Source organism: Ostrinia furnacalis, unplaced genomic scaffold (genome assembly GCF_004193835.3).
Source record: "Ostrinia furnacalis isolate ACB-3 unplaced genomic scaffold, ASM419383v2 OfSCF5170, whole genome shotgun sequence".
NCBI lineage: Eukaryota > Metazoa > Arthropoda > Insecta > Lepidoptera > Crambidae > Ostrinia > Ostrinia furnacalis.
The window spans coordinates 90,977-163,065 of record NW_021135409.1 but is presented as its reverse complement, the minus strand read 5'-3'; the positions used below and the strand labels follow the sequence as shown (position 1 = coordinate 163,065).

The 72,089-nt window shown below is 36.5% G+C and overlaps 2 protein-coding genes across 2 annotated transcripts; both read left to right on the top strand.

Moving 5' to 3' along the window:
* Window positions 1-16,247: 16,247 nt before the first annotated feature.
* On the top strand, window positions 16,248-19,473 carry LOC114360774 (uncharacterized). Its single transcript, XM_028315564.1, has 2 exons — window positions 16,248-16,271; window positions 16,306-19,473. Exon 2 carries the CDS (start codon window positions 17,738-17,740, stop codon window positions 18,215-18,217), a length of 480 nt encoding a protein of 159 aa, XP_028171365.1. The 5' UTR covers window positions 16,248-16,271; window positions 16,306-17,737; the 3' UTR covers window positions 18,218-19,473.
* A 9,701-nt stretch (window positions 19,474-29,174) lies between these two features.
* On the top strand, window positions 29,175-62,001 carry NGR-A3 (neuropeptide receptor A3). The gene is made up of 6 exons (XM_028315559.1): window positions 29,175-29,526; window positions 39,102-39,260; window positions 40,907-41,043; window positions 47,476-47,578; window positions 56,013-56,584; window positions 59,292-62,001. The coding sequence occupies exons 1-6, from the start codon at window positions 29,206-29,208 to the stop codon at window positions 59,311-59,313; spliced, it is 1,314 nt and encodes a 437-aa protein (XP_028171360.1). The 5' UTR covers window positions 29,175-29,205; the 3' UTR covers window positions 59,314-62,001.
* Window positions 62,002-72,089: the final 10,088 nt, after the last annotated feature.

Below are 72,089 nucleotides of genomic sequence, written 5' to 3'. Positions count from 1 at the left end.
CAGGCACAAAATGTCTTATTTGAAAGAAATATTTGTGGCCTTCTCCCACATTATATTATAGCTACGTTACATCATAAATAAATATATACTATAAATATTAATATATACATTCTTTCAGTCACACATATTTAAACACTTACGTTAATATGTAATATATGTAAACACAATATAAATACGTATATAAATATCGTTCACACACTTCTACTGTCATACATCACTTTGCGAACCATATTAAATAATATAAATTCCCGTGCCGTTATTTGCCGTGCATCAGCTGGCCGCCCGCCGCTTGTGTAGTGGAAACGAGTCAACGATCAACACGCGTATAAGTATAGCTATCGCACCCGAACGGCGCGAGCGCCGGCCGCGGACGCGTATCGTCAGTCAGAATCACTGCCCAGCGCCAAACGCACGTCGCCGTGCGCCCGGCTTTGCTTCTCGCTACCCGCTCGCGTAAATTGTTTGTGACGCGAACTTGAAAGCTTCCTATTTGTATCTTCCTAACTTTCTTCGCTGTGAACTGTCGCTTCTCCTTCTCTCTGTGCTATACAAATAAGTGTTGGGACTAATTGTTACCGTTGTGTGTAGCAAATAAATGTATGGACTGGAACTGCGGTATTATTCTTCGCACCTACAGCTAAGTACCACTATACACNCACTTGTCAATCCGCGAACGTACAAATTAGTTACTAAGTCTACTAACCGATTATGATACAAATCTACACTCAATTTAAAATTCCGTAAAAAATCTGCACCTATAATTGGTTGTTTAACATCACACACAATAAATGGCCATTTAAAAACCCGTCTTAGCCCGAAGGCCATTTCTAAATTACAGATGCCGTATGTTTTAATTTCGCTGTCATTTGCCGCGTACAATTTAAAATCGCAAGACTCAGTAAAACCTTTTTTTAAACATTTTTTTGGAATTACCGATATATTGGCCCCGGTGTCAACTAAAAAGGTTAGCCTAGTTAAATTGTCCCGAATTAATAACCGATGATTTTTAGATACCTGATTCTGAGTACATTCGTCCACCGATTCCGAACGTACCGCACTCAGTTTTCCGCATTTTCCTCTCGCCAGGCGCACGGTTGCTCACAGCTTCTCGCGTTCCGTCTGTACCGGTAATGGAATCTGCACAGCCAATCAGGATCTCCCGGTGTCCTCCTCCTACGCGAACTAGCCCTGCTTCCATCTTGTCCTCCGTTTCGGCTTCTCGAACGCCCGCGACCTTGCACCTCACTGCGCAGCGCTGCCACTTCCAGCACCAGCTTATTCACCTGACTGGCCAACTCTGACAACGTGTTCGACGCGTTCGTCTGTGCTGGTGTATCCGACACTGCTGCGATCTCGAAATTTCCGCTGTTTTCAACTACTTTGTCAGCGATATTGGCCAAACTATCTAACGACTGATCTTGGCACACTGTGATGACTGCTCTGACTGCGGCCGGCATCCTTGATNTGTCGCTTCTCCTTCTCTCTGTGCTATACAAATAAGTGTTGGGACTAATTGTTACCGTTGTGTGTAGCAAATAAATGTATGGACTGGAACTGCGGTATTATTCTTCGCACCTACAGCTAAGTACCACTATACACAAACACGACAACAACATCTACATCCCCAAATATTATTTAGTATATTTATTTTAGCCTTTAGGATCCTTCATCCTGCGCAGCAGTTGCGTCGGCTTTTGCGCACCTAACTCTAGCTCCGAGACCAACTTCTGGAATTGGCGTTCTGCGCTTTCTTCATACACTTGCAGCAATCTTTCTTTCAAGACCGTATACTTATTTGAGGTCGGTGGTGTCATCAGTAAGTCGCTCACCTGCTGAATGGAATCTCGTCCCAATTTCGAAATCACCAAATTAAATTTGGATTCCTCTCCCTGCTTCTGAGGGGCCATTACCGCTTCAAATTGGGCGAACCATAGCCGCGGCATATCAACCCAAAAATCCGGTAATTTTGAAGATACACTTATGGTCGCCAAACTCATATCCACCGGTTCTGTCCGCTCCTCCTTCACGCCCGCTGATGTCGTCGGGTTAGCAGGCTGCACTGCAGGTGGCCTGCTGGCTGACGCAGCCCGGGATGGTGGCGGTGAGTCGAACATGTTCACTTTGTCGGGGTCACCAGTTTAGGATTGCACAATCAAATAAAAGTCACTTATGTTTTTGTCCCAATATATTAGGCACACACGCCCGATACAATATTCGTTCCCCGTGCGACTGCCCGCCGCACGCCGCGTACATGTAACCTGACACCCCCACAAGCCGTTGTCTCTTAGCGACACACATTTTTGCAAGTCTTTTTTCACTTTCGGAAATTAAAAGCTAACGAGGCCACGTGCCGCTTAATTCGTCGCCCAAATCCGAAATTACTTCACGCGAAGCAATATTGCAGTACGCTATGAATTTTAAAATATTTCGGGAAAAATGTTAATATAATGTTCGTCTACTTTTTTTTCGAAGCCACGAGCCGGAAGACGTGGGCAGGCCTCCCACTAGGTGGACCGACGATTTAGTAAAGGTCGGGGAAAGTGCCTAGATGTAGGCAACACTAGACCGGTCGCTGTGGAAATCCTTGGAAAGGCCTTTGTCCAGCTGTGGATCTCATTCGGCTGAAACGAACGAAACACTTGAACGAGACCGAACTTGGATGAACGAGATGTGTGACCATTTTGTTATTTATTAGTAATGTATTATTTCAAAAAAAATAATCTTCAAAAATTCATAAAATAATACTATCAAAATATTATATTCTGTAGTCCATCTTTCAATGCAATAGAAACCATTATCTATAACGAATATTACCCTTAAATGTTTCTGCTGAGTGACCACTTTTCAACAATTTCCTTCAATTCCCAATGTGACCACATCGAGAGAGTATTCTGAGACGTAGACTGTTGGAGTTAGAGGCATCGACTTTCAAGAATCGATTCTCCACAATCGCTTAATAATCGATTCAGAAAAATTTGGTCGATTAACGGATTCTTAATAACTAACGCCGTATTCACAAACGATGCTTGCTTATGTTAAGTAGCAAATCGAACGCACAGTGTTGAATAGAGCTCTGAGATTAGTTCGTGTGTCACCTTGTGCGTCCACGCGCACTGTGAGACCTCAAAGTAATGTTTGTGAATACGGGCGTAAGCTCATTTAATCGACTTCATTGTTTAAAATCAATCTTGTATGAATGACTCAATATTTGATATAAAATACCTATTAAGTAATATCCACCTCTAATAGAATCGAAAGAAGTTTCCACTCACTTGAAGGGAAAGTTTTTAAATTGAACATTGCTTAAAACTATCGATTTTCTTAAACCAGCTAATCTATCGATTATTCGATGTCTAACCACCACCCCATCTCTACTCGTAGGCGGCTTAATTTCCGTTGCTCGCCGCCCACGGCGCTAGTGAGCGGTTGAGGCTCTGAAATCGTCAGCCACCTGTAATCATATTTCGATGGCGTCTCTACGTGTTGAAGACGAATTACATTATCATACTGCTACAGAATAGGATGGTAATTTACTTTTTGATTACATGCACATCCTTTACTCTTTTATGCGAACAGCTAGGGACTGGAATTCGCTGAGTTTTCATATGAGTGAATGCGAAAGTAACTGTTAATTTTATAACCTGCTTGAGCTATTTAGATTTTGTTGAGAGATTTTTAGACCCAGAGAAAAACATAAGAGTTATTTTTTTTATGTGACAGGAGGCAAACGAGCAGACGAATCACCTGATGGTAAGTGATTACCTTATACCTTTATAGTTTCGATATGTCTGTACGTCTGTCTGTCCGAGGTTTTGCTTGGAAACTATTGGCACTAGGGAGCTGTAATTTTGTGGAGGTACCTATGTTTTTTTAAAGGGACACACGTGTGATAACTAACGTCTGTTTCAGACAGAATGGCAGGTAAAGCAGCGGGAAAAAGCTAGATTATGTAATAAGTTAGGCTTGTGGGTTAAAATGAAAGGTGACAGTTACCGTTATGGTAGTATGATACTACTTAGTAGTCTCTAAAACCTTTGAAATGAGAAGAATATTACTCTACATTCGCATCAATACTTATGACTATAATTTGTATATTTTAAAGACTGTAAAACCTTGAAAAGGAGGCTGACAATAGTGACTGAGTTTCTTACGCTGCTTCTTTGAGAAGGCACTGGCCCATTTATTGTCCCGAAGCAGTGGTAGGGTTAATATTGGGACGTGTAAAAGCGCTTTTTAAAAGCCTATTTGCAAAAATAAATGAATTTTATGAATTTATGAATTGTATGTTGTAGTAATTTTAATATCAAACTAAGATATTAAAACCACTTGTCTCCTTTATTAAAAAGGAGTGCTGTTTTTTGCGGCAAATATGGGTTTCACCCGTTATTACGGTCACGGTGGGAAATTAAGTACAGTAAGCAAAAAAGATAGCCGGTTTTCCTTATTAATGGTATGTAATGCTCATTTACCTTAATGTTGCCCTTGTATAAATTAGGGTGCGGACAAAAACTGTTTATTTATTTATTTCCACACATTTGCGCTATCATTACAGGGAAAACCAAATGCTTAGTTTGCATGTCTCGCATGATAATGGTAAGTCGTTTTAAAATAGCTCGTATTTAAAAGAAAATGGATAAAATAATATAATATTTCATAGCAAATTCACTTACATAAATAAATAATAACTAAATTAAACGTTTTTTCACTATAATTTGGGCCTACTTATTAGATGTGGACTTTTTCTGCTAAGTACCTAAGCAGCTATCAGAAGAAGCCTCCTTAACTAAGTAACTAGTGAATTCTTTATAAACTTAAAAAGTAAAGTAATTTTAATCTCCGTTGCGGTTTGATTAAAGAAATGCCAGTATTTTTATATATCACAAAGTATTAAACGTACAGAAAAATGCAAAAACTAACTCTGAAATACAACGGCCCTTATACGAATTAAAAGCAACGAGAAGTTTCCGAGCGTACCTACGCATTCAGAGCTGTATAAACCGGTGAATACTGGCGCAAACCAGTGTAATCTGGTAAAAACCGGTTTGCCGACGTGAGTTTTTGCATCGGTATGTTTGGGAAAACAAACGGGTTTCATGAGGGTTCTTACACAACCAGTTGCGTTTTCAGTTTTTCGGTCCATTTCAATGGTTTTGTTCATTTATGCAATGATTATACGACTCGATCTTTGTTTTTAAAGAGACCAACGCTAACATTAAACTGATGCCCTTAACAAAATGATAAAAGATACTACTACAAAATGCTTTTCGATTTTGCTTAAAATTACAATCAAACGTGGTAATCTGCCAAGATGAACTTCTCTAACATTTCGAAGTTTAGTGTATTTTGAAATAATTTCTGAGACTTCGAAACCTATTCTAACGCTCGTATTCACAAACATTACTATGAGGCCTCACAGTGCGCGTGGACGCACAGGGTGACATTCGAACCAATCACAGAGGTCTATTCAACGCTGTGCGTTCGATTCGGCAAGTGATTTCTAACTGCGATCAATTGAAATGTGAAACGTTACTCAAAAGCAAATCAAATACAAACTATTCGCACAAACTGTCACGGGGGCGTGCTCAGGAATGAATCAACTCTGGTTTTGAGTGAAAACTACTCGATAGTTCAAATATTGCTCGAAACTTTTAGGCGCGGGTCCATTTTAAAGGATTAGTTGTGTTTGATAAAGGTATTTTATCGCTGATAGTATTTTTAAATGGAATCTGTTGGTAAAGTCTTGATGTCATTTAAAAATCCAAGGATACAAAAATAAACGAAGTGACATGGGTGAGAAATATTACACAAGAATTACGTGAAAGGACACTATGTCACTACGTGTTAGGTACATAAAATATCTTTTCTTGAAGGTTACTGAAGTCACAGAATAAGTAATAGCTTACTGAAGCCTTTGTTTTGTCTCTTCATTCGCTTTGCACTAGAGGGAAGTCGAACCTTAACTTCGAACTCCGCCTATGTTTAACTTTCCCTATGACAAACTTGACCTTCACTGGTCAGCTTTTTATTGGCGATCAAGCTTTAGATCCTAGCTACATAGAATTTAATTCTGTTGTTTAGCTTGTTGTGCTGTCTGTACAATTATCACGCAATCGATTTGAACAAAAATATCCTCGGTGATTATTACTTACAGATTAGGTACCTAATCTCTTAGTACACTGAATTGATACAGACCAAATTCCTTCTCACTTAGTTTGTCTTAATTAGGAATTGAATAAGGCACCTCTGAGTATCTAATTGCTAGATAGTGGCGTTAGTTACCGACTGCCACCAAACAAGAACCAGAAAATTTCACATCAAGCTGAATCCTATAGCACCTTAAGCAATGGTCATAGATGCTATTTTTGAACCACATTGTGTAGTCTGACGTGATGTGGTTCGTGTTTACACTTAAAATGCAACACGCGACTATGGACTGCAAACTTTGTGGCTGGATCTAGATGGGGTGGTTAATCGAGTTCTAGTTGGAGATGAAGGTAATACTATTAGTGAGAAGCTAAAACATTGAAGATAGAAGATAGAAGATTCAAGGCTGACACAAAGTCAAAAATACAATAAATGTCTTTATTGTGTGTACCTGCACCTTGCGAAACTCAAGATCAAACTCAAGATTATGAGTTATTGTGCTCGATAATTAGATCAATTTATTCTTTGATGATTTAGGATTTCATGTACCTACTAAAGTTTTTGTAAAGTCATGTCGCTCTTTCACGTCCATCGCCTTATTAGCGTCCAAATGAAGAATTACTCGTAAGTGCCCTTTTGTAAAATAACCTTTATTAAAAATTTCAATGCCACCCTATGTATTCCATTTTACCACATTCATTTCATTATTACGGACCTTAATGGTGAATGAACGTGACTTTTCGTTCGTTCGTTTCAGCCAAATGACGCCCACTGCTGGACAAAGACCTTTTCTAAGGATTTCCACAACGACCGATCTTACATGACCTCTAGAAATGGTTAACTTTATTACAATTAAATACCACCTAAGTACCTTTTCTCAATTAATACTAAGCTTAGAGTTACAAACACATTTTGTAACCTGACATCGTTGCCCTTTAAAACTTTACTAACACGGGCTTAACCATACAAGGCGTAGTTCACACCGAATTTGCACTTTGTCTCCTTGTTTTAAGGTCCATAACAATGATAAAATTTGACTGTGGAGTGGTTAAGCTATACATAGGTATAAGTGGGACAAACCCTATCCTAAACCACATTAAACTATTCAAATTACGATTTGACAAGAACACACCAAGTTTGATAGTTTGCGAGAACTACTTAGCTGACGAACGGTTGACAAACATGATTTAGGTGAAATTAGACGGTTTGAGGGTCGGTCGCTTAGGCATATAATTTCGGAGCTAAGACTATATCCCTTTTAGTATACAGGGTGACAGGGATATTCGACCTTGAAAGTGGTTATACTAGAGATCATAAACAACTCAAGGAATAGGTCGAGTATCCTTATCACCCTGTATTTAAAGGGTAGGCTGTTAGATACTATTTCACCCCTGAACTGCTGAACCAATATTTTCATGACTTTGATAATAACCCTGTTGCAAATATCAATGTACTCGTACTATTACCACTTTTCAGTCAATGTCAGTCCTGGATGTAAGACTGAAGAAACGTATGTAAGTTTTTTCTTTCATGCCAGCAATTTTCTTGAGGTCGTCGGTCCATCGAGCAGGTGCCCTACTCTTCGTTTGTTGAGATAATAATAATATGCTCTATTTACAAACCAGCTCAGATACCCTGATGAATGTTTATTATGTGCTGGGATAGTTGGAAGTCACTATTTCAATTACACTAATACACTGGTCGCTTCTTATTGGTTATGTAACTACTTGACTTGCTTTTTTTCAATTTAGGTAAGTACTGCAATCTGCTTTATACTTTTACAGCGCAATTTAGAAATATGCGTTTAGTTGACAGCGCCATCTATCGGTCAAAGTTGTAACTATCTGCTTATTACAAGCTTTTAAGCGTGATGAGATTTAGGTAACATAGTATAGGCATCATCAAACCAATTACATTAGTTGTCTCAAGTTACATGTTTACCGGAGAATTACGATCAAACCTCTGAAGAAGGGCCATTGTGATCCCTTGTCACTGTAACTTAGTTACACTTGGACGTGTCACAAGTTAAGGATGTCACCGCACCTTATTGGGCACAACTTTGTCGGTGAGAATGTTTTGGTTCTTGGAAAAACCTTATAGAAAACGTCGAAGATAATCCTACTATTATACTTCCTAACTGGTTTAACTGAAGACTTTCTCTGAAAGACCGAAATACACGCAGGTCTTCACCTAGCAAAAGCTAGCTGTGTTTCATTATGAACTAACAAATCCTCCGGTTTATGAATTGAGATTTTTAACTAGAGTGTGCTCACTTTTTACATGTTAATGTATTTTTAGGCTTATGTAGAAAACGAGAACGCAATAAAAATCTGAATTCAGAAATCGGTGGAATGTTTGCTTAGGCGTAATATAAAATAACAACCTTTAAACACAGTAGCCCTTGAAGTACCAGCGAATGGGGATCCAATAGAAATCAATTGTTACCGCGGTCTCATAGGACCACTTCCACGAGATATTTTATGAGTGACTTTTAAAATATTGGGCCTCTTAGACGGCTCTATCTTTGATGATTTTTAGTACTATTCTATTAATTCAAGGCCGCCAACCCTGGAATACGACACGTGGTTTACTGGACAATGTTTAGATCTAATTTGTTGAGCTTTGATTTATTTGTACTGTGTAGACAGGCTCTAATACTGTTAGATAGACTGACCACACAGTACAAATAAATCATAGTACGAGTAGGTACCTACTTACTTCATTCACTACTTCATTGTCCATAATAGGCTCATAGATTATGACTGTTATTTTCGTTTCGCTTCCCACCTCAAATAATTTTATCATTATTTTGTACTTTCCTTAATACAATTAATTTTAGTTTGGGAAAATTTCTAATTAGGTGATTAATGGAATATCCGCCTCGCGTCATATCTATTTATAAAAATACTAATAATAGTCACATTACTAATTACGTTGCATCTAATTAAGTCAACTGTTATGCGACCACTTAACAGTTAATTACATTAACTACTTATTCAATTTTTTTATGCAAAACAAAGCAGATAATTATTATTTGACCGCAATCGCACCTGGTGTTAAGTGAGATGCAGCCTAGGATGGTACATATCTGCCCTGCAAGTGCCTATTCACTCTCGCCTTAAAAATACCCGGATTATAGTGTTCAATTATTTATTAGCTCTTGATAAATGAAAATTCAAATCGTTTATACAGTAGTCATGCCCTTTCAAGGGCGCTTAACACAGTATCTGAGTTTATTCGTCACAAAAATACAAAATACAAATCTTTCCTCTTTATAATAAGTATGAATAACGGTACACCCCAAATTCATTATCTAAAACGCAATAAGCAGAGCAAATATAAATCCAGAACATTTATTCACAAGATTAGAATTAATTCGAACAAATTGCGTAATTTCATTAAGCAAAACAGGCATGAAGGTGTAAGCACGTGTGGGTAAACGGTTATAACATCCCGCGGGCAGAGTGGCATCCATTTTCTGGAATGGGGCCATGAAGTGTAAGGTAGAATGACCGCAGGTAGGTAAATAAAATTACCATCGAAATTGCTGAATTCTCTTTTTTGAAAAAGGAAGTTGAAAGCTTGGCGTTTGAGCTTTTTTTTTATTGTTTAGTTACTCCAACTTAAGTTATTTTGAGGGAAAGATACTTATTTCATCATTATCAGGTCATTCAGTATTAGGGTTTCTGATTTCTCGACCTATTTTTTTTCTCGAGTTTCGAGAATTCTCGAGGCTAAAGTCTCGAGTTTTCTCGGGTCTCGAGTCTTTTAATAAAAACTGCTGAAATCGGTTGAAATTTAATAAAAACACAGGTTTTTTCAATCTAATATACCTACTTTTATGCACAACAATCAATATTAGAATTTAGTACCACTTATTTTGGTAAGAAAATAAACAAAAAATAAAATCTTCTTTCATAATTAATATTTACTAATATAATCATAACAAAAGTCATAAAGTCGCGTGCACTTTAAGGATAAATAACAATAAAAATCTGGAGCTAGAATTGAATCACTTGTTTTTCTAAAGAACACAAGTCCAAATAGCAAAATTATGATAAATAAATAAATTAATTTTCAATTTTTTTTAGACTAGTCGATACAATCTATGCAGACGCAATCTATGCACATGTCGTGGCAGCTTTTAATTAAGGCTACACTATAAACACGTATTGTTTTCAATGTTTTTTCCAGTTAATTGGGTATGTCTTGTTAACTGTCCTTAAATAAATAAATAAATTGTTTTTTTTTTTATGATCAAAATTTTTTAAATAAATTTTAAGATTTCTTACAGATAACGACTTGAATAATCTTTACGAGGAGGCACGAGTACCTACCTAACCTAACGTCTGTTAGGTAAGGTAACTGTCTAGTTAACACATTTTTCAGTCAGATTAAACATACATAATAAATAAAGCATACTCGTTGGTGAACATTATTACTTAGTTTCGATTGAGACATGACTTGCAAATCAAATCAGTTAAAAAAGGAAAGACTAGGCCAGTCTAAAAGCAACGTTGACCTATTAAATAATAAAAAACTTACTTTTGTCCAAGAAAATCGGCTTTCAAGAATATTAAAGCTTCAAAATCGAAACTCGAGAATTCTCGAGCTCCGGTAATTTTTTTCTCGTCTCGAATGAAGCCAAATTTCTCGAGTTTTCTCGAGTTCGAGAAAGCTCGAGCAGAAACCCTATTCAGTATACACTGCTAAAGCATGGCCCTCCCTGAGGCAGATGAAGGATCTGGCCTACAGTCCCTACGTTGGCCAGACGGATTGTAGTTCCAAGTTTAGTTACGATTCACATAACATCCTGATCTTACCTCCTAATAGATGCCTTATATTACCTACCCATTTCAATGTAATTTTATTACTTTCTTATATTACTTAACTATTTCAATGTAATTTTTGTGTTAGAAATCTAAACCCGCTCGTTTAGTGTCTTTAAATCTTCAGGACTGCTCCATAACGATTCGTTTTTTTTAATCTGCTCGTCTCTATCCCTCTACTCACTACCTCGCTATAAGTGAAAAGGATGGATATACTCGAGAATACGGTGATACCGTAGTAGCCTACAGGAACGAGCTTCATTACACCCCAGTACAATGTAACACTATGTTAGGATTAGGGCCCATAATTTACTTTGTAAACAACGGTTCCGCTAATTAGACTGATGGCCCCGCAGCCTGAGATAAAATGGATTGAAAGGATTTGGCGAATTATTCTCATTTAAAACGTAATATCAATGTTGATAACATACCAGGCTAGACCAAGGAGTGTTGTCAAAGCCGATTTCTCTCCACCTATGATAGTTGGCGAGCTGACAGTTTCACGCAAACTGTGGAGTGTCGAAATAGAATTTTGCGGTGTTGCTAGCTCGATAAACTGACAAGGGAAATGGTCTGTGTTACAACTCTCCTCGGTCTCCCTTTCATTATAATTACCTACGTTATCTGTCATGCTTCAGTAATAATCTGGCCAGTGCTAGGCGATGGTGGACTAGTTTTTCACTTAGGTCTACCAACTTGCCCTGGTAACTTGTCTTATAAATTTAATCAATAAATAAATTCTCAACGATAGTAGTAGCAGATAACGCGAAAGATCGTGGGTTCGAGTCATTGTAGTGTCAGTTTACCGAAAATACCTCTACTCATGTGAATAACATTTTTCAAAATACTAGTTCAATCCTGTATTTGGTTTTAAATTGGTATTCTACCCGGAAAGCTTAATGTATTTTTGAGTTTAACTTGAGTTTTGATCCTTGTTTCAAAATGGATTTCAATCCGGATATAACTTTAAAACATCCAATACAAGTTTATAAAGTCAGTAAGTAAAAAAATCGTGTTTCCTATTATAATGTAAATTGGCAGCTAAATTTTCCGGAAGAATATCGGAAATTTTCCCAACTTGAAATTATTTCCATTCGTCATTGCGTAGCTTTGGAAGTTCGTTTCTAATTTTTTATGATAATGTCACACGTTTTTCTTTCTAATTTGTCTTTGCTTGTTTATTTTTAAAGAATCGCGACTTATGAACTTTTTGCTTCGTCTTTTTATTTATGGAATTTGCTTTGTAATTAAGTATTTTTTTTAAATGAGGTAAATAATGGATAATGCTGTCGTCCTATTAGTGGTATTGTAGAAAATGTATTTACTATTCTGTTATAAAATTGTATAGTAACGGTAGAAAGAAAGGGCTAATGCCCGTTTTCACCATCAACCCCTGCTAATTAAGGGATTTTGTTTTCATAGTCACTTAAATATTAGGGATTGATGGTAAAAACGGGCATAATCACATATTTTTGCCAAGTTGCAGAGTTTTTGAAGTTAGGGCTTGTAGAGTCAGTGTGTCTAGAGTTAAAAGCTTGACTCTAAATGAGATTTAATTACTTTTTGTCCAAGACTTATGGTCACGTTTATATGACAAAATTTCATAATATCAAAATGTTTTTGGTAGGATTATTCTCAATTTCTCATCTTCCTACTAATATCATAAATGCGAAAGTTTGGATGTCTGGATGTTCGAATGGATGTTTGTTACTCTTTCTCGCAAAAACTACTGAACGGATTTTGATGAAACTACAGTATTATTGTTTATACCCCAGAATAACATAGGTATAGGCTATAATTTATGACGATAAGTCATTGTTACAAACTAAATTTCACGCGGGTGAAGCCGCGGGCAAAAGCTAGTGTACTTATAAATCTTTGCTTCGAACAACATCGAAGGTTCGAAAAGCTCTCATAAGTCAACCACGGATCGACTAGACAAAGCTACTTTTAATTGAATTTTTCCAAGTTTGTGTACTCTATTTTTTCTTTAAATTAGTTTGCAGGTCTATGACGAGCGGTTTTTAATATAATTTGTGTTATTTGTAAGATATTACTTTAGTTCTTAAAATAATTTTAATTTGCTTGGTGTCTGTATAAAACTGTATATTCAAATGGACATAAGACACTCAGATTAATAAAAGTAGTTTTATTAATTAGTATCTCTAAGTAGTAGATTGTAACTTGAGTAAGAAAAATAATATTGATTATTGATTTAAAACCCGAAGTAGCAATGGGCAGGGCACATAGTACGCAGAACTGACGGCCGATGGGGCAGCAAGGTTCTGGAGTGGAGGCCACGTACCGGAAAGCGCAGCGTGGGACGTCCACCCATAAGGTGGACCAACGACATCATAAGGTAGCAGGAAAGCGCTGGACGCACAGGCCGCTACCAACCGGCTAACATGGAAAGCATTGGGGGAGGCCTATGTTCAGCAGTGGACGTCCTATGGCTGAGATGATAATGATGATGATGATGATGATTTAAAACCAAGCAGACATTCTAGACCGCTAAACCTCCATTACATTTCATTATTTACACCATTACCCTCAACATTCCGATCCGATATTACAAATAATGTACAATATTCTATCCTTTTCACTCTTTATTTTATTTTTTTATTTGTGGCAACCAAACCTCTCTGGGAGGTTTATTTCTGCCAATGTCGAGTGAAAAATATTGACATAGTTATCAATAGAACGTGGGTGTTTCAGTTCTATTGATTTTTCATGGATTACGTGGAGTTAAGTATGCCCGTAAGCAGGTTTCGAGACGCCACCGGGTCCAAAGCGCGTTGTTCATACGACAACCCACTCGACACTCGATGCGCGCTCAAATTCGAAGAATGTTTTTTATAATTTATCACTTTTTTTGTACACCAAATTTGTACACTAAAGTCCATTAAATAATAAATTGAAATCAATAAAACAGATCGACCATGCTTCCCGTTCAACTACCCTCCACGGAATCCCTTTTCACTCTTATAACACCATTTTGATCNTTTTGTCCCAATATATTAGGCACACACGCCCGATACAATATTCGTTCCCCGTGCGACTGCCCGCCGCACGCCGCGTACATGTAACCTGACACCCCCACAAGGGAAATCCTTGGGGGAGACCTGTGTCCAGAAGTGGAAAGCAGCAGTCAAAACGCATTATACCAGTTTCTATAGATAGCATTGGATGTTAAAAAAATACTCATTTTTAGTAATGGTTCTTTAATTTTCTTCGGGGTCAAAATCGATTGGTTACAGGACATGAACCCACGACCTTTAGCTTGGCGACTATTTCTAATCCAATAAAATCCAAATAATGGACCAATTTGTCATCACACTTTATCTATGTAGTTACGAGTATACCTACGAGGAAAAGAAAGAAATACTGTACTCGTATAAAAGTTTTGTCCTACCTAATGTAGGTTCTAAACAAAAGGAGAATAAGTTTCCGCAAAAAAAAGCTGCGTACCTTCATCACTTTTCTTACTTTTACATCACGCTTCGGCTACACAATGATACTACAAATAGAATTAAGTAAGTTTTAAAAACTGTGTTAAAACAAGATTCTAAAAGAAGTTTTGGTAACAATACTTTTACTATGGCTGCGGTCACAGGCTTCTTATACAAAGCGAAGTAGATACTGAATGTAGAGTGGGTTTGCGTATTCCTAAAATAAACATCTGAAGTTTGTATTTACTGAACTGAAAATGTAAGGAAAAAAGTCTCGTAGCGAACAATTTTTTCTTTTTATTTATGTAAGTTTTAATAAAGTGGCAACGTCTCAAAAAATCACATGAAAATAGCTTCATGATATTATTTAATACCAACGTATAAGATTCGAGTATGCCATCAAAACAATCTTCTGTTAAATTTTGTTCCTTTACCTGTAACTTTTGGGCCTATATCGTAAATTGGAAATTGTTTTGGTGAATTTTAAAGGAGGTTAAGTCAATCAATATGTGTTGGTAAAACACAACATTAAGCTATGAGCCAATATTAAGTTACTCGTTTATTTAAACAACTTTATACAGGGTTGATTGGGAATTTGGGATACTCGACCTATTCCTTGAAAGGGGTTATACTAGAAGTCATTAGTAACAAACTAAGTCCAGTGAACCTTAACTTTCAAACAAAGGAAGGGGTCAAAACTGGATGGTTATCGACGTGTGACGGTTCTTAGAATTTTGATAGTGAATAACCACTCCACCATAATATTAAATTGAAACTTTTCTAATAAACCGCTTAGGCCCAGTTTTTTGATTCATAGTTAAAATAACAAATTGTTAAATTTTGGTACTAATGGTTAAATATTAACAAAATGCTAACTAATAGTTAAAAAATGTACGAAAAGTCAAGCTAACCATTGTTCGAAAAACATTTTTTTCTGATATTTAACCACTTGTCATTTGACATCTGTCAAATTTGACCATTGGTTATTTTAACTACGATTCAAAAAACCGGGCCTTAGTCAAAACTTACATATTCTCAGAAATAAAAGGTCTTAAGTATTTTTTTTTTATTTTCTGTAAACTTTTTTTTTCAACATTTTTAATAGACGAAATTTGGGTGCAGTCCTGTTGTCCCCCCTGCTTGGCCCCCCTGGGGGAGCCAACAGGATTTCGAAATCCTGTTGTCCCCCCTGGCTAGGGGAGACAACAGGACTGGATTTTCAATCAATGATTTGAGGACTGTTGTCCCCCCTGGCAAACATTGAGTATTTAGAAGCCATATATTTTTATAACTTTTAAGATTAACTGAAAATGGAGTACCTGATTGAATGCCATACTTATTGCCGAACTAAATACCTAAACGTATATCAAATTAATAATAATTAACATTTTGTTAACGAAAATACTATTTCTGACTATTCCAAAATCAGCTTTACTTGCTTTTAACAAATCTTTATGAATTATCCCTACTAAATAATCTATATCTATATATATAAAAGAAAGTCGTGTTAGTTACTTCGCTTATAACTCAAGAACGGCTGAACCGATTTAGCTGAAAATTGTCAGGGAGGTAGTTTAGAGCCAGGAGAAGGACATAGGATACTTTTTATCCCGTTCTAAATTAAAAAAAGTCTGCTTATTTATTGCCATTAAGGCGGAACAAAGTTCGCCGGGTCAGCTAGTCTATNTTTTGTCCCAATATATTAGGCACACACGCCCGATACAATATTCGTTCCCCGTGCGACTGCCCGCCGCACGCCGCGTACATGTAACCTGACACCCCCACAAAAGTAATAAATTTAGTCTTTTACGTTTTATTGCTAACTGATTAATAATTTCTTCGGAATCAAGTTGCAACGCCAGATCTCGGTGTTATGATTAAAGGGAAAAACTGATCATCGCAGTTATCGATAGCGTCGATCACAGTTGCAGGTTTTTGTGCTACAGATTTCCAGTGATTGTGCCATATCTCATATTCACTCAGAAATATTGTGCCTTCATTTTCCCCACCCAAAAATGTCTGTGCAATCTTTTTTTAAGATTTTCTTTTATCCTTGAGTCATTACTGGTTTTTTCAGGTAGAAGCATTTGAATTCCTTCGATCGTCGATTCATGTGGTTTAAAACGAACGTCGAGTTCTGTAATAACATGATCAATGAAAGGGTAAAACACATTTCGTCGGTAGTATATTTCGGCAGTTTCTGCTGCAATATTATTGCGCAGGGTTTGACTTCCAGTTATTCTTGGCACAACTATATCGCTTGAACTCATCTGCTGTGCTTGCTCAAAAAGGATTGCGAACTGACTTTCGTTCCGATCATTTAGTAAAGTCGTTTTTACAGTTTTTGTATATTCGCAAATGTTGGTCAAATCAACATTGACTTTCTTTATTGCTTTGTTAAGGAAACCCGCAGGGTATCCTTAGTCGGGTCACGAGTTACATAAAAGATAGGTGGCCGAAGGAACTAGAAATAAAAGAACTTCAACCATCAACACAGGCAAAACCATGATGGAGAAATCCGTCACATTCACATCTCGCAGTGCCCTTTCCGACATGGAGGATGATGACGAGGAGACTACAAGCGCAGGAACCAGCACATCAGATCTCAAAAAGATTCCTGATACAGGAATAAAACCTCTTAGTACAGAGAAAAGAGAGAGACCAGGCAATCTAAGAGAGGTGCTGAAACACCTCTGGATGAATTTCGACGAGGTCAAAAGAAGGTTAGATCAGATCCTCAGTGTAGTGCAGATGTTATGAGGAGACTAGATAAGCGGGATGCCACACTTCAAGAAATCCTGAAAGAAATACGAGGCATATCAGCAGTAGTAGAAGATCTTAAGACAACCGTAACACATAAAATGACTCAAATGGAGACTGAAATTGGAGTTCAAGGAGTTCAAATCCAGACGAACTTTTTTTTTTGTTTCTTTTTTTGATTTTGTTGATTAGTTTGCTCCTACTTCTGAAATAAAATTCAAAATGGCAACAAGGGGACCCGTAACAAACAAAACTGGGAAGATGCCCGCTTGCGCAGGTTGCCGCCGCAATATCACAGACAGGCGATACCTGAAATGCTGTAGGTGTGCGCAGTACTGGCACATAGAGTGTGTAAATATTCTCGAGTGCAGATTCTACAACACTATGACGGAGCACAAGAGCAGGTGGATATGCCCAGAATGCGTCTGTAGCCAGCGGAAGTGGGGTGACAACACCGAGACGCCGGTCAAGTCCTCGGAGGTCAGTCAGTAACCACCCGTCGGGCGGCCGCGGCGGCCCGCACGGAGAGTCTGGACGAGACGGGGATGTCTCTGGATGATGACACTCAGACAGCGGAGGAACAGAGCATCGAGGAGAGGGTACTTCCGGCGACTGGCGGCGTCCAGCCAGCTCTCGCTAAACGAAGCCGTCCAGAGCATGATGAGCGAGCTTCGCCAATTTAGGGAAGAAATGCGGGACGAAGTGAAAACCAGGCGAGCCGAGATCAAGTCTCTCAGGGACGGCTTGCTGCAGTTGTCAGAGAGGGTGGACAGCTGCAGGACTCACGTCGTCAGCCTGGACGAGCGAATGAAGGCGCTGGAGCTCAAGGCCAACCAGGGCGACGAGGCCAACACGGCGTCGGTCGCGGAGCTGGAGCGGACGGTCGCGGGACTCAGGCTCGAGCTGAACGACCGGGAGCGGGAGCGCAGTGTTTTGTGTTCTATTGATGTGTGTTGTATGGTATTTAATAAAAAATGGATGAAGGATTCGAAAAAGGACAATCCGATAACCTACCGAGAGTGGACGGACTCATGATTGCTCAATATTTAGCGACAAACAGCGATTTCTTTGCCGTCGAAATGCGAGGCGTAAAAATGCAACTTTGTATTTATAACTTTTCAGATCGGCAAGAGAGAGCTATGGCGATGACGCTATTGGTTAAGTACAGACGACAGCACATCAGGATATACATTTTTGTAGCAAAGTCGCCCTTATCGCAACTACGTAAGATACCAGTGTTTACGTTGACGTGCTGTCGACTGTACAAGTTAAACGAGAAGGTGATGTGTGTACGGTCAAATGTAGAATCACACCGAAACACACCGTACGTACGTACCAAACCATACCACTGTAGTTTAGAATGCAATGAAAAGGATCAAGAAGTTGTGTATGTATGTATCCTGCGAAGATTGTACCGCCAGCAGTGGTGGATGTAAGCATACCATTGCATTTTTAATGTGCTACATCGTCGAAGCGAAGAGCCTTCAACAACTGCTACCAAATGTTAATGTTATGTGCACGCGACTGATATTCATTGGAACGGGAGAAAGAGACATAGAGAGAGAGAGAGAGACAGTCATTGTCACGTCGCGTCGCTACAAGCGCACACCTCCATACATCTCTTGTTTTCAATTTTCTAACTTTTTAGTATTTTTATGACGCAGGATTTATATTATATCAAAGCCCTTATCAATACGATTCAAATGAACCCAAACTTGATGTGATTGTGTCGTTTTATTGCGAAGTACCTATGGCCACCTTCCAGCTCCATCATCAGATCAGCTCCATGTCATCATAATATTGCATGGTCATCCAAATGACATGTGTATGCGAAATTTCATCTTAATCGGTTGTCCGGAAGTGGGTCTAATTCAGCTTGCAAGATTCCACGGTTCCACCCATACAAGTTTGAGCCAGTATTATGACGTCACGCGCATAAAATGGCGGGCCAGGCGCCGCCCGCACCTTTAAAATTCAATATCTTGGAAACTAATTGACGTATCGAAATAATGGAGTTGTTTACTGGATAGTACATTTTTCCTCCGCTAGGCTGCGCTCTGTATTTCTGACCCATAACGAAACATTTTGGAGGAATTACAAAGTTTTATTTTTTGGTTTCAATAAAAAATGCCTCGATGTGTGATAGTAGGGTGCAATGAGAATGGAAGACATACATTTCCAAACGATCCGAAATTAATAAAGTTATGGGAGAAAAAAAAATAAAGCTTCAAAGAATACGAGGTTATGCTATAAACATTTTAAAGAATCCGATTATCAAGAAATTTGTGCTACGACAGGTAAAATTATCTTAATAAAAATGGTTCTAATCATATATTTTTTAATTAGTTTTCTAGTAAGAAAGAAAGTAAGAAAATATTTTATTTGGCCCAACATATTAAATTATTACAGTATACAGTTTACAATACTTGCACATTTGTGGACCAAAATGGCATCCGCTCGATTTGGTTCCAACGAGACACAATTTCAACGGGACACATTTTCAATCAGACACATTCCCACGTGGACACATCAATTATTGTATCATCAGATAATTGTTTTAATGAAAAAAATAATAAAATTTGTTAATTGTCATGGGTAGGTATGTATTCGTATGCCGTTTGGTGTAGTGGTTCAGAACGGACTACTATTCCGAGAGGTCTTGGGTTCGATTCTCGGCCGGGCAGAAATTGAAATGATGCATTTACATTTCTGTGACCGGTCTGGGTGTTAGACTATCTATACTTANCATATCGTAACTTGGGATTCATTTTGAGAATCTGCAAGCCATTTAGAGATATACAAATCATTAAGACTGTTTATTTTGCATATTGTCGCAGTATTTTGGAGTACGGAAGTCCTATCTGGTCTCCTCAGTATAATAAATATATCCGCAGCATAGAAAGAATCCAGAAACTCTTTGTTAAGCATCTGAACTTCAGACAAAAGACGACAATATCTTGTTAAAAACTATAGACCCATCTCACTTCTGAGCCATGTCTACGTCCGAAATTATTCACCACCGCCCTGGAAGATGTTTTCAAGCTTCTGGACTGGAGCGGATTCGGCATAAATATCAAAGGCGAGTATATCACCCACCTTCGTTTAGCGGACGATATCGTAGTCATGGCTGAGACCGTGGAGGATCTAAGCACAACCCTCGATGGCTTCAGTAGAGCCTCTCAACAAGTGGGTCTTAAAATAAACATGGACAAGACAAAAATCATGTCAAATACCCGTGTTGTACCCACTCCTCTGAAGGTTGGAGACACTACACTCGAAGTTGTTGACAATTATGTATAGGTACCTAGCACAAACAGTCCAGTTAGGTAGGTCCAACTTCGAGAAAGAGGTCAATCGTCGAATCCAACTCGGCTGGGTAGTGTTCGGGAAGCTTCGCAATATTCTCACGTCCGAAATACCGCAGTGTCTCAAGACAAAAGTCTTTGATCAGAGTGTGTTGCCAGTGATGCTAGGTTTTTTATGGTCGGGAGGTGGGTGGACACGAATTTTCATTTCCCAGTAAGGCACATTGACCATTATAAAACCTAGTATGTTCATGCACTTACTAGGTTTCGAAATGGTTTATGTTACTTACTGGTTTTTTAAAATGGTCAAATTGGGTTTGTGGTGTAGTTACTAGGTTTGGAGTCCCTTGCCTTTTAGGCTTCTAGTTGTTTGATCGCAATTTCTGTCTTTGTATTCAGTAGGTACCTTAATATTATGTAGCTTTATGATAAAAAACGAAAATCTGAAAACATGTCCCTTACTAGGTTTTTAAATGGTTCAGCCGAATACCAAGTCCAGGCCAGGAAATCTTTAACGTTTTACATAAATATATTGACTTGGCCATCGCATGAAAACACGTGTAAATTAAATTATTTAGTGCGATGGCCAAGTCAATATATTTATGTAAAACGTTAAAGATTTCCTGGCCTGGACTTGGTATTGCATGGATCTCACAACTTTTTACCGTAGAACAACTGAGTTGCGAGACTTGGTTTTTTTGACAAGTATTGTTTTTGATGGGATCTATATATATAAAAGAAAGTCGTGTTAGTTACTTCGCTTATAACTCAAGAACGGCTGAACCGATTTAGCTGAAAATTGACAGGGTACCTCCCTAGAGCCAGGAGAAGGACATAGGATACTTTTTATCCCGTTCGAAATAAAAAAAGTCTGCTTATTTATTGCCATTAAGGCGGAACAAAGTTCGCCGGGTCAGCTAGTATTAAATAAATGCGAAAAACTTTATCTGTCTGCCTGTTACGAATTCACGCCTAAACCATTGAACCGATTTTGATATTTGGTAAAGAGATTGTTTTGAGTCCCGGGAAAGGACGTGGGATAGTTTTTATGCCAGTTTTTGAAACAGGAAGGCGCTCTTATATTTTTTTCTGTGACAGACATAATTTTACGCAGACAAAGCCGTGGGCAAAAGCTAAGTTAAAGGTATGCTATTCTATTCTCATGTATAAAAAATATTATCTTCTGTAAAGTATACTAAAAATCCGTTTAGTAGTTTTTAAATACGTGAATGAGTATTAAACATCCATACTCACAAACTTTGACATTTATAATATTAGTAGCTAGGACGCTAAAACTGCATAATTTTAAATTAATCATAATATTCAACACTTGCTCAGTGATTCAACTAGCTGCCGCCCGCGACTTCGTATGCGTGGAGTCCGTTTTACCCCCTTATGTGTGGAATTTCGTAAAATCTATAATATATAAAGCTCGTCCTATTATATTCTTCGTATTATTTCATATCCTTAAATAAATAATTAAATAAAATCCGTTCTTGGCAGATGTCTACACTCTTTAAGGAACCTACCTGCCAAATTTCAAGTTTGTAGGTGTCAGTATCGGCACCAACACCTTATTTTTTTCGTTATCAAAATGGTACTTATTATTTAACAAACGGTTAGGTATTCAGTTTGGCAATTTGGCATTCAGTCAAGTACTTCAGTATTTCAAAAATTATGTTATAAAAATATATGGCTTTTAAATCATGTTTGCCAGGGGGGACAACAGTCCTCAAATCATTGATTAAAAATCTAGTCCTGTTGTCTCCCCTAGCCAGGGGGGACAACAGGACTGCACCGAAATTTGTTACTAATCATCTCTAGGAATAAATAGGTCGAGTATCCCAATCACCATGTATAAATTTACCTATATTTATTTTAATTAAATCGCAACGTATCGTCATTAATTAGTGATAACATAGATGATTTTAATTAAAGGCTTCGTAACAGAGCTTTAGTTTATGTCAGGAAGTACTTATATCACAGTGCCTTTATATAAATCATATCTCGTGAACAGTTGAGTTGATGATTCTAAGAAATTATAAATTGACTTACATATCATAGTTTCTCATTGTTTGGCCCGTAATAGTGAAACGCTACTCTAGTTCGAATCTATTCAAGATAATATTCTGACTTATTGCATGAATAATAAGCTTACCCTGTAAGGATGTGAATACATTTCGGGAAATCTTTGAGTTTGAAGCTACATTTCCGAGAACAAACCTTTGTAAGTTGTTAGTTCTGCATGAACAATTAGGCTATGAGAATTGTGTTAATTGGGTTCTGAAGACTATTAACCAATAATTAAATAACATTTCATTTCTTTCAAGATTTTTGTAGCTTTGCGATCAATAACTGCTCAGTTTGCGGCCTGGTGACAAACGTTCCCTTTGCCATGTAAAATCTATGGGAGAGTCGCGTTTTTACAGCTCATAAAAAGCATAGGTACTCACTGGCGTTGTCAACTACGTTAATGATAAACACGTATGCTAATAAAGGAGAACAGATTGTATCGTACTCGTATTTTCACTCACCAGTTCACGCCCATTGTGAGTTGGGCCCCGTAGGTACCCTACTTTAAATAAATTGGCGCTCTCTAAAGGTAAAACAGTACAGTATCAGTTCGTTCATTCGTTCGTTTCAGCCAAATGAAAAAAAAAAGAAATGACGTCCACAACGACCGGTCCTGCGCTGCCCTCATCCAGGCTCTTCCCTCAAACTTCACCAGATCGTCGGTCCACCTAGTGGGAGGCCTGCCCACGCTACGTCTTAAGGCCCGTGGTCGCCATTCGAGAACTTTTCTGCCCCAACGTCTACGAGCTATGTGCCCCGCCCACTGCCACTTGATTTTAGCAATGCTATGCTATGACATAGTGCAGTATCAGTACGGTGTCGTTTTCTATAGTAAGTATTAAGTATAGATTTTTAACCGAGATATCTCGGTATAGAGTATACCTACTCGACTCGGTACAGAGCAAACACCTCCCTTAAACTCACAGTGCGGCTTCAAAACAAATTTAATGCCCCTAAATTTATGTAGGAAGGAAAGCAATTTTCCGTGTGTTAACACCGGTATTGACTCAAAAGCATTTCAATTTATTTGCACACATATATCATGAGATACCTCTCCTTTAATTAAAGTGTCGTCTGCCACCCTGTTACTTACAGTTCTATTCCAATTTAAAGTTGACGCACAGTGAGTTACAAAATATATTATTATATATTATGTAACTCTACAACTTGCAAGTTCCTTTCTGACTCTATAGTAAGTAAGTAGAGAGCAAACTTGTGTGAAGACGAATATCTTGGTAAACTAAACTTAGAACTTAGCCTTGATTTTGAAATGACTAATTTATACCTGATAAGTTATTTCTACAGTTTGATAACCACAAAAAATGGTGACAATTAAAATGATAGTTTAGTAAAAAGGAATGTCCTTTTGGAAAAGACGATGACACTCGGTATGCTATTAAAAAACTTTACAATACAACAGGATTGCAGGCACGTTCAAAGTTCTTGGAACTTGTACAGTTGAGAGCACATCAGACTATTAATTTATAGGGAAATAGGATTTATTACAACTACATGAGAACCGTATTGCCAAGCTCGCTGCGCTGTTGTCTGTACACGGTATTACTTTAAGGCTGAGTTGCACCACCTAACTTTAACGATAACTATGACGATAACCGGTGCTTTTTGTATGGAGTTTGACAGATATTTGACGTTTGTCAAAGTTAAAATAAGATGGTGCAACCCAGCCTAAGTTGCATGAACTGTTCGCGAGAGCTCGAAGCAATAAGAGCCACTTAAGGGCCAAGTCTACTAAAAGAAGTGGAAGTTATTATTGAATTGCAAGAAGCATAGTCATAGCTGGGCACCGTTAATCAAATAGTTAACTTCGTTAATCGTTAAACCGTTAATAAAAAAATTAACTTCGTTAAACGTTACATTTCGCAAGATTTAACGCAAGTTAACGTTAATCGTTAATCCGTTAACACATGATTATAAAAGGAAAAAAAATAATTGTATGCAAGGTTCAAATAATTTCGACAGCTTACTTGTATCGCGCATGGAATTTATTCCTCTTTTATTTATGTTTGCGCTACAAGCTTTCGAAATTATTTGAACCTTGCATAAGTAGAATTATTTTTTTCGTTTTAGTACAACTGCATTTCAGAATAAAAGCTTGTTTTTAAAAAAGTTTTTTAATTATTATTTTATTTTACACTTTTTAGTAGTATCTCCTCAATCTCAGAGCCTTGATTTAATTACAATACAATTTAGCACCAAAGTGCTTGAAAAGACAAATCCAACGAACCCAAACTCGATAAGTTTCCACCGTTTCGTTTTGGAATTCCTATGGCCACCTCCAGACTCCATCATCAGGACCCTGGACATCATCTAGTACTAAAGTGCTCGAAAAGACAAATCTAACGAACCCAAATTCGATGCGATGCCGCCGTTTCATTTAGGAGTTCCTATGGCCACCTCATGACTCCATCATCAGACCAGCTCAATTGTACCATAACATTGCATTGTCATCGTACTTACATAAGTATACCAAAGGACAATGACCAAAAATGTATGGAGTGTGGTAAAAATGTCCACCACTAACAAGACCTATGTAGTGAAATAGTCTACTAAATACTGATTCATTATAAGCAAACCGCAATCAAAAATATGCTGTCGGTAGAAAGTTATGACTGAATGAAAAGTCATGTTTTTTACCTTTTCATCTGAAAAATGTTCTTGATATCATTCTATCCATTGTGCGATGTTATGTTATGTCGCTTAGTGTGCCGTGTTAGATTCTCGCTAAAAGAAAAAAAAATAAGCTCAGAAGAAAGACAACAGTATTGGAATTATGGTAGGGTGGTCGCTGCTACGCCCCTATTGGTTGTAGGGTGATGAAATATAACCTAAAACCATCATTGATAAATGGGCTATCCATAACAAAAATATTTTTTCAAATCGGACCAGTATTTCCTGAGATTAGCGCGTAAACTACTACAATTTTTCATACGGTCATAACTTTTTAATGACACCTTATTTTTTTTCGTCCCGTACTGAAAGTTAATCTCTATTTAATGGACTATAAGCCAATATAGGTAATTAGTGGTGGACATTTGGACCACTTTTGGTCATTGTCCTTTCAGATCAATCGGTTGAGGAAAACTAGTCTTAAATTCAGTTGCAAGAGTTGTCCCACACATACCTACTAAAGTGTCGTTAATAGTGATCTGGTTACAAAAACTGTTGTTTTGGGTTCTGGAAGTTCTGGAAGCCCGAACGTACTTGTCAGAACGCGTTTTTCTAGCGTTTTTCATCGTGCCTGCTGTATCTTTTTGGTAAATAGTAGTACTGGATTAACGATTAACGGACTTAGGATAGTTTAACGGAAGTTAACGAGTCCGTTAACAATTTTTAAAGTTAACTTAAAAGTTAATCCGTTAATAGAAATGTTAACTTCGTTAATTAACGATTAACGGATTAACGAGTTAATGCCCAGCTATGAGCATAGTACTTTGTTGGATGCTACTTAAATTAAAGAAACATAGTGCAAATTGATCAATTTTACAAGTCAAGAGAATATCCTTTCTCGTAAGACCATCCGGTCATCTCATGAACTGCCTTTTAGATACTAAGTATTCTTTAACTGGCAGCCATCCCCTGGGGTTGATAAAAGCTAGTATAAGTGTCACTTTCACTGCTTTAGAGCCCAGATTTTTAAAACTTGGTTATTATTATCACTGATTGACTTGCCTTCTCATTGATATTCCTTTAACGTATCTAATTCCTGGAATTGTTTAAAAGTACCTACAAACTTAATGTGAACACCCAAGTACAGTCTATTTTTGGAGTTTACGGGATTCTCATTATGGTAATGATGTACGTTATTCTTTTTCTGAAAATAAATAATTGCTAATTCTATTTTTAATTAGAACCACAAAAACTCAGCTTTGTCTCGGTAGGTTCATTATGTATTTATTGGACTTCCGACCTCTTGTAGGGCTTTTAATTACCACAAAAAATGTAATTACGAACGGCACAAGGGCTAGACTCCTTTTTATTATAGTAGTAAAGCTCGAGGAGTTAGTTCAAAGCTTTGTTACTAGTGATGTCACACGATATTGCTTACTATCGATAGACTATCCGATTTCTATCAATATTCTAACTTGCCAGTATATCGATGGTATTGAGGTATGATAGTCGTTAGCTCTAGTCGGCCGTGTGGTGACGGCAGAGTAGAATACATTTGTCACCAACCCCTACTCTTCCCGCGGGTGTCGTAAGAGGCGACTTAAGGACTACACATCAAACAGAGAACGGGCAGCAGCGCTCTCTGACAAACATAAATCTTTTAAACTGCGATCTCCAACCCGCCTGCCAAGCGTGGGGATTATGGCAAAACCCTCTACTATAGTGGAGGAGGCTCATAGTCCAGCAGTGGACTGTAAAGGGCTGTTGATGAGTCGTTAGCTCAGATCATAGAAGGGAATAGATGTGAAACGGGGGCGTGGCGCGTGTCTCCGCGATATGCCCAGAAACGAACATCGGCCGCGAAGCCAGGCCAAATTGCTTTTTTCAAAGTGTGCGTGACGTGCCTTATGGCCAATCATAGCACTTTTAAGCCTCTTGCACATGTTGTCGTAGACTCTCAGTCGCTTTGTTTTTACACAGTTGAATGTGTGTGTGGGAGCTGTGGTGGGGGAAATGTGGGGACACTGGTTCTCGTTGTAGTTAGGCGCGAGTTCATATCTATTCCCTTCTATGATCTGAGGTCGTTAGTTACCATAGGCATGAAGTCCCGTACTCCCGTATGACCTAGGTTAGGTACACAAAAGGTTAAAGTTCGTGAAGAGAAGACCCATTTTAGAATTCGGCTCGCGCGATAATAGCCTTAATGGCATTCTGTGACTTACCAAAATTTAAACAGGTAAGGTCAGAAACAAAACTAATAATTAAAACTCTTTGATAAACGTAGACTAAGGCTGAGTTACACCACCTAACTTTGACCGTAACCATAACGATAACCGGTGTATTTTGTATGGAGTTTAACAGAATTTTGACGTTTGTCAAAGTTAAAGTAAGATGGTGCAACCCAGCCTAAGTAAGTACCTAATTTGTCGAAATACGAATACGAGATGATGTTGACAATAAAACGTTTATTTTCTTTCAAGGAAAAGTCGGTAATAATAAGATTATCTGTTTAATTTGCTTCCTATACAAACTTCAGATTGAAAGAAGAAAAAATATGGTTTTCTCGTAAATTGCCTACTTATTAGATCATTACATACGGTATACGTACGAGTAGATACCTACATACGAATGCGCAGTATTACTAATTGTACTAGAAATATTCAATTTTGCAATTCAAATAGGGATTACGCGATTTCAAATGGAAATCGTAGTTCAAAATCACGTTTCCAGTTGTGCGTCAAATCTAAAATCTGACCACTGACCGTGTCCATGACGTGATTTGATTTGCTATACATAGCATTGCTATACTCCCACGTGCTGGTCGAATGTTAGTATGAATAAACTTTAATTTAATTGAAAAGATGTGTTAGACTTATCCCCTTTTTCATCATCAATCCCTAATTTTTACGTGAACCCTATGATAACACATTACAGGCATTTTTCATAGGGGTCGCTTAAAAATTAGGGATTGATGGTGAAAACGGGCATTATACTAACAGATGTTATGTAGATCGCGCAGACCCGTTTCAACTGATACCTATTTGAACTTTCTAAAAAACTCTTCATAATGAATATTAAAATGAACCTACATTCCAAATTTTAATATTAGATCTACTAAGTAATATTGGTTGCGCGTCGGGACATGCGATTTTTACTAGCAAAGACATTTAGCAAGTACCTAGGCTGTTTTAGTGGGAGTAGCCTGCCCAGTGCCCACGACTTCACGGCCCATGGTCGCCTCTCAATTTGAGCCTACACGTGTAAATTTATATCCTACTTCCTACTAATTATTATACTCGTAAATGCGAAAGTTTGTATGGATGTTAGGATGTCATGACGTATGTTTGATACTCTTTCACGCAAAAACTCCTGAGCGGATTGAAACTTTAAAGCATTATTGTTTGTAACCCAGATTAACATGTAGGCTATAATTTATGCCGATCTGTGACAGTAAATTCACGCGGGTGAAGCCGCGGGAAAAAGCTAGTTGAGTTTTATATTCATGAAAATCACATATATGATTTCCCATGACAATATTTAAGGTCTGATAGAATCACAAGTAGGATACTCGTATGTATTTTTAGTAAATGGAAGATAAATTGGTTAATTTTCCGACAATGTTTTACTTTCATTAGAGGAAAAAACCTTTTTAGGGTTCCGTATTTTTTTGGTATTAAATAAAGTAACTTCATAGTCATTTTTAACTGCAATTTTATTATGGTTCTATTAATTTTAAAATGATGTTTATTAACGTAATATTTATAGTACAAAAATCCCTTTACGGGTCCGGAATGAAGTGATCCCAGAATATTTTTATCAGATCATGGATCATTTAGCATGGACCAGTGAATATTGTTTCTAATTTAAATTTTTCGGTGGTCCCATATTTGTTTTTTGAGCATCAGAATAACCTTTTTCGAATCGGATAAGGTACTTTTTACACGTTAAAATATTTTTTGAAACCAAATCATTTGTTCACAGGTAATGGAGTTACGAGTATACTGACCAACAATCAAGATGTCGTTTGAAGACGGCAGCTCCAACATAACCAGAACCCTCACTAATCTCTTTGAGGAGATGCTCCTGGCATCTGACGTGGAAAATGAGAATAGAAGTAACGTAGACCTATCCTTATTCCTGTCGGCTTTGAAGGAGAAGTCCTCAAAGAACACCAGCCATGAGCCCTTAGACTTTGGAACGTTGGTGAAGCTGGTGGATGGATGGCGACATAAGCTAAACCTGACGAAGACAGCAGAAGCGACTTGCAACTACTGTGATGGAAATTTCCGTGACCTGATCCTGGCGTACAACAACATCCATGGCTACATAAGTCTGATAGTAAGTATTTGTAAAGAATATTTGTTTGTAATAATTTGGACCTACGACATCGTAAAGGTAGCAGGGAAGCACTGGACACAGGCCGCTACCAATCGATCAACGTGGAAAGCATTGGGGGAGGCCTATGTTCAGCAGTGGACATCCTATGGCTGAAATGATGATTTGTTTGTCAGTCAAATATTACTGGCAAGTAGATAACAGCATAGTACGTGATAGATCCTTCTAACAAAGTGTTCATCATCGTGTGCAGTCACGTCGTTGTTACAATGAGGGTTTTCGCGAATGAAAGATCCGCTAGATGGTGGGACGTGGATGTGGGGTCTGACTGCTGCGTGATTGGTGGATTTTGACATATCTGTCAATGTCATGTCAAAAATAACCAATCATGCAGCATTTGGACCTCGCGTCTACGTATTGCCATCTGGCGGATTTTTCATTCGCGATCCTCATTGGAAAAGGTTGTGTTGTCAACTTTTTGTCACGAACTATATATTTGACGCTGACTGTGTACCTTTTTTAAAATTTACTACATTTCTAGCAAAGGCTATTTTATTTACAGCTGCCTTTGTAGCTTGTCATTGTCATCCACTTTGCACTGGAGTTTACCTTTATAAAAGTGTTTTGTTCCCAAATCCCGTACTAGTGATAATTTACATTGGAGTGAAGTCCATCTTTAACTTCGAACTCTTCTAATGTTAGTTGTTCTTTTTCATGACGGGTCCAGGGCCACTTTAAACCACTGAGATAAACTTTGTTTTCACTTCTTCTTCTTTTCGTGTCGACAACAAACCTACACAGTGTCAGCCCAAAACTCCGCCACAAGAGTGGCGTTGTCAGTTTATTCATAGTAATTTACTTTCACTGTAGTATTTTTATTAGTACAAACTATGTGCTTACCATGAGTTTACGTTAGGTGTGCTCGCTAGCGACTGCGTAAAAAATTGACATTAATTTGTATGACATATTGTGCAGCGCCCCTAGTGGCTACTTTCAAGAAACAAAATCTTCATAGAGATTTTTGACGTACTCGCTAGCGAGCACACCTAACGTAAACTCATGGTAGGTACACTGTAGACTCTAGCTATACGTATACCTACAGGACTTGACGAAAGTTGGATGATATTACAAACTGACATTTTAATTTGTTTATTTGTATAAATTGTGGTCAAAGTTACTTGGTAGTAGCGGAGATAGACATTATTAGCTTTGGCTTTACTTGGCTTAGCTCCAGGGCAATTGGTAATGTTTACGGAGCTTATTTAGATAAGTGGAAGCTTAAAGCTTGGGTATGATTGCTTTATCTTCAGTATCTATTCATGTTTTTAATATCGATAATTTACATTAAATTGAGTACTTACCTAATTTTTAGTAACTAGAGACGAGAGGATTACCATAGATTTCCCAAATGTGTTTATTATATATTATAGAAGGCCATTTACATAAATCCATACCTATTCAGTACAGTCAAAGCGGGTCTTTGAATACCCTCGTCTCCACATGGGTATCAAATTACCCGTTTTTAGGGTAGTTATGTTTATTTGTGAGCGATTAGGCTCATCATGTCGGTCCCTTCCTAATGACCATGCAAATACCGCTGGCAATATCAAAACACGATAATGAGGGTATGCTTTAAATTAATACTGATAAATTCCGTTTATTCAGGGTGTTTTGATTGATTTGATGAATTAGATTGCTATTAGCAGAGTAAATACAAATGAGTAGGTCATCTTCATAGAAACGCACCGAGCGCGGTTTGTATGTGAGCGCGCCAATACGTATGCGGCGCGCACGCACACACTGACAAACTTTAGCGTGGACACTGGATGAGCCAGTCGTGGTTGCGCCGAATTTTGTCAGTGTGTGTGATTGCTATTAGTGTGATCGTTTTGATTTGTACGTGGTTCTTTAGTGTTAATTGTACAGTTAGACAGATATGTACATCTGAGGTGGAATTGTTTAAATCAATCGTAATCATTTGACAGTTCATAACGTACCATAAAGTTAGTTAAACAAAGCGTTTGACAGAATAATCGTACGTTATGAACTGTCAAATGATAACGATTGCTTTACACAATTCCACCTCAGACTAACAAAATCAAATCAAAAATCAAAATATTTATTCAGTACTTAGACAGGCGCACTCGTGTACACGTCCCAAATATAGCTTGCTCTGCCACCACCTCGGGTCAACAATTATGCATTAAGTGTGAGCTTTCTATTATGTTTTTGTAGTAAACATGTCCCAATTATAACAACATAAGACCCCACAGTTACAGAATATATATAATCTTTTTTTTAAATCCATAACGAGGAAGCTCTTGGCCTGTATCTCACCTGATGGTAAGTGACGATCAGGCCGAAGGTGGAAGCGAACTTCACCCGGAATCCTCAACCACGGAGGAACTAGCTATCCTACCTCTTAACTGCCGGAACACAACAATGCTGTTAACATTGTTGTTATGGCGACAGACTTAGGTAAGATGGTGGTAGCTAGCCAGGCGGACTTAGAACAAGCCCTACCACCAACCAAACTGAACAGAAAAATCTGCCCCCACTAGGAATCGAACCCGGGACCTCTGTGTCTGAAGCAGGTGGCCTTATCAATAGACTACAGAGGCGGTTAAATCTTGACTTAACTTAATAATGTATAAACCCTGGTCTTCCTAATCTAAATGAATTATTAATAAGGTATCTAATATTATGCATAAAATAATAATAAATTCCCAAAATAATAAATTGTCTTTGCAATAGGAAAACCGCTTTAGGCGTCTGACATGGCATTTACATAAAACTCTACCTACTTACATAAAATTATGTATATCCTGTAAAACTACGAGTACTTGATAATAACGAAGTTTAAGCATTGTTATTGTAAGAATAAAGTTCAGGATGGATCTAAGAATCTACTCTCTGATAAAGATTACAAGAAACTTTAATTTAAAATCAGATCGTGTTATTTTATTTTTTTCCAAAAGTAGAAAGCAACAAAATTCAACAAAAAAATACAGTCTTGTTTGTTAATATAATCCGCTAAGAACGGATTTTACGAAACTTCAGCCCTAAAAGGGCAAAGCGGGGTGGGTCCACGCATGAATTTAATTTTATAACAATTTTAAATGTTGACTGTAAGTAAGTAATACTCGTACACAAATGTTATGGACCTAAGCACCTATGTTTGTGGGATTTCATCACGCTACCTTTGTTAGTAAAGCTAGTATGATAATAATGGTATGCTTCATTCATTGAATACTTATTCATACTTAGTATAATCCCTATAAAGCGGCAATTCTAGACATAGATAATACAAAATGAATTACTTATCTCGTGCCACAGAATAAGTAACTCGGCTTGTAAGCTGGATTTGTATAGGTAAGGTTCGTGTTTTACGCATTAAGTTCTACTCATACAATACATTACAATTCAGACTGGCAAAACCTAGACTTTTGCCCTTATAGGTTATTTCTGTTGAACTGATCTTTAACCCTTTTAATCGGACATAGTAAGTTCTGTGATCTTAGGCCTGGGACAAAGGATAAAGGATAAAAATGTTTGGCAATGGCAGTGTCCTTTTTAAGCCTTTTTGGACAGTCAAGAAAATCATCCGACTGGTCGCGTTCAGATGAATGTAATTCTTAAACGAAATGATGAACTTAAAATAATGATTTTTATCAGTTTCTAGTGAAGATATAGGCCATTTTTTTCAGATTTTTGTGATGGCTAGAAATATCCCATTCTCATTACTTTTTGAACACCCCTCGTATTCTCACTGTCTTAGTATCCGACTGAAAATGGATTTTCAGCCGAAAAATGCCCGAAAACGAATATTCGGTCGATCACTAAAAGTTAAAAGACGTCCAAGTTGCAACATTTATTTCAATATCCATGCACACTTGGACCTTGGACGGCACTTGTGTGGACCCTTGTCAAGCACATTTGAACTTAAAAGAGCCCTTTTGATTTCCGCTATCGATCTTTTGAAGTTTATCTCCATTAGGAATAAAGGAAAGGAAGAAAAGAAAAAAAAATATCTTTATTGTGTAGACTAATTAAATTAGTACCTACCTACTTACAAATCGTCAAATGCTTTTATGGAGCCCATAAATATCAGTATTAAAAGCAACTTGCGTCTGGTTCCCGGGTGATGGAATGGGTTATTCCGTATTTGACCCAAGACATCTCCAGTCTCTACCCACTCATTATTTTTTCTTTACTCAACCCAATTTTGTTCCTTACTCTACCCACAACAATTATTTCATTTTATGTTCTTAGGGGGCTTTTGGTATTAGGTTGTGAATTCCTATTATAATAAGGATCATTGAATCACGTCAATTGGCTTATCTGTATCACAATTCCAACAGGGAATTCAGAATCTGCCTTCGAATATTAGTTAGTCAAAACAGATTCGCAGAGAATTCAAAGCAACAAGAAAGGCGGGGGCGTTTTCAATAAGTAAGGATATTAAGCACGTATCAGTGTCTGTCATTCTAAATCCTGAATAACCGCATAATCTGATTACCTGACACCCTTTTCAGATAGATTACTCTAATCCCACGCTTCAATTGGGAAATACAATACAATTAGGTATCCGGTATGTTCATAGCATTTGATTTGTAAGGTTTACGACGTTACTCGTAACGAAAACCAAAGACGCGATTTGAAATTCAGATTTTGTATCGACAAGAGCATGAGCTTGCGCGGATTTACATATACAGGGTGGACCAAAAACTTTTGCAAATAGCAACTTTACACAAAAGCACGACGTTGTTTCATGAAACGCTCCACAGTGACTAAACATTTTTGAAATTATGCACAGTTGCCCATCGCCCTCGCGTTCCTAACTCGAACAGTTTTCGAGAAAATAAGCGTTGCTATTTGCAAAAAAATTTGGCCCAACCTATATTTTACACTTGCACAACTTTGAAGCGTGTTGCAATTTAGCTCGTTTGACGCACCGCAAGTTGTCATTTTATGATATCTACTACCTATAGCATGAACAACCTTAAATACGTCTAGCGTTTAACTGGTTTAACAGAGTCAGTGCCCAAGGTATAAGAGCAGCACAAGAGGGTGTTTTTGAGACATCAAACGTCAGCGTGACTTCAGATTTCTTTCACATATGTATGATCTGTCACGTCATAATAATATGTCAATTTAACCACTCCCGTACCGCTCCCATAAAGACCTATAGTCTCCCACTTCGACGCTTCTTGGAAAACTTGGACTCTCGTTACGTTTAGTTTACTGGATAGCTCTTCTAAGCTTGTATTGTAAAACAAGCATCAAAGTGTCGAAGAATCACTGAGTAATTTTGTATGAAGAACTCTGAAAAGTGTGTTATTTTGTAGTTTTTTATTTCTTCTTTCTAAAGCTGAGCATTTAAGGCTAGTTAAACTGACGTACATCCAAAACACTGTCAGTGTACCTACAATGAATTTCAACTTAAGATTTCACTAGGGTTAGATTTTGGATTGCAATTACCCACAGAATCTAATCTAAGTAGACACCTACTACATATTATGCAAATCTGACAGGTATTTAAAGGTTCAAAACTATGTGAAGTTCTGTTACGATGCTATGAGATGGGTTTTCAAAATTCGGGATACCCGCATATACCAATTCTACTAATTAATTTTATGCAAAGATAATGAGGTTAGATACTTCATAATTTATATTTTTATGTTGTTCATTTAACTTTAATTTGAGACTTAATTAGAACCTTTATAAATTTAGGTTTTAGTTAATGAAACATAATTATCCAAATAAATTGAAATTACAAGCTGTCTTTGGTGTAAATTGACTAATTAGGTACCTACCTGCTCATGAAAGTTTACCTGAAAAGTAGGTTCCTAATAAGCCCTAACCTTGTTTAAATAACGTATTAATAAGTACATAAATTGTTTCATCATCATTTCAGCCTTAAAACAGAGTAAATACAAATGAGTAGGTCATCTTCATAGAAACGCACCGAGCGCGCCAATACATATGCGGCGCGCACGCACACACTGACAAAATTTAGCGTGGATTAGCGGGGAGTTGCGCCGAATTTTGTCAGTGTGTGCTGCGCGCCGTATACGTATTGGCGCGCTCACATACAAACCGCGCTCGGTGCGTTTCTATGAAGATGACCTACTAATTTGTATTTACTCTGCATAAGACGTCTACTGCCTATGAGGCCTATGTTCAAGGTCTCTCCCAATGACTTCCATGATAATTCAAATATGGTGATGCAACTCAGCCTTAATATTTAACCTTCAACAGGTAACAGGGAGACGGACAATAGGGGAGATCCTAAAATGTAATCAAATCCTGTACTGAGTTGACATACGGGCAGCACACACGAGCACTGTTGTTTGCTCAATCTGTACAGGTCTAGGCATATTTGGTTGCGCTGAACAGCCATTTGTATGTGTGTACATAGGATATGTACATATATTGTACTCGTAATATGTGTAATTTTTAGGCTTGAATTTCGGTCTGTCTCAGAATGAATATCGAGTGCGTATCCTCCTTTAAAAATCGGGATAAACACTATCCTATGTCTTGACTCTATAGCTCCAGAACTATCTCTAAGCCAAATTATATTAAAATCGGTTCAAATTATTCTTGAAGCGTGAAAAGGTTACAGACAAACAGCAGGCTATGGATAGTTTTTATATTTGTTGAAAGTTTTCCTAAAACTCTAAACTTAAGTAATTATCTTGTTTTTAATATTAATTAGATAAATTTACTTTATACCTAGTTCTAGACTTATTTGACCTGATTTTGTAGCAGCTATGAAACAAGTATCTGTAACTTAATGTTTTCAACCATGTAAAGGGTAAAAATTATGTTGAGTTTCTTAATAAAAATAAGTTTAAAGCTAAAAGGGTAACTTCTGAGCATTGGCGCTGAATTTTGTGTGTAACAAACACAAAAGTAATAGTTAAGTTAGTATGTGTTTACAAGACCCTTAGTTTGTTTAATGTTGTTAGGAACGATGCACAAACGCCTTTGTTTGTACTAGAGCAAGCTAAAGTAAGCCCATCAGTTTTGCATAGCGCAGAGAACTTAGTATAACTTGTTAAATGTGAAAGAGGTCATCACAGAAACGCATAACTTTATTTAAATTGTAGTTTACCAAAAGAAAACATTTGACCGACAAAGATGACTGAGTATTTGTCACAACTTCTTCTCAGCACCAGTCGATATGGTATCCCGAAGTAGTGGTAGGGCAAGCTAATATTTGAGTCGTGTATTATGTGCTTTAATATTTTGATTTTGTCCTATCCCCTTTTCTGGAAGAGATTACGTCTTGACGATTGTGCAGTTCCAATTTGTGACAGTTACTTTTAAACAGTGGAAATCTAACTCACGTTACTTTGATGAAAGTGAACAAAGCAAAAATAAACTGAAAGTTTGAAACTTCCTTAAGAGTCATATAAATTATGTTAATCTAGTTTTATGTATTAACAAGTAAATGAAACATATTATAGGTTTGATTTCCTCCTACGCTAACGGCGGTCGCGTAAGTACGTCAGCCAAGCCCAAGTTTACGAATATTCCTTACGCATAAACGTAAGTTTCGCTCAACTGACGTAGGCGCGCGTTACATAGTAAGCGTAGGAGCAAATTAAGTCTTATAGGAGACCGAGGCGAGTAACCTGAGCGATTAACAGAGCAGAATTGTGATATTGTCGATTTTTTAAACTTATTCGTTCGTTTCAGCTGAAAGACGTCCACTGCTGGACAAAGGCCTTCCCCAAGGATTTCCACCGACCGACAGTTTTAAACTTATAATTAACTTTAGTACTAGCTCGTAACAGTGCGTGTTTTTAGTGCAAGTCTCCTCGGTCCCCCCTATTTAACATTAAAACATACTTGTGTGAAACTACTTAGATGAAAGTCACCTAAAGTCTACTTTAGTAAGGCAAGGTTAACTAAAGATCTTTTGCGCTTAGCATACAGACAAACAATTTATTTCAGGCCTTTTGGACTGGACAAATGGCACTTGTTGTAATGAATTGTACCTATCTAAAGAACAGACGACAGCACGTCATGCTAAAAATGACTAGATCTTAGGTAGTTGCAATAGGAATTATTTTGCAACGAAAATGTACAACCCGATGTGCTATCTACCCACAGTAAAAAGGAAAGAGTCGAATAATTAAATGAAAGAACACGAACTTTCCTACCATTAAATCATCCTGAGGGCTTATTATTCACAATTTTGAAAGATTAAGACAAATGGAAGATGTTTTTTCGGAATTTGTTAAGTTAATAAAGTTCTTACCTTTTCAAAGTGTTAAAGATAAACACGTCGAAGTTTGCTTAGTTCAATTTTAGATTGCAGCAACTTTGTAAAATGAAATGATTGAAGTAAGTATAATGAAATGTGTAAAATACTAATTTCTCGTCGTCAATTTGATCATGAGCAATCATAATATAATTTAATGCTACTCAAACTCCATACAAAAGACGCCAGTTATTATTATAGTTATTGTTAGAAATCAAGTGATAATATTAACGATCATAGGAATGAAACACGAGCTACGTTTTTTTAAGAGACTAAAGTACACGAGGGTGAAGCCGGCGTAGGCAGAAACTAGAGAGAGAGCTAGAGAGTATACAAAACACTTCAGAATCAGTATAATGTTCATTGAGGGTCGTAAAATGAAGTAACCAAAACTTTTTCATTTCTGCGAGTTCATATCTGTCCATTACATCCTGTAATGTACTGCAAGGGTGACCTTTTTGGCACGCTCTTTATTTAAAATGCGATGTTTTCAGTCTTTGTCTTTGTGCCAAATTAAGCTTATCTATTGTTTTGTTGCTTGGAATCGGATGTATGTAGAAATCGTGGTTTTGTTCAAAACATAAGGAAATTAATCTCTTTGTAGTAGAAGGTCATATTCCGCCATGGGTAGGCGAACGAATGATATTTTTTTATTTTTTTTTTACTATAAAACACTCAAAGATGTGAAACTAAGTCCTAATAGTACCTTTTTCTTTTTCTTATTTTGTTTGTGGCCAGGTCTGGGATATTACAGCCCTGACTAACAAGTAGGTCCGCTCTAGTAGAATTCGGCAATAGTGGCAATCAATAAGACCTATCTTTCTACTGCTCTACTAATTCGAATAAAAACTTAAAAATAAACGTCTTTTAATTTTGTTGCAAGATTCTAAATCTAATGACAGTTCAATCTTATTCAGTGGTTATATTTGTAAATTTGTAAGATTACCTAAGGTATTGTTCAGACACGCGAGGTTTGTGATTGGTTCTCATTAGCAAGGCACTGAGGTGATAACAGTGCGGTTACGATTCCGCCGTGTCTGAACTAGGCCTAACACCAGGAACATAATTATTACTATGAGGTCTCACAGTGCGCGTGGACCCTATTCATAGACAATACTTCAGTAGCGGAATGACACACACGGACCAATCACAGAGCTCTATTCAACGCTGTTCGTTCGACTTCGCATAGCGTTGCAAGCATCGTTTGTGAATACGGGTGTTAGTCTTTTTTATACTATACAAGAAAAATACTTCCACATACCTTTAAATTCGTGCCAAGATATTCATCTCCTTGTTTCCCCAGGTCTGCTTCTTCGGGAGTTTCGCGAACGCTCTGAACGTGGCAGTATTGACGCGGCGAGACCTGGCAGCCGCTCCCATCAACCGGCTGCTGAAGTGGCTGGCGGTGGCCGACGTCTTCGTCATGATGGAGTACGTGCCCTTCGCCATCTACAGATATTTGGTACGTGTTTATTAATTGAAGGGGTGAGTGGACCAAGGTGTTATCTGACAAAACTGAAGAATCAACTTTTTTGCATGAACATAGGTTTTAAGTGATGATAAAATCGACTAATGAGCTCAAAACACGCAATTTTGTTACGTGTCAAATCTTAACAAAGGTGTTATTTGACAAGCATTCATACATTTCAGGATTCAAATGTGGTTTTTCAAACACTCATAAACTCATTTTGTTAATTAAGACATTTGTCCACTCACCCCTTCAATTATGAAACAATGAGGGCTATTGCTTTAGCGCTCACGTTGGCGCTACTGTAGAGTAAGGTCACTGTCAGTTGCTAGTGGCGAAGACAGTGGCGCCGATTGAGCGCTGTAGTGGTAGGATCACATTTGCACTCACCAGAATAGTCATTCTAGAGTAGGGCCATGTCAATCGCCAGGGGTGCCAACTGATAAATAAGTATTAAAACGATAGCCTTCATTAGGCCTTATGAAATAGCAATAAAGCTCACTTAAACATGACCAAATTGATCTGATGGACCAATCCCGGCGCCTATTAGTGCGTGTGTTAAACGTTGTAGGTAGTTAACTTACTCGTTAGGATAAAAACAAACGTTAGGCCCGGTTTCTAGCAAGGCGGAGTAGAGCGGAGAAGAGCTGAGGACATTATGTCGGGCGGACGAATTTTTGTATAGAATTTGACAGGCGGCAGAGCGGAGCTGTGCAGTGCGAAGATGAGATGTGGAAATAATGAAATCTGATGAGTTATTCAAAACACTTCTCCGCTCCGCTCCGCCTTGGTGGAAACCGGGCTTTAAGTAAAAAAATAATTGAATAACGATATTGGTCGATGAAAAAAAGAAAGTTTCGTAGTGGCCACTGGCCAGTACTTATAATATCTAACGTTAATATTAGAACTTTTGTTTAGTGAAATACCGTTTAGATAATAAACTTATTTCTCTTTGAACGTGTGCGTGGGTAAAAGATAGTGCGATATTTAGTCTGATAACCTTCGGTTATCTGTTACGCGCTGTAAACTGAAAAGATTAGCATTGCATATTAAGATCTTGACATTAATTCTGATAAAATAAGCTTACTACACTCAACATCAAATAAACCGCACCTTCCGTGACGCGAACTTTAAAGATTTACTTCTGACACAAACATGGTGGCCCAACAATATTGATGTTATTTGAAAGATCAATAAATATCCTTAAAGAAAAACACATTTAATTTCTAAATAAATTATTATATAGATACCTACCATAAATGTGACTTGAAAAAAGACCTCACTTTGGGCTCACCTTTGGGATCAATTAGACCAAATTTTATGGTTATAAAACCAAATAATGACCTCACGTGTCCTCTTTAACAGATGGATAGCGATTAATCCCAACTTAACAGTTTTATAGCCATAAAAGTTGGCTCAAGCGTAACTACCTATTTTTTGAAGAAGTGACTCTGGATCCTTTTAAAGCATTTTTGGGGTAAAAACCTTTCCTTTAATGAAATGAAGTTTAGAACTAGGCTTTTAAATGGTGCCAATATTGGTGGGAAGTGGGGATGCATACGTTTGAAAGTGCTTGTCGCGGGAGGTGCGATTTATTTGATGTCGAGTGTATTTGGTGTTTAAGGTTATATTTTCCGCAGATTTTGCCCGGCCAGCGAGAAATGCCGTACAACTGGGCAGCATACCTGCTCTTCCACATGCACTTCACGCAGATATTCCACACGGCATCCATATGTCTCACACTTTCACTTGCTGTGTGGAGATACGTGGCTATAAAGTAAGTAAGTTGGTGGTTTCATAGTAAAACAAATATTAATAATTTACCGCTCTAATGTTTATAAATCTACGCGCATCACCAAGAACAGATACGTTGCGCCAGTTGCGTCGTTCTTTCCTAAATGTGATATTGGGGGCGTTTGGCGAAAAAAAGCGCTTCCAAGCGCTTGTAGGCGATCGCTGAGCGGTATGCGCTGTCACTGCTAAAAAATGAATGCAACACGTCCTCGCCGAAACCTGCCGTAGCGATCGCCATTTTGCTTAAAATCGCGTCCAAGCGCTTTTTTCCGCCAAACACCCTTATAGACTTACAACCCGATCAAGTTAACTGTGCACCTCGTTGAAATGCTACTCTCCCACTTCCCCGCGTTCGCCCCGTTGCACGAGCGTCGATGTAACATCACGGGTGCCAGGTGAACGGTTAACTCGACCGCGGGAGGTGCGATTTATTTGACGCCGAGTGGATTATAAAAAAAACCCTTGAAAAATAATTTTCGTTTAAAGCCTGGTCTGTGAGCACGTAGAATTTTGTCCAATGACCCCAAGCTACCCATCCTTATCGCTCGCGCATAATTATAATTGCTGTCGCGACTCGCGACTGTACGACGGGCGCCCGCAGTGAGGTGCAAGCGCGACAGCAACATAAGTAATTACGCGCGAGCGAAAAGGATGGGTAGCTTGGGGTCATTGGACAAATTTCTACGTGCTCACAGACCGGGCTTTAGAGTAAAAACTCCTAACGTATTTATGTGTAAATTCTGAATAAATGTAGTTGCTTATGATGCTAACTATCTATTTCTGCGAGGTAACTGGTGTATTGTAAATAACCCTGTAGGTAGAATACTGATAAAAATGGAATGAAAAAGCGGAACCTTTATGTCGTTTCCGCTTTTTGGGTGGTTTACCTTTGTGCAATCTACCGAACCTCTGGGATTGAATAACAATGTCGATCTTTGCGGTTTTATTTTCCATACACGATGAATGTGATGCCACAAGAGACTTTATTGGGGCAGATCATACTCAAAATAGCAGATAAATTGTTGACAATTTACTTATTTTCAATATAGCGTTCCGAGAAGCATGTCGCGAATATCTTCCATTACTTGATGGGGAAATTATAGATCTCATAAAATATTGTCATCACAAATGTTAACTATTATTAGATTTGCTACTATTGTAGTTAGGAATGTAGCGGGTTTTCCACAGCTAGTGAAGCGAGCCCATTAATGAATTTACCTCGCTATACAAAAATGCATAGGTACCTTAAATGTACATTTTTTCCCGACTCTTTTTTGGTGGGAACAAATTTTGTTCCCACCAAAAAAGAGTCGGGAAAAAATGACAGAGGGCAAAAAGAGTAAAAATGAGCTCGCTCATCTAATCAATACCCCCGAACTCTTTTTCATTGAAAAAGTTCATTCATTCCTCTTTGACGGTGGAAAACGGGCTTTAGAAAGCTTCTACAACGTGCTCTTTTTGTTTTACGGAAATTTTAGGGGTAAGTATATTCTATAAATTATAATAACTAGTTAAAGAGTCTTAGGAATATTTTTTTTAAAAGCATATTTTTGAAGATATTGTGGATTCTAGATTTAGAAGATACCTAGTTGATTTAGATTATAGTATCATCAATCTAGTTTTTTTTTTTTCAAAATTGTCACCTAGGTAGTCTTTTTGTGCAGACTTTTTATTGATAAGAGTACGTAAATTATGAATTATTTCAGTGAAAAATAAAGTTTTTAAATAATTCCGTATGAAAAAATAAGTCGAAAAAAGTTGTTGAATTTAACAACAAATATAATGCCATTCCATTTTTTGAAATGGTCTTATTAATACTCTAGAGTTCCAGGAAATCAAAGAGAGCACATTGTATAGCTACCTATAATTACAAGTTCAGAATTAAAATGTTAAGCTAGATTACGAAAATCTGTTACCTACTAGTTCAGAATAAGAATGCTGAGATGCAGGCCAAGAACTTTTCAAAATATATTGAATAATGGTACTTAAAAAATATATATTTTTAGATGCTTCCTATAGGCATACGAACGAAGACGCGCCACGCCTATTTTTGGTAGAGGGAAGCGCGGGGTGCGGGGAATTTTCAGAGCAATCCGAGCGTCATTATGGATGATTTAGCGTGTACCGATACACTCAAACATTAGCGGAAGAATGGTGCGGCGCGTCTTCGTGGATGGAACGATCTAATATTATTGATAAAGTCGTTTGTTTCAAATTATGTCAAAGGGTTCGTAGACTGGTTAATCAACCATCGTACACACAAGAATCTTAATCACTTTCAAAAACTGATTAACCTGTCGCTGCCTTTATTCAGCAAAAACTTAAAAGCATCAGAAACAAGTCCTAATTTTCAACCAAACGCTTAACTCTTGATTCGACAGCGTCGTATAGGTCTTACTTCCCATTGAACGAAAAAAATTTACCGTAGAGTATAAAAAGACTGTTAAATACATTTACTATGTCCAGTAGGTACAAGTATTCCCGTTGCCCAATAAATAGAATAATAACTTGTGTGGTTTTTAATAACAATATTTCCTGAAATATTGTTATAAAAAACCCTGGATCCACAGATAAATTAATGTTCTCTGCCTTGCCTTACTTGATATTGTTTTTCAGCGCTTGTTACGTCTTATCTCTTTGTGATACAGGCTATTTTGCTATACAATGTGTAATAATGCTGTCTGTACGTACTTACAACGCCTCAAAATTTTCATCACACATTGTGTGTGTCGCATAGTTACATAACGACAAATATTTCGGTTTCATTAATATTTACTGAAACAAAACTTGATTATTAAACTGAGGCCGAATTATTGTCGCGACCAAAATTCAATGTCCGGCCTTAAATTAACTTTTGCTTCAATAGCAAAATTACAAAATAACTACGAACTTATTGTATTTATTCGTGGCGCTCCTTTGAACTTATTTAACGAGACTATAAACACTATTTAATCTACTCTGAAGAAATACAATTAATTGGACATTTCCTACTTGGATTAGATCTTCAAAGGAATTCTGTCTCGAAGAAACATTATTAAAAGTTATTTATATTTTATTTGATCCATACCTATTGTTATATTCTGCTAATCGCTTTTCCGATAGAAAAGTTACCAAATCGTATTTAACTATTTTTAGAACTAGGCTTGAGTATGTAGGCCATGACATTACCTACTTCATAATAAACAATGGCTGTTTACCGCATGTTCAAGTGTTCTAAGAAAGGACCTATTTATTATATCTATACTAATATTATAAAGCTGAAGAGTTTGTTTGTTTGTTTGTTTGTTTGTTTGTTTGTTTGGTTGAACGCGCTAATCTCAGGAACTACTGGACCGATTTGAAAAATTCTTTTTGTGTTGGATAGCCCGTTAGTTCCTGAAGGCTTTAGGCTATTTATCATCACGCTAAGACCAATAGGAGCGGAGCACCAATCAATAATATTTCAAATCGGTGATTTTTTTCCTTTTGAGAGCTGACGCTGCGTAAACGGTTAAAGTTTCGCAAAAATCATGTATGACAGGATTGTTCCCCTTTAAAAGTTCTTTAAAAAAGTCCGCGGTAGCATATGTCTATCTTTTAAGGTTGGCTCATAGTAACCATTTTTATGCAAAAAAAATCTGTTTTAAAATAATGCATTATTTGCGAAGGTGTTTTTATAAACATGATATTAATCCTTATCCAAATAAATAAATTATTCACCACAAGTATTTAATTTTAAACATTCTTGCCCTTTACACCATTCGATTTCAATAAATATCTTAGGAGATATCGCAGTTTTAAAATCACATCGCAGCAAAATAATGATCAAGTACTACGCGCGCTACTGATGGATCAATGCACAGCCTAAACCGCTGATCGTAAAGACCTGAAACTTGGACGGTATGTTCTTTGTATGACGTAAGCATCTGATAAGAAAGGATTTTCCAAAATTCTACCCCTAAGGAGGTAAAAAGGAGGGGCAAAGTTTGTATGAAATAACGAGATTCCTTCGTCCAATCTACTTAAAATTTTGCATAAGCATTCTATAACAGACCGCTGCGTGCGCTCGCCCAACAATGCATAGTAATGCATGAAAGTCATGCCGCGGGCACCTGCTTGCGCTGTATACATAAACTCATTTTCGCGCGAGAGTTTTGGCGGAGGCCCTTGAGGTAGTGGGAGTAGTCTTGAGGAAAAGCTCCTTCTCCCACGGCCAGTGGCATGCTGGAAGCTTGGTGATTCTAGCACCCGTAGGAAAATATAAAAAAAAAGTTTACCAATAATACTGCGGTAGGTGTAGTTTTCGATTTCGTTCACCGGATCAAAGGCCGAGCTGCATATTCATAAAATATAAGAAAAAAATATTTTCATGTTTATTTAACCTGATTTTTATATTTTAAAAGTATTCAAACATTTAGATAATAACGTTAAAACATTTAAAAATAATCGTATGAGAACGTTTTCGACTTCTCCACGGACGAAGTCGCGGGCAAAAGCTATTTGTAAAATAATTAGACTAAATTAATAAAAGTGCCTACCCAAAGTCATTATTCCACGCGGACGAAGTCGCGGGCACAGCTAGTTTATTTATATTATGTAAAAGACCTAATTTTTGACAAGATTTGCATTTCATTTTCCTTTTAATTTACTATTTATGTCTATATTTAATTGTGTCATTGTCGAACTAATAAACTTTTTTGTCCTTTTCATATTCAGAATAACTATTAAAGAGTACCTTTCCACTCTTTAATAACTATAATATCATATATAATTAATTCTATTATAATTCTTTTTATCTTTATTATGTCTATTTTTATTACTTTTTAAGCTGTTACTGGCCGTCTAAAGGCCCTTCTCAAGAAGACCTCACCATCAACATCACACCATGACTCTTTACCTACATGACATACCTATTGATTAAATTATTAATTTTGAACATTTGAAGTAATTTTGAAATACTTAAATAAACAAAATCGCAATTAAGCAAGTATAAAAAGAAAAACATTGCTTCTAAAAGGTCCTTTACGCGTTTTAGATATCGTTCTTTGATTTGTAATTTCCCCAGAGGCTAAAATCATTTGAGAATCGGTCTGTTAAGTACTTTGAGATGCTTTAATATTTTTGCGACAACTCCCAAGTGCTCTTTGGTGTAATAAATACATCAGAATTATGGTTTCTGCTCGAGCTTTCTCGAACTCGAGAAAACTCGAGAAATTTGGCTTCATTCGAGACGAGAAAAAAATTACCGGAGCTCGAGAATTCTCGAGTTTCGATTTTGAAGCTTTAATATTCTTGAAAGCCTTTTTTCTTAGACAAAAAAAGTTTTTAATTATTTAATAGGTCAACGTTGCTTTTAGACTGACCTAGTCTTTCCTTTTTTAACTGATTTGATTTGCAAGTAATCTCAATTGAAACTAAGTAATAATATTCAACAACGAGTATGATATAATTATTATGTATGTTTAACTCTGCTGACTGATATAAAGACTGAAAAATTTGTTAACTAGACAGTTACCTTACCTAACAGACGTTAGGTTAGGTACTCGTGCCTCCTCGCAAAGTTTATTCAAGTCGTTATCTGTGAGAAATTTAAAAATTTATAAAAAAGTTTTTTTTGTTCATAAAAAAAACTATTTATCGTAATTTTGCTATTTGGACTTGTGTTCTTTAGAAAACAAGTGATTCAATTGTAGCTCCAGATTTTTATTGTTATTTATCCTTAAAGTACACGCGACTTTATGACTTTTGTTATGATTATTAGTAAATATTAATTATGAAAGAAGATTTAATTTTTTGTTTCTTTCTTTACCAAAATAAGTGGTACTAAATTCTAATATTGATTGTTATGCATAAGTAAGTATATTAGATAAAAAAAAAACCTGTGTTTTTAATAAATTCCAACCGATTCCAGCAGTTTTCATTAAAAGACTCGAGACCCGAGAAAACTCGAGACTTAGGCCTCGAGAATTCTCGAAACTCGAGATCAAAAATAAGTCGAGAAATCAGAAACCCTAACAGAATACATGAAACGGAAGACTTTATAAAATCTTTAAAGGCACCACCTAGCTTTAACCGTAACTATAACGATAAGTAACCGGTGTCTTTTGTATGGTATTTGACGTTTGTTAGTTACGTTCGTTTGTGACGTTGGTTAAAGTAAAACCCAGCCTTAGTTAAATATGTTGTATTTATTAAAAAAAAACATGCTCTTACCACCGGGCAAGCGAAGACTCGTGGTTTCGATTCCCAGTTTAGGCAATTCGATATTTTTTTAGTTATTTCTAGTATAGGTACTCGGTTGCTATGGAGGCCAAATGGAAGGGTTTATTTGTCCTAAAAGTTATTAAACTGTTCATGTATTCGTATTGAAACCACTCAACATGCGTAAAGCAGCTCTCGTAATGAACTTTTGGTACATCAGTGCAATTTTTTTCAGATACTCGGATAGAAACCACATACTTTGCACGGAGAGGCGATGCAGCACAGCCATACTGAGCAGTTTCATACTCCCGCCCATACTCTGCATCCCAACATTTATGGTGAGTATATGACAGGCTTACACTTGGTGGATTGATGACCAGTCGTTGAGGCAATCCTTAGAGGAAGCCTTTGTCCAGCAGTGGACGTCCTTTGGCTAAAATGGTAGAGAATGCTTTTTAATCATAGAGTTGTTATTTTTAGTTAGAGAAAGAACTGCACGGAAAAGCGCTCCCATATAATTCTGTCAGTTTACAAATCCCTGCCTTTTCCGACGACAACATAACATAACTTAAATTAAGATTGTAAAACTGTTACGAAATACATAATACAAACACTTACTTTTTGGTTTAGATCTATACAGGGTGTCCCGTAATGTAACGTCAAGCCGGAACTGGGTGTTGAGGCAAGTTGTGCTGGTTATCAGAAAAATATAAAAAAAAATCTATGTGGCATATTTTAAAAATAATAGGCATTTAAAAAAAATCAAAAAATTCTACTCCAGGTGACGGTCCTTTTACTCGTGTTGCCACAAATCTTGACTTTTTCCAAATTTTTTTTTTGTTATGTAACCCTGGATAATGCTTCTCTAAATTGTTATCAAAATTACAAAACCAGCTGCTCCAACTTGGATGAAAAAAATACATTATTCCCAAAAAAAATATCAAAATAAAAATTTTGCCTAGTTTAAACTGACTGTACTGAAAAAAAAATTGTACTACGCGAGTGTGGCAAGTGACGTCATAATTTGGCGCATTTAGTAAGGATTCCAAAATGGTATAACACTTTGTAAAATCTTGCTGTGATTGTCGACAATTTTTGTTTATTGGAAATAATCCCGTTTTTAACTTTATCTACATTGGTTAAAAATATTATTCTAATGTGCCCAAAATTTAAGTTTCTGGCTTAAGTGAGGTGGATAAGCCATTTTAAAAGGTATGAGCGGGACGGAGAGTGCCATCTTACCAAGCAGGGATGTTATGGATATCCGTAACCGTAACCGAAACTATCGGATATCCGAAATAAAAAAATGTCCATAACCGTAACCGAAACTGATTCAAAAGTTACGGATAGTTTCGGATAAAGGCCAAACTGCAAAACTCTATGAAATTTGCAGTATACACGCCGCAGCTGCAATGCCGCGCTGCCGATTTCATAGTTTTGCAGTTTGCGGTTGCAAATTGCGGTTGCAAATTGCGGTCTGCGGCCCGTCTTGGAATTGTACCTTAAATCTTAATATTTGTTACCAACTTGTCTGGCATTCGCTGGCACCATCTAATATGCCAGCCTGTTTTACCTTTATCATACATAGGTGTCGTCTTAGTTGGTACATAAAGTAGCTATGTGGGTTACGCTCACGCAGCATCTTGCTACTTGTATTATACCTACATTTTTGAAATTCTAATAATTCCGTAACCGAAATTATCCGAGACTTTCGGATAATCTGAAATGATTTCATATCCGTGACCGTAACCGAAACCGGTATAATATTATTCTTATATCCGTAACCGTATCCATAACCGAAACTTCATATCCTTATTATCCCTGTTACCAAGTACAAGTGCAGGCAGAGCAGGTAGTAAAAGCGCGCGCGCACGTGTGACTTTTGTCACAGTATGTCAACTACTAATTACTGTCATGGTGACAAAAGTTTCTGTGACTGACTGTACGGTAGTCAGTCACAGAAACTTGAATTTTGGGCACATTAGAATAATAATTTTTAACCAAGGTAAATAAAGTTAAAAACGGGACTATTTCCAAAAAACCAAAAATTGTCGACAATTACAGCAAAAATTTACCAAGTGTTATACCATTTTGGAATCCTTACTAAATGCGCCAAATTATGACGTCACATGCCACACTCGCGTAGTACATTTTTTTTTCAGTACAGTCAGTTTAAACTAGGCAAAATTTATATTTTGAATTTCTTTTTGAGAATAATGTATTTTTTTCATCCAAGCTGGAGCAGCTGGTTTTGTAATTTTGATAACAATTTAGAGAAGCGTTATTCAGGGTTACATAACAAAAAAAATTTTTGGAAAAAGTGAAGATTTGTGGCAACACGAGCAAAAGGACCGTCACCTGGAGTAGAATTTTTTGATTTTTTTTTAATGCCTATTATTTTTAAAATATGCCACATAGATTTTTTTTTATATTTTTCTGATAACCAGCACAACTTGCCTTAACACCCAGTTCCGGCTTGACGTTACATTACGGGACACCCTGTATATATAAAAGAAAGTCGTGTTAGTTACACCACTTATAACTCAAGAACGGCTGAACCGATTTAGCTGAAAATTGTCAGGGAGGTAGTTTAGAGCCAGGAGAAGGACATAGGATACTTTTTATCCCGTTCGAAATAAAAAAAAGTCTGCTTATTTATTGCCATTAAGGCGGAACAAAGTTCGCCGGGTCAGCTAGTATTAGATAAACCTACAAATACTACATAAGTACTAGATTCGTGGAACTACATAGATAGGTCGTGCGGAGCTAAGAAAATTTCCCACTAAGTACGGTCATTTCTTCACAGCTCATTTAGTCAATTGAGAGCAAACGAGAGTTAAATGTGCCGTGGCCTCGTAATGACCGTAATCTATCAACGAAACTCATATCATTTAATATTATGGTCTTAAATTTTTTTATTATTAATGTTCGTTTCTGTTTTTTTATTATAAGTTGTTTTAGGTACACCTAGGAGCCACGCAATTTAATTATGAACAGCTTTTCTGGCAGCATCGTATCGTATAGTACCTACTTATCTTATTACCTTTACAAGTATGTTTTCCTAATAAAGAAAATAAATAAGTATACCTATAAACATAGGTCTTTGATGTTATGATAAACATAATATGTAAGACCAAAAGAGCGTAATATTGTGACTGTAAGTCGAGTATCAAGCCACGTACGTGGCTCAAACATAATTTACGTGACTTCTTTACAATTCCCTACCTACATAATAAAAACATGATTTGGTTTTGGTACAGTTATTCTATGTATACTATTATTTATATTATAATGTTGAAGAGTTTGTTTGCTTGAACGTGTTAATCTCAGGAACTTTGGTCCTATTTGAAAAAATATTTTGTGTTGGATAGGAAGGTTTAGGCTATACAGGGTGGAATTTTGTAATGCCACCTGGAGGGAAAGTAGGTAACTCTTAATGTTGTAGATAGAAAAATTTTTGAAAAGAAAACATTCGTTTATTTTTGAAAAGAAATAGAACTGCATTCAGAGATTTCCAAAAATTCGCTTGCCACACCCGGGAATCGAACCACGTAAAAACTGTTAAAAATTACACCCTGTATTTATATTACATCGATCGTTAGGGTTAAGTATAAGGATAAAATCTCTATGAATTGAATTGAAAAATTGTATGGTATGGTAATTTTCGAAAAATTTTCGAATATAAAGGAATGTTTTCTTTGAGTAAAGTTTTCTATTTACATTATTAAGAGTACTTTCCCTCCAGGAGGCATTACAAAATTCCATCCTGTATAACATCACTCTACTGCCAATAGAAGCGGAGCAGTAATGAAAAATGTTGCAAAAAACGGGAAATATAATTCAAACTATTTTCACGCGTACGAAGTCGCGGGCACAGCTAGTTTTTAGTATAGAACATTTAATACCTACCTTATAAGCATTCTTTTGCAATAAAACTACAATATTAATCCAAGTAAAAGCCTGGGGTGGGTTCATTTATACGACTCATTAATAATGAGTAAAAGATAATATCTCTAAATGTTGGCAAGCCCTACTACTTGTTACCACCCGCGTTATTAGGGAGGTAAATTATTAAGTAATAGGCATCATATAATAAATAATAATGCCTACTTGATATGTATAGTAGAATAAAATAGTAGTTAATACTTAGTACCTGTTAATACACATAATTATGTAGAATTTTACACAGACCCTTTAAATTTTAAGGTTCAAGACGTTTATTCCTCAAAATAGAAACAACTTATTAGCTTACATAGTTAAATACTATTTAAGTACTACCAATATTAATATGAATTTTTCTCCTCTTCAAAACCTCTCATCTGGCACGTGTTCCCCGTCGAGCTTTTAAAATGAAAGACTGAAACGTAATCCGTTAGATACAAACAAAGTAGGTATAAAGTCAAAGTCAAAAGTCAAAATTTCTTTATTTGTTTAGACTAATAAATAGTTCTTACAAATCGTCATTTTGCTCTTAAGGAGCCTTTACATGTCTCATAATCTTTTTACCCTACCAGGTATCTACTTACCTATAGGTACCTACTTAATGAAATTATAAATACAAGATAAACTCTTCGTTGGTAAGGTCCAAGTTGAGACAGTATTCAGTATGTTCATCAAGTCAAGCCAATTATTTGGTCCATTCGCTTTTAATTAATTTTTAACTACAGATTTGTAGCTGAAAGAAAAACTTAGGGTACCTACAGATACACATGCTCATTATTAGCACGAAGCATTCCACTAATGAACGAAACAAGCATTATACTATTTCAAATTGTTAGAGCACGCTTCTCTATACCGTATGATAACCTCAGATCATAGAAGGGAACCCTTCTATGGTCTGAGATGATAACCCTTTCAGGACAGAATGATACGAAAGTGCGTACAACATTTAAAAAATCTGGTGAATTGTAATCATAATAAGCATTATATTTCGAATTGTTAGAGCACGCTTGTCTATGTATGATAACCCTTTCAGAACAGAATGATACGAAAGTGAGTACAACTTTTAAAAAATCTGGTGAATTGTAATCAATTTTACCGCGATAAATCATTTTATGTGCATGTGTATTTGTTAAATACAAGATCAAGGCACTTACTACTAACTTTTACGATTAATATTCATTATATTATTATTCGTACCTCTACGTGAATTCACTTATCTATTAGAAATATTACCTTTTTTTTTTCAAATTAGTTAGATCTTCATTGCAAGTAAATTATGTTTCAGGATGGCGAATTGATAAAATGACACTTTTATTATTAGACTATTTGCTGACCTCTCCTTACATCCTGTTTTATTATTTATTTACGATTCTTCCACTCAAAGTGGCCCCGAATTTTCCGAGCATTACGTAAATTGTTCTAATATTCCATTAAAGTGATAGGGTCAAAATTGATCTTTTCAAATCAGAGCAGAAAAACAGGAAAGAAAACGTTCAAACGTCATGCTTAACGTTCGTTTCATTTGCGTTAGAGAAATCTCTTTATTTCTAAGAACGTAAAATAAAAAGTTTGTGAGGAGAAATGGATGTTTTTAAATCTTTCAACTGCACTTAACGAAGTTTGAAAAGCTTTCCAGTAAAATTGCATTTATATTGTACATCAAAATGTCACAGGCTAACGAAGTAGCGTGCATCCTCTATATTAAGCGTAGTAAATTTTTTAAAAATTGTTTGGAAAAGGGAAAAGTTAAGCTCTAGAAATTCTTGACAGATTTTTTTTATGTCTTTCACAGACCAAAATACGCCCGTATTCACAAACATTAATAATAAATAGTTCTTACAGTGCGCGTGAATGCACGCACAGGGTGACATACGAACCAATCACAGAGCTCTGTTCAGCGCTGTGCGTTCGATTTGCTGCTTCACTTAAGCAGGCATCGTTTGTGAATACGGGCGTAAGTATCATATCATTTTATTTGTCCCTGAAGTAACTAACCAGTGTGCCTACCATGAGTTTACGTTAGGTGAGCTCGCTAGCGAATACGTCAAAAGATTCTATGAAGATTACATAAGCACAATATGTCATACATTTAAATGTCATTTTTTTTACGCAGTCGCTAGCGAGCACACTTAACGTAAACTCATGGTAGGCACACAGAACTGGTTAAAGAAAATTTCGCGGTAGGATTTTTGACGTTGTAATTACAATTTCGAGTTTTTGCTTTGAAACAAACTAAGGCTTCCTTTTAATATTCACAACAATGAAGGATAGGAGTTGATGGAAGTATTTATGTACAATCCTAAAGGATTCCCTACAAAACTCTACCTGAGAAGAGTTATCAAAAAGGTGAACTGTGGTTTGAATAATAAACCGACTTGTAATTTACCAGTACGGTAAAAGAAAAGTAAACAGAATGAAACTGAAAGTAGTACAGTCAGCGTCAATAGTTCGTGACACCCAAAGTCGTCAAAAAGTTCACAACACGTCTATTTTATTGGATTGGATTAAGGTGAATTGTGTTGTCAATTTTTGTTGTCGAACTATTTGACGCTAACTGTACCTATTATAGTCCAGTCATTATAGTAAGTTCACCTCGGAATTCGAGATACCCAGCTGTAAGTCTGTAAATACGTGTATATTGACACCCTAAAAGTTGTCTCAAAACCTACATATGGTAAATTTTTTTTATACGGTCAACGGTAATTTTTTTTTATACATAAAAAATTTTTTTATACAAAATTTGTAGAGAGTTTTGTATTCTACAATATTGATAATAAATACAAATAGCAAAAAACCCATAGGAAATGAGATATTTCCAAAAAAAGCGCAAAAAACCGATTTTTTTTACCTTTGACCTTAAAATTTAATAGTTGCTTACACCCTACCATATGTAGGTTTTGAGACAACTTTTAGGGTGTCAATATACAAGTATTTACAGACTTACAGCTGGGTATCTCGAATTCCGAGATTCTTACCTAATTTAAGCTTAAATGACTGGACTATTAGTTAATATCATGATTTCAAAAAGCCATAGTGTGTGTTTTTACGTATTAAGTACTTAAGCAAAAACCTCTCTTACGATTAATTTCGGTACAAATGTACCTATATCTCTATACATAAAGAAAACAAAATGAAACCTATAATACCTCCAGTTACGAGATATGAAAATGTATCTACTTATTTAGATTTTATTGAGAAAGATGTTTCAGATTTTACGATTGTATTTTTTGTACCGTAATAGCCTGAAATTACATGCTGAACCTGCGTAAAGAACAGGGCATTAAAAGATTTTGTAAATCCGCGGGAGGGTCTACTACTAGCATCACATAAAGATTCTGTGCAAATAAAGATCTCCCGCTCAGCTTAATGCTTATAGCTATAGAATAGAGGGTTTTGAGGGTTTCCCAAACTTTCCGCTCCACGACCCTGGTAAAAGTTTCCAGGCGATAGCAAACCCCCTAATTAGCTAATCAAAACCCTCTCTATAAAGAAAATGAAAGGTACCAAATGAATGTCTTTATAATATTAATGTGATGGGTGTTTTTTGTCGCAAATGGAGTCAATTTTGGACAATTTTAACCATAATTCCAAGCTGCCACCATTGCGTAAATCTTGTCGCAAACCCCCTGATGTCGAATGGCGAACCCATAGGGGTATGCGTACCCCACTTTGTAAAATCCTGCTATAGAGCATGACTTTGATTTTCTGTGGGCACGTTAGGACTAAACCTCTGGGGTAATAACAGCAAAAAATGATGTACCTACCTACGAACCCTGAATCTATTAACTCTGTATAACCCTTATGTATTTACCTAGCAAGTAGTTGAAAGCCATTTATTTAATATTCTTAATATTCTTTTTCGCCTTTCTAGCTTATAGATTTCACTAAAATAAGATTTATATTTTTTTGTTATTGCAGTTTTGAATAAGCAAAATTGTAACCTGATATCCACGTTGCAATGGTGGGAAGTCGAACCTTAACTTCGAACTCCTCCTATGTTCTTCTGATTAATTTCGTTGCGGGTCTAATGACAGTTCAACCTTCTCCGGGGACAAACTTGACCTTCATTGGCTACACAGGAGTTGCAGCGGTGGGAACGAGAGGTGGGAATAGTCCCATATCTTAATAGATAATAAAGATACAAACAAAAATAACATAGACACGTGGACTTGAAAGTTCAACTGCTAGCTATTGAATACTATCCGTCAAGGTTATCTACGAGTATTCTACTGAACTATATACCTTTTATCCATTTTGTAAACGAAATGTAATCATATAGACTGTTGTGAAAACCGCGAGCAGAAGCTGTACGAATAATGTTCACTATTTTTATGAAGCCTTCTTGGTTGACATAAATGATATCGAATAACTTTGCCATATGGGCGAGAGTAGAAATTTATTTTCAGTTCGTTTAACATTTCATTGTTACGGATGATTGCTACACATGCCTACACACACATGTCTTATTTTATATGGAATCAAAATAATATTTCTGAAAATTGGGAGCTCTGCTTTTTTATGGTTTTTATCTATGTTTAAATCACACACACTTCGATAGTCACGACTCTATTACTATCAAAAGTAGTTTTTGCTGAATGTTTGTTTGTTTTTGTTAGAATACTCGAAAGGGTTCATTCTACATAGTTAGTACCTAATTATAATAAAAAATATCTTCCAAACTAACGTAATTAAAATATACCTTAAATAAGATTCAATTTGGAATATTTATTTCATTTTTTCGTGTGGTAAATAAATGATCAGGCTTAAAGGTGATCCTTAGTGAATACCTACAAGAGGTTTGCAATTCCTAACATAATCTCTTTTCCACAGGTATTCGACATCCACACCACAGTGATCCTGGAGCCAAGTGGACCTATGATCCTGTACCACGTGGACGCTGACCAGGAAGGCCAGCTGTACCAGATCAACTTCTGGGTGCACGCAGTGCTGATAAAACTGCTGCCATGCTGCATTCTGACCATCATCAGTCTATGGCTGATCAGGGAAGTGTACAGCGCGAATCAGCACCAGAAAAAAGTCAGAGTATACAATGCTTGTCCAACCACGAACAAAGCAGCGAAGCGTCAATGCAAGGCAGACAAAAGAACGAATAGAACGACGAAGATGTTGGTTGCAGTTCTTTTACTCTTCCTGGTAACCGAGCTACCTCAAGGGATACTGGGTCTTCTAAGCGGATTGCTCGGGCGATGTTTCTTCAAGCGTTGCTACGATCTGTTCGGGGAGCTGATGGATGCACTGGCGCTTCTGAACGGGGCGATCAACTTCGTGCTGTACTGCTCAATGTCCCGACAGTTCAGGATGACGTTTGGGCAGCTGATGTGGCGCGCGCATCTTCACAAATGGCCGCCACCAACTGCCTCGCACTCGGACGGTCAAAACACGTAAGTATATTTTACATAAAAAAATCTTTCTAAGTTTTTTTTGAACCTTCAATGGGTGGGTTTTTTAGTTATGCAATATTATAATAATAAGAACTGTAATGGTAAAGGTTCAGAATAATGAGACTTGCTAACTGGGTGCTACTACTACTACTACTACTACTCATACGAGTAGTAGATAGATAGATCGCCAGTGTATAGAAATCAGTAAGATCGCCATCGCGCACGCAGGCTGCACATGTTGGTTTAGCCGAACCTTTACGTAACCGGTAACCTTAACAAGTATCGATTTGATTACTTAAAAGATTAGTTTTCACAAAGTACAGACCGAGTTTCCTTTTAGCTAAATATAAATTATTTTGTAATATCAGAAGTTCTTAGTTCACTCATCCATTATATTGCTTCTAAGAAAATGTATTATGTTCAACCTTCACTTTTTAACAAATTTACGGCGCTATTACACAAACACCAATCTCGTAGTTACGCATACCTTCTCGCAGTTAATAGTAATGAGATAGCGACATTTATGACTATGATGTCGGAACTTTGAAGTCGTGAGAAATAAGTGATCGCAGCAGATATCGAATTTTGAGCGTTGAAACTAAGAGCCAAAGCATGCGTTGCGGCGGCGGTGCGTCGCCGGAGCGGTGTCGCTGCGTCATCACATAGAAATACTGTGGCGGGCACACGAGCGGTGCGGCACCTCGTCGTCGCCATCTTTGAGGTGCGGCGCCGCAACGCGTCGTGTGTTTTGGCTCTCATGTGGTCCTAGCTAATATCGAATTTTGAGCGTTAAACTTAAGTATCCGGGATCATAACAAGACTTGATAATAAAATTAAGTTAGTCTCCATTGTGTTTCCTGCAATAATGTGGAATCTTTCAGATAGGATTGTCTAATAAAAGTAATACTGTAGTATTTGAAAACATTTTCAAATAATAGAGAGCTATAAAAGATAAGACTTAGGAATCTAATGCGTCTAAACACCAAACCCGTGTTGTCAAAATAGATAGAAAGTAAGTACCTAAAACTTCCTACAAGTCGTCGACATGATTCTTTGAAACAAAGCCGTCATGCCGGCACCAAGCTCCAGGCGTGACAGTCCTTTAGATTTAGGCGAAACAGTATGAATTTTGTGACTTTAACCATTTATGTGACGATGATATTTTGTATGATCTAATTAAGTTGTGGTATTGCATCAAAATATTGTAATTTTTTGAAGCCATATTATTTTGTAATACTTGTAGTGCCTGTGATATTGCTATTTCGTATTGACCAGACAGCGTAACTCTTGTTTTTCACAAATTCCCACATCCACTCCCACTCGGGCAGCCAGAACACGTAGGTTTACGATAATCGAGATTGGTTTGATAAACAAATCTGTATAAACAGCCGTCGCTCACACCTCCCAAAATATCTAAGATTCTATGTCTTTTTCATTGTAGACGTACCTAGATAAAGTCGATAGAGCAATTCACATTTTTCATAATTTCTCTATATAAATGATAATTATCTAGTTTATATCCTCTATTGAAGTCTATTGTACACATCCCAAATAATAAATGCAGGTCACAGACACGGTGAAAAACTGAATATGCACAAAGACTACGTATGGGAGGTTATTGGTACCATTTTTTTGGAAATATTTTGACTATGAGTAGTGAATACTTACGCCCGTATTTACAAACATTAGTACTTATGAGGTCTCACAGTGCAGGTGGACGCACAAGGTGACACACGAACCAATCACAGAGCTCTATTCAACGCTGTGCGTTCGAGCAAGCATCGTTTGTGAATACGGGCGTAAGTCATTCCGTCGCAATAGTACAAGTTGACGTCATCTTTTGCATAAACTGTAAAAAAATTCGTGGAACGCGTTAACAACTAGAAAATAGAAATACTTTTCTGTGATATCACAAATTCGAAAAAGAGTTTATAACGTTTTATTTGGCCGAGATTAGAATCGTTGTGGATTTAATTAAAGTGAACGTGACTTTTGTATTTCTTAATAACCTTTTCCCCGCTATTTCTTCTCTCGCGATTGGCGGAGAGAAGCTATCTTTTATTTAAATGGAGCGTAGTAATGGTCTAGTCATAATATGACTTTACGCCATTCGCGTTAATAGCGTACCTAGTTTTATCATTTAGAAAAAATCAGAGGTTAACTCTGCTCTGGCACATAGTTTATCCCTGCGCTATTTCATTGAGTTAAATTAAAATAGGGATGATTAATAGGTAAGACTTTGATAATTCAAAGCCCGTGTGTTAACTAAAAATACGCACGTAAAAGAAGAGGTACGTGACGTCAAGGAGTGCTTATCAGTGTTGCACTTTGTGACGTCATGCAGATCTTCAAGGCACCATATCTTCGTAATTACTTATTGTTTGATTAACAAATAAAAATGTACTTACGTTTACGTGTCCAATATATTTGACGGACTAAAATTTTTTTTAGGAAACTCGCCTATTGCACACTATTACGCACCAAACAAAATAAATGAAAACTTAATGGTCGTTAATAAATGAATTCTCTAAATAGTTATAGTGGCCAGTAATTTACTGGCAGTAGGTAAAGCAAAATTGAGAAATACAAAAAGATTAGGCGCATGCCTACATTTGAGATATACTTAGTAAATCAAAACTGTTTCAGCTTATCAAGGCGATAATTCTGATTTTTACTGATTGAATAATTAGTTGTTTTCTGTTTGCAGGGCAAAATCATCTGTTCCATGAGGAAAGTCTGTACAAGAGAAACACGCGAGCATTCTACAACAGTTCTTGTGAACCATACTTAGCCCAGGATTAGGTTATGCGTTTTGAGTGTCCAGTACAATTTAATGTCTATTCATGCTATTGGTGTTAAAATAAGTTTATGCTGTAAGTTTTGAGCATCAATGTTTAATTTTGTTTGGCAAGCGATAGCGGAGGGTTATACGATAACGTTATTTGTTATTAGTGAACAGAAGAAACGGTATTTTGATACTTCTAATATCTCAAAAAAGGAAATGGGAACATTCGTGATAACCATTTCTCCAAACTAATTAAAAACAAACAGCCTACTAAAACCTAATGTCGAAATTATTAACAAAACTATCTTACGTTCTCATCATCATCCACTTAACCAGGCACTATATTGTGTTGATAGATCCAGACAAGATATTTCCTTGTTTTCATTTATTACAAGAATTGACTGATTTATTAACACGTAACATAAACACCATTAATTGTTTTAACATGCATAATAAGTATAATTTAGGCCAAATGGAAGAGAATTTGTACACGATTTACATGCCAATTAGAGCTATATTGCTTTGGAAATACGCCCACAGGGCCGGCTAAGGCCGCTATCCTTTGTCAAGAGGCATTCAAAAGGATTATCCGGAAGAATCAATATTTACTGTGAGATCCTCATCTTGAGGAAGGGTTAGTCATAATGAATTAAATACTATGTTTATCAAGAAGAATATTTCAAGAACAATACGTACATATAAAGTACAGATAGAAAATAATGAAGCCTGGTTTTCCAAATAATAGTTAATTAATTATGAATTTAAGGAACATAGGAACATTTCATGATGAAAACGATAAATAGTTAAGATGTTGTCAAGGAGTTTTCTAATAATGCTTCGTCAAGTTTTTCTTATTTTATTTCTACAAAGAAAAATGATACAAAGAATCAGAATGTTCCATTCTTAGCCGTAGAAAACGCCTAAATCATTAGTTACATCAAAGAAAAATGACAACTCATAAAGTAATTTCGACTGAAAATTTCTTTTTATTGCTAAACGCTTGATAATATCAATAAACTCTAGACCGATTGTAAGATTTGATTTAATGCGATTTCTTTGAACTTAATCGTACCTAAAAGTTGAGATTACTTTTAACATGGTTCTATTCTGAAAATCGACAAAATAATATCAAGCATTTCAGCTAAATAATGTCTTATAACTTCAAGCCGGAGTACCGCGTCGAAATGCGTGCTATGAAATGTTTTGTCGTTCTTTCGTTTCAGCGAAATGACGTCCGCTGCTGCCAGTCCCAAATTTAGCAAAGCTTGTATTATGGTTGGGTACTAAGACAACGGATATAAACATACTTAAAAACTTTTTTTGTAAATACAAATGTTACAGTTACCTACATGTTACAGTTACAGAACTGTTTTAGATTTTCTAGCTAAAAGGGTTTAGTTTTCAGTCATAAATGTTAAATAGCCTAGATAGGAAAGTTAACAATGTTTTAAATAGCAAAAACTGTGTTACAAAACTGTTTCAGGTTTTCTAAGTAAAGGGGTAAGTTTTAAGACATAAAATAGCCTAAATAGATCTATTTATTCTTCTGTCTGTTATTACTGTCTGGAAGTTTTAGAATAATAATTATTATTCCATATTTTATACTACCACGCAAAACTAACCGAAAACTGAACCGAAGTTACAATAGTGAAATACCTATAAGTAAATAAAATTTCATCGAAAATCCTCCAGTTTTGAATTTAATAATTCAAAACTGGAGGATTTTAGGTAATCCTAAAAATTTCAAGTCAAAACAAACTGATATTAGAATAAATCAATAAGTACCTATATTGTTTTAAACTTTCATGGACACTAACATTACAGTAATTTATTAACAGTATTGCTAATGTACCTTATTTATCGAAGGCTCGTAAACAAGGTACTTGGTAGCAATCCCGTTAATAATAATTACTCTAAAATCAATAAGTAATCATGGACACTGGGCAATTTTCTAAACGAAACGAATTTTATTGGATTCGTCTTAATGGGAGTCTACATAAGTTACAATACAAAAGTTCTCTTTGATTAATTTGCCTAAATTAATATTTTTTTAAAGTATTGTTTCATTCTATATTGTAGTAATTTATATTTTTTAACTGTCTATTATTTTTCAATGAATTAATTAGTAATTGGAGGAAGAACACTTAAATATTTGAAACATTTAATTAAAGAGGAAAAATAACTATTTCTGTTTTAACCTTACCGAACCTACCTATTAAGTAATGTGACATTGTTTTACAGATAGAATCTAAATAGCTAATAATTATACTATGCCACTCGTTTTCATGACCGCGTAACAAATTTATTGTATCCGTTTCCATTTATGTACTTGTACACATACTAGCAAATACTTAGTTACTTTGTAGTGAGCTATTTCAAATCCATAATCTGCTACGAGTAAACATTGTCCGAATACTTGGGGACACTGAAATACCCCAACAATTTTGAAGTCTAGTCAGTTAGTCATAAGGTTTATAATTAAGGAAATCTTCAACAGTTATCCATCAAAGTTTCTCTTGTACGGTGAGTGTCTTTCTTCGGTGGACACCTCAACGATCTCCATAAGGCTATGCTCAGTACTGTTTTAAATAAATGTTGTACATATCTTTTGATAAATAAAGTTTTATTTGTATATGGTTTTCTGGTTATTTATTTCTTACCTGATTTTTTTATTTGGCAAAACTTTCAGCATTACCTAGCGGAGACTTGTGGCGTCTGTCTGTGTATACTTATTACAATCAAATTGATTTCAATAAAAACCATGAAATAGAGCCAGAAAATGTTTTGTCGGATTGTGAAACATTTTTGTCGTCGGTTAAAAATAAATGGATACCGGAAAAACCAAATCGAAACAATCTGTTGCCACTTCATCAATTAAAACAAGTGACGTTCTACCAACCCGATGTTCATTTGTCTCACGCAACTTTGCAATACATAGAATTATTAACTTAGGTGGGAATAACAAATGAATGTCAAGGTAACAAATGCTAGCAGCATTCATTCTGACAAGTGACAAGTAATAAGAAATTAACATAAGAGTCAATTAAGATAATTATGCCGAGTGTTCGTCGAGCCAAATACCTTCATATATCAGCCTATCTGGGTCCATGATAATGAATAGTCCTGGAGAAACTAGTCTAGCGGTAAATAATGGGCGTTTGCTTACAGACTGTTGACCATTTAGTAGATGCAATCTAAGGTATAAGGATGCCATGTCATCGTATTGTGGCATTATTATATTTGCGATAGATGCTATTTTGCAAGAAAATGCCGATAGACTTCTGTATTATACAGCCCAGATAAAATGCTTACTTACCTAAATCATCTCATGCATTACAGAATTCTTCACAATCGAAAATCTGAATCGAGTGCTATTTTCACCCCTATTCACAAATATTACTATGAGATGCTGGAGTAACGTACACGTCTTATACAGTACGCGTGGACGCACAGGGTGACACACGAACCAATCACAGAGCTCTAGCTCCATTCAACGCTGTGCATTCGATTTGCCGCTTCACTTGCAAGCATCGCTTGTGAATGTGGGCGTTTATCTACAGGCATAGGTCCTAAAGTTCGATGAAGATATGGACAATAGACCTGCAATGATTTTCCTACCCTAAGCTACCATTGAGGGAAAATAATAAGTAGCGCGCTTTTCACCCTAGTCTGAATTTACAAGTCATGTAAAATTTAGATAAACATAATATTATTATGATAGGAAAATGTCTAAAATTTCAGACAACGTCGACATGTTTTGTGAAACTTGTCTGGTATGGTTTACATAACTTGCCTGGGAGCACACGTACAAAAGAGTTTCAAATAAGTTTGTTTACGAGCGTCAAGTGACGCACACAACTCATTTTTCGTTAGCTGAAAACATAAGGGCGGCGATACACATAGTAGCTGGTACACTTGCATACCAGTTCCTTGCTCGTGCCACCAACAGTTTACTGTCATTCTTTGCTGGGGCACACCTGTGTACTTACCATGAGTTTACGTTAGGTGTGCTCGCAAGCGACTGTGTAAAAAAACACATTAAATGTATGACAGATTGTACAGCGCCCTAAGCAGCTACTTTCAAGAACTAAAATTGTCATAGAATTTTATGACGCAATCGCTAGCTTACTTTATCTGAACTCTTAGTAAGCACACTGTATCTAGCAAGTGTTCAACAATATTAGTTTTTTTTTTTGTTGGACAATGTGGCTCTATTTCCATAAAAAAGAAAATCGACAAGCGACACAATGAAGCAAATTGAATTCTAGTGGATCCATCCACATTTCGCCAGCACTTATCCACGTAGATCGCTTACAAGCATGCAAGCTACTTTTCCGTTTTACTGGCACGTGTATCGCCGCCTTATATAAAAAACAACTTCTCGTCTCGAAGTCGTAAATGAAGGTAAGTACTCAACTTTAGACACAAAGCCTATAGAGGAGATTTTTTCTCATCATGTTAATTTATTACACCACTCTAAAATAACTTTTTCATGTAGAAGTGTAATAAACCATGATAAAACGAGTAAAATATATGACTAACAATTTCTGAAAGTCGTAAATAATACGTATTAGGCAGGTAGAGTAAGTAATAAACGAGAAATACCACTCACTGATTTATATCACGAAATCTCAGAAACTATGTATACTAACAGCTAAACACTTGAAATTTGGCAGGTAGGTTCTTTATAGGGTGTAGACATCATAAGAACGGATTTCCACCCTGAGGGGTAGGTAAAACGGGGGTTGGAAGTTTGTATGTTTCACGCGGGCGAAGCAGTGGGCAAAAGCTAGTAAGTATATTATAATGAAATCAATTTGTATAGTTTTTTATTCAAGAACTACCTACACTGAAGAAAAACATACCAAATAACACACAACACGAGACACCAATAATTATTAACAAACTAAAATGAAAGTTAATTATATTAAATAACTCATAATATCAAAAATTCCTTCTAAGCTAAATAAAAGCAATCTAAAATTTGGCAAAACCAGACTTCCCCCAGACAAGTTAAAACTTTTTGTTTATTCGTTTTATTTACCTAGCTAGACTATCCAACCTTCTTCTTCCAGCGACCTTCACCAGATTGTCAGCTCACCTAGTGGGGAACTTTTCTGCCCCAACGGCCATCAGCTCTACAAGCTATGTGCCCCACCCACTGCCACTTTATACAGGGTGTCCCAAAAAATAGTGTCAAGCCGAAGCCCAGTAAGTAAGGCATCACTAGGGTTTTTTTTTCATTTTTTTACAACATATAAGAATTTAACTTTTTTGGTTTACATTCGTGTTATGAATTATAATACTTCTGAATCAGATAGGCCTAGTATTCATCTAATAATAATAAAAAAATCAGGCATGTAGGTACCTTATTTATTCGCGCCACAGTGGCCAAAAAAGTGCCTAAGCACAGAAAGGATAGTGCCAGGGTCTGGACCAAGTGCTGCCCAGAATCAACCCATAGTGCATTTTGTTCCTCAGGCCAATACTAATGTGTAAACCGAAGCGCACTGAAATCTATCCCTGGAGTTAAGAGAAAAAAAGAGTTTTGTTTTGAATTATTTACATACAAAATATCATCGATATATACGTACTACGCATAAGATTTCGTGATTTTGGCATTAAATAACACTCGCTATGTTAAACTTAACCATACTGCATCCGTACACCTTACTTTAGTGCGACATAGACATTCTTTATAAGCGATCAAGCGCTGTTTCAGTAGTTTAGTTAGTTGACCGAAATCATTATTTCCAAAATGAAGCAAGAAGTTTTAGTTCTCTATCCTTGCGAAAAATCAATTTATTGGTGTATTACAATCGATTATTGAAGTTATTGTAAGCTAAAACTTCTTGCTCCATTTTGGAAATAATTAATTTCGGTCAACTAACTAAACTACTGAAACAGCGCTTGATCGCTTATAAATAATGTCGAAGTCGTACTAAAGTAAGGTGTACGGATGCAGTATGGTTAAGTTGAACATAGCGAGTGTTATTTAATGCCAAAATTGCCAAATCTTATGCGTAGTAGGTATACATCGATGATATTTTGTATGTAAATAATTCAAAACAAAACTCTTTTTTTCTCTTAACTCCAGGGATAGATTTCAGTGCGCTCCGGTTTACAAATTAATATTGGCCTGAGGAACAAAATGTACTATAGTTTCATTCTGGGCAGCACTTGGTCCAACTTCCATATTACATGGATTGGCACTGTCCTTTAAAACAAACATAACTCGAAAACCATAAAAAATCGCGGAACATACATGGGGGTGATTCGGATAGCCCTAGTGATGCTCTACCTCTGGGCTTCGGCTTGACTCTATTTTTGGGACACCCTGTATATAAATTTTACAAGTGCTTTTACTACATACATATGTTATTTTTTATTTCTATAAAGTACCTACTCTTAGGGGCAATTCGAATTAGTGTTTTTTGACACATACGTTTCGTAGGTAGTTTGTTTTTGTAAGCTCAATACAACGTTTCGTTCCAGATTTACTCTATAGATCTATTTTGTGCTTAAGTAACTAAAGCTGACGCTTAAAGACACACACTGGAATTGTTTACTGAAACATGAAATGAACAACACGTGTAACCTTTTTCCTGTGATACGGATTTCGGCGCGAATATATTATTATATGTAATTTAATGAAATAATGTAATACGAGCAGCCCGCATGTCGAAATCCGTATTCATAAACATTACCATGAGGTCTCACAGTGCGCGTGGACGCACAGGGTGACACACGAACCAAGAGCTCTATTCAACGCTGTTCGATTTGCTGATTCACTTTTAAGCTACCTACCTACCTAACTACTACCTACCTACTTTGCACTGAAAAAATCTAAAAGGGTTATCGTGGACCGAATATGGCCGTACTTATAATGCATTAAAATAATGTGAATATCTCTTAAAAAAACATTATTTTAGCTATTTTAGACCTCTATGATTTTTCACTGTCCCGTTTCCCACAGCAACAAATATTTACTTGCTGAAAGAAAACCAACTGCTTTGTGGAAAACGACGTAAGTAAACAGTCTCGCGTCCGATCGCTAGATGGCGCAAAAAACATCTTCTGAAACATTTTCGTTCCGTTCATCTCGTTAATCACAGAAGACAATATTCGTATTCTTTTTAAAATAAAAACAACAAGTTAACATCTATATTATTTATCAAGGAAAAAATATTGGTCAAAGCTATAGAAGGTTCATTTTATTACAGATTCTATGAAAATCCCGCTATTTCTTATGTAGTCCCGTTAATCACGGCTTGTTTTCTTTACTCTCGAGGGATGCATAAAACAGATCTTGTTGCAGCTTGGAGATTGTGCAACAATCTACCTACTTATTCTCTGTTGACTGCTTAGCCCACACACAAAATCTTGTAAAGTAATAAAAAAAGGCTTACGCAGAAACTCATTTGGCATAACTCACTGGGCATAATCTTCTTTAACCGAATATTTATAAGGCATATACATACCTACATTGTTAAAAATAATCATCGTTTGGTAGAATGTTTATATACCCGAATTTTCAATGGCATACTTTTAAGATAGCAGAATTTTATTTGGCATAATTTCGATTAGCATAATGTTTCTTTAGCACCGTGATTATTTGGCATCATTATTTAATGATATTCCAGTGGTGGAATACGATACGGCTAACATTTAGAGTGCTTACCCAACTTTTGGGTTTGCGTGTTTTTTTAGTGAATAGAATCCAGCCTAAGACGCCCTTTTCTCAGTGGAAGATCGGCATGATCTAGTCTTCAAATGTACCAACGAAGGTCATTTTAAAAAACTTGTTGGACAACAAAGCTATAGGTTAGGTTAGGTTAGACTTACGACCTTACACAGCGTGAAGGCGAGTGAAGTGAACGTGCCGCGGCAGCGGCCGCCGAGCGCTAAGTCTAGAATCACATACTTAAATAGTTGATTTCCAATAAAAACTACCCAAAAAACGCAACTTAGCCTCAAAATTTCATTTTCAGTTTTTTCAGAAACTAAGTTTCTGATCTCCCCCATTCACAGGGGGAGTTCCCCTACCCCCCTCTCTCCCTCCACCTCATCCCTACAACTCTTAATAATGCGATAGGGGAATAATCAGTGGTAGTGGTAGGGTTAATATTGGGACGTGTAAAAGCCTATTTGCAAAAATAAATGAATTTTATGAATTTTTATTTGTTAACATTTTACCTTTAATAGTATGTTAAAAGACTATTCTGACTAAGAACTTTCTGCGATGTGATGATTCTGCTTTTTAACCGACTTCAAAAAAGGAGGAGGTTATATGTTCGACTGTATGTATTTTTTTTTTCTATGTATGTTCACCGATTACTCCGTCAATTGTGGACCGATTTTCAAAATTCTTTTTTTGTTCGATAGGGTACACTTCTGAGGTGGTCCCATTGTCACCAAGTCAGGATCTGATGATGGGATCCTAGGGAAATCAAGGGCAACCCTCAAATTTTATAGGCACGTATATCGTTTTTCAAACTTTTTCTTAAGTTATTCAAGTATTTGCTTCTGGAAATCATCATCTCATATTGATGAGCTGATGATAGAAGGTAAAACTCCTTAATGCTAAGGAGTTGGAGGATAATTCTTTTAATTTTATAGATAAGTATAGTTTCTAAAGTTATTCAAGTGTTTACATCAGATATTCATCATCTCATCATGATGAATTGGTCATGGTAGGTACAACTCCTTAATGCTTTGGAGTTGGAGGATAATTCTTTAAATATTATAAGTATAAAATTAGACCAACAGTTGTATTCTTTCATGTTTTTAAGGTGGGCTGACGGTTTAAGGTCTTTTTAGGTTTCCTATATGGTATCCTGTATTTTGTAGGGAATATTATTTACACTAGACATGAAGAATATGGTGTCAATGTACTGCCTACCTTCAGTGGTAACATCAAGGTAATAATTAGTTAACTAAAAAGCAAGAAATAAGTAAAATTTTATAAAAAAAAATAAAACCGACTCCAAAAAACCTACACTAAAAAGTAGAAAAATAATTACTAATTTCGTACTTAGAACATCCAGAAGTATCAATCATGGTATACCTACATAAATATTAATTCGTCCTAATAAATAAGTAGGAAATTAGTAATTATTTTTCTACTTTTTAGTGTAGGTTTTTTTTTATTATTACTAAAATTATGCCTAAAGATGATTCTGCCTTACAAAATTATTAGTTTTGAATGTATACCAAATGAGTGTATGCCTAACGAATTTCTGCGTAAAGAAGATTATACCATCCGTTGTTATGCATAGTAAAATTATGATTAAAAAAGTTCTGCGAAAAAAGGTAGAACCATAAAAAAATTAGGTTAACATTGGTAAACTTCTTCATTACTTCTCCTTAACACTGACACTGCCCCGGTATTGTCCTGTAGTCGTGTAGCAATTTGGTCTATTTATTTATAACGGGCTTTTTCAAGGCGAGAGTGAATAAGCACTTACCTACAGGGCAGATTATGTACTATCCTAGACTGCATCCACAGACGGACAGGTGTTATGTGACATGCAGTCACTTAACAAAAGCCCCCTAGACAAAACGCACTTTTTGATCGAATCGAAAATCGAATCCGTCAGAACTCCATACAAAAAAGGGGCTTTTCGACCACTTTTCGACGGGTTTGCGATTATAATTTGCACTTTGTCTAGACCCACTGGTGCGATAGCGGACAAATCCCTATCTGCCTTGTTAAAAAACAAAAAATAATTTACTGAAAATCCCGTGAGGTTCCGGTAAAGAAGAATGACCATTTTGTTTAGTCATTGGTCATAAGCGACTATTATTGGAAAAATATGCGAACATTCACGTATCCCCAATCCGCCTGGCTAGCGTGAGGAGTGTAGGCCATTTGCCTCTGGCAAATTGGAGTAAAAACTAAATGACTTGATGATGATGATGATGATGATGATTAAGAGAAGGAAAGTCTGATGGTGATTAGTGGTGATTCAAGGATTATGAAAATTGATTGTGAAATGTCAAGTATGTCAAAAATGTTTTCTTTTTTGTCACTTGTCACTTGCCTTATTTAGGGTAAGTCCAGGATAGATGCCCCACTTTTTGAAACAGCTCTGTAACTCAGTCAGTAAATTTTTATCAACAATTTGACCTTACTATCTGTAAACTTCGGTCTTTCGTCTATGATATTACTATAATTATTTTAGTTTAAGTTATACCGATTCTGAGTAAATACCATTTTAATTGACCTCTTAAAACTGGGATAGACGCCTAATGTGGGGGATAGAAGACTCACCGTATGATTGCTTCAAAGGATAGATGCCTGAGGCAGGGATAGATGACTCGTTAATACAGTTTTTGAATTCTAAGGATCAAATGCATTTTGAAATCAAACAAGCCAAGTATTATTATTTAAGATTGTTTGTTATTAAATGAATTAAAAATGAAATTTAATATTAAAAATAATACTACTCCTTCTAGCGCCGTCGGGTAAAAAGGTAATTCGATCAGAAGGGCACCCTATTTATTACTTTCTTAAGGTTAACCGTACTACATTCTTTTTTTCTTCTTACTTGCTACCTGTGACAAAAAGAGCAGGTTAGGATAGATGCCCCTAGGTGCATGGGACATGGCCCTAAGGGCATCTATACCCAAAAAAAATTAGGCAACTATCCTTTTAGCATAGGATAGGTGCCGTTTTTAATAAAAAATATAATAACACTAAAAATCGAATTAAACATATCTATCCAGTATAATTTATAAGATAGTCTATCAAATTATATAAAAATCTGCTTCATTTTACAGCTGACAAAAAATTATCCATTAAAAAATACTTATCAATATTATTTCGACGCTCGCTAAGGTCTGGCCGCGGAAGATTTTTGCTCTCACTGGCTAAACGAACGCACTCTTTGATGGATTACGAGGCGAAAAGTGGTACGGGGAGGTCCCTTTCTTTCTATTATACGTACTATAACTTTAGGGTAAGTTGCTTGTAACATAGTGTACTTAAAATCGCGGCACCTATCCCACTGGGGCATGTATCCTGGAATTACCCTGTTGTTTGTTTTCTGTTTTGTTTTTTTTATGCGCGGTGCATGGACCTATAAAAAAAGTCGGACGGATTCTCATCAACAAAATACTGTGACATTAGGATATACCAGCTCGCCTGTACGTACAGGCCGGCACGCACACATTCATACCCTGATACACCACTTCGAGTGCAAACTTCACACAGTTGACACATTTACGCGGCGAAAAAAAAACACAAATACGACATGTCTTGCGTGGTGAAATTGTGTAAAAACCGTTCTGATCGAACGAACAAAAATCAAGGAATCACATTTCACAGGTAAACTAATAATCTAATCACTTATTTCCCCGATTTTATAAACATTAAAATATTAAAATCAAACGTCAATCACCCGACAAAATAATACGTCAAAAGCCAGTGTTCTCAGTTATTTACGTGGGAAAATTACCCGAAAAGTGGGAAATCTATAATTTTAAGACTTTTTAGGTTTTTGTTACGCATACTATTGAAATAAAATAATGTATCATAATAACTGTGTTTTAATGGGATAATATATATTTTCGTAGGCAGATTTGATCCTTCCCAAGGGCGTGGAACTACGAAATTCAAATTTTCTTATATTTTTGCAAGTCAGTGTCAGGTTGTATGTTAAAATCTATCAGAGATAATAATATTGATGATACATAAGAATATGATTACGTAGGTACACAAGATTGATAATTTGTAACTGCGTGAATCGTACCTGACACTGACTTGCAAACAAAGTAAGAAAATTTGAAAATTTCGCGTCTACCTCAACGTATTCATCTTTCATCCTTTTCAAATGGCACGATATAATTTCGTCTACATTTCCAAGTAACATATCTGCCCATCTATGTTTTTCTTAAGATAAATGGGTAAAATGTTTTGGCTAACATGGCATCCCTAAATTCACTCACACAATAGACAAACGCCAAAATTTTGCGTCACAGTTTTGTTGTAGCGCGAGTTCCGTCCGCCTTTTTTTATAGGTCCATGGCGCGGTGTTACCACAACAAGGTCTTCCGCGGAAAATCAGCTTCTTGCCCTTACGATATGTCAAGATAAAATACTAAGCGGAAGCCTATTAGCGCAGTGGCCCACTAATTTTCTTTTTTACAAGCTTTTATTATTATTACAAGCTGTTATTTACTTTCACATGTCTGGTGTAGGCAAATCTTGCTACTTAAAATTGACCCATGAGGATCATTTCGATTTTTAGCTGTGAATGCAGATTTATAGGGCTAAGAAATCCTTAATACACAGTCCAAAAATTTTTGTTTTACGACAAAAATTGACGAAGTTATGGCCAAATTACTAAAAAAGTTCACTGACCGCCCGGCGCGGGGACGATGACGTCATTATATCCGATCCGAACGCTGCCGGCGTACTGCGTGGATAGAAAATATTTTTTTCTAGCCAAACTATCAGTTTTAGAGAAAAACTTGCATTGACATTTATTCATCAGAATAAAGTAAGCTATCGATAGGTAATTTTTATTCCCTAAGACACTNTATATTCTTGAATATTCATTCTTTTTTTTATACAGGGTGTTAGGTAAATGGGTATATGAGCCGACACTAGCCCATGTTAACATGGGCATATAAATGGTATGGTGAAGTCAGAAATTTGATACCATCATTTTAATTTTTTTAATTTTCATACAAAATATTTTTAAAAAAATCAGATTT

Coding starts and splice junctions, on each gene's coding strand:
- LOC114360774 (XM_028315564.1), top strand. CDS start 17,738: ATGATGACACTCAGACAGCGGAGGAACAGAGCATCGAGGAGAGGGTAC.
- NGR-A3 (XM_028315559.1), top strand. CDS start 29,206: ATGTCGTTTGAAGACGGCAGCTCCAACATAACCAGAACCCTCACTAAT. Junction 29,527..39,101: donor ATGGCTACATAAGTCTGATA/GTAAGTATTTGT, acceptor TTGTTTCCCCAG/GTCTGCTTCTTCGGGAGTTT. Junction 47,579..56,012: donor TCTGCATCCCAACATTTATG/GTGAGTATATGA, acceptor TCTTTTCCACAG/GTATTCGACATCCACACCAC.